Source organism: Coloeus monedula, assembly GCF_965178545.1.
Source record: "Coloeus monedula genome assembly, chromosome: 27".
NCBI classification, from domain to species: domain Eukaryota; kingdom Metazoa; phylum Chordata; class Aves; order Passeriformes; family Corvidae; genus Coloeus; species Coloeus monedula.
In genome coordinates, this window is record NC_138807.1 from 5557012 (window position 1) to 5617718 (window position 60707).

A 60707-nucleotide genomic window follows, 5' to 3' on the forward strand; every position below is an offset into this window, starting at 1 on the left:
CCGGGGAAGGCAGTGCTGGGAACAGAGGCACATTCAGCAGGGAGATAACAGCTCCCGCTGCGTCTGGCCTGGGGGCAGGTGGCTTTGGCTGTGGTCCTGTGGGGGATTTGAGGGAATCCATTGTATTTCGCATTTCTGTTGACTGGGAGCGCCCATTCCTGTGCCTCCAAGGGCAGACACGATCCAAAGGAGGGTCCAGTTAGTTTGGATACGAGGAAGAAGTTGTTCACAATGAGGGTGGGGAGGCCCTGGCACAGGTTGCCCAGGGAAACCACGGCTGCCCCATCCCTGGAAGTGTCCAAGGCCGGGTTGGATGGGGCTTGGAGCACCCTGGGATAGTGGAAGGTGTCTCTGATTCCTCTATCCTGATGCTCCAGGCCCTTCTCTCCAACTCCTTCCCATCCCTCTGGTGCAAAACCTGCCCCTGTGAGCCATGCATGGTTCTGCTCTGGGCTGATGCTTCCACATGTTGCCATAATATCCACACTTCCCTCACCCCCCCAGACAGCCAAACGATCCAAATGTTTTATCTGCAGCCCTGCCAGGCATCTGGAAGTTCCAGGCATCCCCATTTCCGTGGCAGAGATTTTTATAAAAGCTTTGAAGTGAAGCCCCAGCAGCTCTCCCATCACTGGCAGCAGAGTCGGAAGCCGGACTGTGCCGGCAGCTCCAGCTGCAAACCTTCAGCTGGAGTCACGGGATGGCTCCATGGTGTGAGCTAGCCCCGCTCGGTGCTCAGCTTTTGAAAGGATTTTACCTGGCTGGAATGTGACGGAGAGGGAGGAGTGGGCAGAGCTCCTGGGCTGAGCCCTCCCGAGCCCCCAGGGGCAGGTGAGTCCTCCCATCCCGCTTTGCCAGGAGGAATGACATCAATTCCCAAGGATATTACCGAAAATTCTTCTCCCCTGGATGTGCCTGTGGGTCACAGACCCATCCTCTCTCCTCTGCTTTGCACAAGGACGGATGAAGCTGGAAGAGCCGATCCCTGGGGGTCCCCGTGGTTGGGGTGGCAGAACAAGGATTGTTCCTGGTGGGAGACGCCCAGGAGGAGCCCACGTGCGGCTGGGACATTTCTTGTGGGATCAGGAGAGCTCAGCTGACCCTCTGAACATCCCTGCTCTGCCAGAGTGGGCAGTTGAAGGAGTTTGGGCATCCAGGGGTCAGCGCGGTGTCCTGGGGGTCAGCGCTCTTCCCAGAGCCAGACACCTCTGGCTGCCAGCAGCTATTTTGGAAAAGACCTCAGGAAGGCAGGCTCTGCTCTGTATCCCATGGATCCCACTCCTCGTGCATCAGCACTCAGCCCTTCCCCAGCCAAACGCTGCTCCAAGAACAAGGATCACTTGCCTCTGAGAAAATGAAGGCAATTTGACTGCCGAAATCCGGTGTAAAATGTCCTTGGATCTGCTGCTGATGGGGAACATCTGGTGCGTGACCTTCGCGCCCGAGGAGGTGTGAAACGGCCCTGTGGAGATATCCCGGCAGCAGGCAGGATGCTGTACAGTGGCTGTTACAGCTCCGGAGCACAGCCCTGGGCAAAATCCCCGGGATTCTGAGGCCCGCCCGATGGCCAAGCTGCGGTGGAAGTGGGAGAAGTCCAGGTGTGTGGGACAAGCCTGAGACAGATCCCACGATGTGGCAGCGTCTCTTCTTGCCTCACTTCTCTCAGCCCCCCCGTGGTTCTTGTCCCCCAAAATCTCTGTATCCCCATCCCCTCCGAACATCCCGTCAGGACCAGGACACAGGGAGAAAGTGCAGGACACATCCACTATTCTGGAAATCCCATCTGTTCCTCTGCCTAAATTTGCTTTTGGGGACTCGATTTATTAGAGCTTGAACTTTTAATCTGTTCATAATCCAGCGTGTCGCTCCGAGGAAAGAGATGGGTCTGGAAAAAGGCAGAGCCGCCGCTCTCCTGCACCCCAGAACGTGCCCAGGGCTCAGCCCAGGCAGGAGGAAAAGGGAATCATATAAACAGGATGAGATTTCCTCTGCTCATTTCGAACCGGAGCGTGCTCGTAACTCACGGTGACAGAGGAGGGGTCACCGGGCGCAGACCCCACGGCAGGAACCACTTTCAATTAGGAATTTTTTGGCAGGTTCCCAATTTCGTGTCAAACTCTTCTTTTAGCTGGGTCAGCCTCATCTGCGTAATTGAGTCCCTGCTGAGTGGCGAGGCGGGAGGGTTGTCTTTGCTGGGAGGAAGGTGGAGGACAGTTCCCCACAGGAGAATTTCCCATGCAGCTCACAAAGCTGCCTCCGAGCTGAATTTTTCCATTATCAAAGGGAAAAGAAAAAAAAAAGTTTTTTGGAAACCATTTGATTTGGGTTTAAAATAAAATATTTTTTTCAAGATGTACGCCAAACCAAAAAAAAAAAAAAAAAAAAAAAAAAAAAAAAAAAAAAGATTTAATCCAAGGTGTCCCTCTCCCACCTATCCAGGCCGGATTCCAAGATCCAGCTGTTTTTAGGCTGGTGCAGAGGGGATGAGGCAGCTCAAGGGCAGGGAATGGGACATCCATGGGTTTGTGTTGTCCCGGATATCCGTGCCCACCCCTTGCTCCCGCAGGCTGGGATGTGGCTGAACTGGAGCAGGGGCTCCCCTTAGCTCCTCTTCAGCATCCACTGAAAAATTTTAAAGCCTTTTTTTATGGCCGGCAGAGCGGGCCCGGAGCCTCCCCCACCCCCCGGGGATTTCAAGGAGAAAGTCATTATTTAGCTGATTTTTGTTGACGCTCTGTGTAAGAGTTGCCATGGCTCTCGCCCGGCACACCTCTCCTGGCTGGAAAACCGGGCTTTGGAATGGGGAAAGAGCGAGGCAGGGCTGCAGCCGTCACCTGCCAGGGCCAGGCGGGGACGCGGGGACAGCCCGGGGCCGCACGGCGCTGCCGGTGCCGGTGCCTCCGCCGTCCCCGCGCCCGTCCCCGTCTCACGCCTCTCTTCCCTTTTTTTGGTATTTCGCACCTTTTTGCCACAATCCCCACTCTATATTTTTTTTTTTCCCCTCCTGCTTTTCCCAGCCCGGACTCCTCGTGTCCCGAGCGTGCGGGAGTTTCACGGCCCATTAGGATGTGGGAATGACGTCCCCATGGCCGGGTCACCGCTCGGGGCTGCCGAGCAGAGGGCAGTGAATTATGAGCAGCCTCGGGCCAGGCTGCAGCCTCCAGCGAGGATGGGATCGCTCAGGATGCAGCGTTCCTGGAGATGTTGGGATGTCGGGATGCTGGGACCCCGGTCCCGGGTTGCTGCCTGTCCCAGGGGACCATCCCTGCGGACCTGGGCTGGGGGTTTGCCGCTCTCACGGGATTTTTCTGCTCGTACAGGGGCAGCCCCTAAACCCCCCTCAGTCCCTGGCACCACTCAGCCCCCTCCTTAATTAATTTTGCAGACTCCACAGCCGGATTTGATGAAAAACATCCCACAAAAAGCCAATGAACAAGTCACCGAGCAGCACTGCGGCCTCTTCTAATGATATTTTCTTTGTGGTTTTGGTTTGGAATATCTTCCTCTGAACTGAAGGAAGCCGCCTGCCTCTTGGACTGCAACGATTTGACTTTATCCCTTCATTTTCTCTCGTTCCTAAACGCTCAGTTCCGGCACTTGGGACTCAACAGGGGTTTGAAATTGGCCGTGGCAGAGAAGGATGTTGACCCCTTTCCTTTCCCTGCCTCCCTCCTGCCCATCCTTGCACCATCCTTGTTTGTGCCACTGCTGATGCATCCCCATCGCAAATTCCTTGGGATTTCACAAAGCCCAGCTCATCCCACGTGTGGCTCTTTGCAGGGACCTTCTGCTGTCACCAAGAAGGATTTGTCCCATCTGCAGCTGGGACACAACATCCGTGTCCAGCAGCACTTTCAGCAGGTGTCACCTCGTAGCTGCATCCTCTGGGAAAGGTCTTTTATCCGAAGGGATATGTGGGAGCCAGCCCCAGGCGTGCTCCTTCCCTGGACCATCCCAGCTCCCTCCAGCATGGTTGTATTTTATCTGTGGAGCTCTGGAAGGATTTTGTTCCGTCATCCCGGAATTTTTATGACTCCTTTGTGTGTATATAATGTGATTGCCCTGGAACAGAGGGAAATTAATCATAGTTCCTTTGTTAGTTTTCAGGAATTTTTAATGTCTATGTTTTTGTTCATCTGTCATGTCCGAATGTGGGGTCCATGGGCTATTTGACATTTCCAATGACTTAATTGCTTAGACGTTCCCCCTCGGTGTTTACGGACACTTGTTCCTCATGGATTTCATGTGTGACATTCCGTACCATGGATTTCCCGCCTGGTTCCAATTTCTCACTCCATCCCAGCGGTTCACAACATCCCCTCCGGATCCTGTGTCCCAGCCCCCTCACATCCCGTGTGTTGGGAGTCCCCCCAGCCTGCAGCACATCCCTCCCTGTGTCAGGGCCACGGGAATCCGGGGCTGTCTGGGGCTTTTTCAGGATGTCACACAAGGAACGTGCCCGAGGTGTCACTGCACGGTGTCCGGTGCCCAGGCTGAGAGCACAAAACACGGGAAGAGTGAAGGGGAATCTCCTGGATCAGCCTGCAAACATCCAGCGTGGAGACGCTTTAAATCCGAGTGGATCAAGTGTGGCTTGACTGGTCAAGGAGAGGCAGCCAAGCCAAACAGAAGCGACTCCCAAACCTCCTCCACGAGCCAGAGGATCCCAGTTACACTCTGGATTTCGTGATTTTGGTGCTGATCGCAACCCAGTTAGAGACAGCAGGGTGAGGTGTGGGGATCATGGAATATTCCCTGGATCCCACAGGGATCATCGAGTCAGGACAACCCCAACAATCCCACCGTGACAACCAGGCAGGCTGACATTCTGGGCTCTGAGCAAACACCAGGGGAGAGATGGAAGCTGCCTATCACCAGCCATGTTACACAAGTCATTAGCAGAACGTTAATTAAAACAAAAGATGCAAATTGTACCAGGCTGTGCTGCCTTTGCTGCGGCTCCGTAATGGCTTCGACGCTTCCTTGGGCACGTTCGCTCCTTCTCCACCGAGGCTGCTTTGCATTAAGTTGTTTGTTTAGCAGCTACTGGGGTTTTTGGCAGGACAACTGCTGCCTCCTGAGGGTTGTGGAGCAGGACGGCGTCCTGCAGTGCTGTCCCAGAGCAGCTGGACACGGCCAGGTGAACCCTCCTCACGCCAGAGGGAAGAGCCACAGCACGCAGTGCTGCTGCCCACCCCACCAGCGGCACTCTGGAGCTCGGGCCAGGGGTCTTTGTGGCTCTGTGGCTCCTGCCAGGGCTGTGGAGACCTGGAACAACCATGGGTCAGGCTCCCTAGACCACTCTTGGGAAGGTGTCCCGATGGGCCAAGGTCACCCAGATCCCAGAGCTCTCAGTGAACCCCTCCAGCCCCGACGTGTGCTAAAGAAAACAGTCCCAGCATATTAATACTTGCAAAAACAAACACTGGGGAGATGGGAGGAGGAAGGAGCCAGGCATTTAGGGAGCGCTAAGTCTGTCCTCTCTAAACTCTGATCCTGCTGTTTCCTCTAGCCTTTGGCTCCCTGAGCATCCCCGTGCCAGGAGCAACCTCTGGAAATGTGCCCAAGCAGGTCTGTTGCAGCCTGGCTTCATTCCAAGGGACACCCGCACCCCTCCCAAAGCCGGATTTGCCTTTTCTGGGGTCTCTTCAGCATCTCCAGCATTCACATTGCAAAGCAGCATCCTAATTTCCAAGAGGGTGAAGCTCTGCTTGGACGGGAGAGCGAGGAGAGGAGACATGGCATGGCCATGGGAGATGCTGCAGCTCGATGAATCCCCTAGGCTCCTGCCTCTCCTCAGCACTTCTCACGGAATCCTGGGATGGTTTGACTTGGAAGGGGCCTTAAAGGCCATTTCTTCACTGGAAGGGTTGTCCAGCCCAGGGAAGTGGTGGAGTCACCATGGAGGGATGTAAAGGATGTGCAGAAGTGGCCCTTGGGGACGTGGGTGGAGGAAATGACTGAACCTGGTGGTCTGAGAGGGCTTTTCCAACTGGAGCAACTCCATGAATCCAACCAAGCGATTTGGTTCTTACACAGAAAGTGCAGAACCACTCCTCATCTCCAGACAACTCATTCCATGCACTCATCAGCCTGTCCCGGCTGGCATCGATCTCCAGCCTGTCCCGTGCTAAGCGGTGACCCTGCCGCGCTCCCAGCGGGTCTTCACTGCGAAACCCCTGTGGGAGCCGAGAGGCGACTGAGCCGGAAAGCTGCCGGCAGCCCCGGCGTGCCCTGCCCAGACCGGCTTAAAAATGCCCCCATGTAACGTGGAAGGGATGTGCCCATGGCCGGGGGCCTTGGGTACCGCTGCGAGGGGACATTTGGGCACCGGGCCCGGGCTGGTCGCTGCCCGCGGCGGGCACCGGCTCCGGGGGCAGCACCGAGGGGTCCAAGGGTGGGAAAGCGGGGCAGCGGGGCGATGCCGTGGGCAGAACCGGGGCTCGGGGCTGGTAGCACCGGGGCAGTGTCGGCGCGTCTGGCTGAGCCCGGGCGGGGCGGGACCGGCACCGGGAGGGACCGGGGCGGCACCGGGAGGGACCGGGGCGGGGCCGGGCGGCCCCGTTGGCTCCGCTGCGAGAAGCAGCCGGTGCCTCCTCCGGGGGAGCCGCGGACTCGCCTGGCTGCGGGGCGCGGGCGGCAGCGGGACCGGCACCGGGAGGCAGCGGGGCGAGACGGGCACCGCCGGCGGCACCGGCAGCGGCACCGGAGCGCAGCCCGGCTCGGGACCGGGCGGGGCGGGGGAACCGGCCGGCTCCAAACCCGCCCCCCGGCGCGGGAGGAGGCGGTGGCCGAGCCCCCCCGCCGCGCTCCAGCCGAGCCAGACCCGCGCCAGCCCCGCGCCGCTCGCCCATGGCGACCCCCGGCCCCACGCGTGCCCCGGCACGGAGCCGCCGCTGAGCGCCGCGCACCGGCACCGGCCCGGCGTCCAGGTAAGCGCCGCGGGCGGCCCTGGCTCGGCAGCGCCGGCCCCGGGCACCTGCCCGGCCCGGGACGCTCCTGCCCCGCGCCGGCGCTGCGGCACCGGGGGCGGCTCCGGGGGTCCCGGTGAAGCCTCTTTCCCCCGGGGGGGACCCGCGCCGTTCCCCGCCGCCCGCGCCCGGCGGGTCGGATGCTGCCACCGCCGAACGGGGCAGAACCGGAGCCTTCGGGCTCCCCCGGGAATGGGGGGAGCGGGGGGACCCCGGCCCCGGTCCCCAGCACCCTCCCGGGGTCGGGGCGGCCTGTGCGGCCGCCGCAGGACTTTGCTTCATACTTGGAGCCCGTCCCGCCACGCAGGAACACAAACACGGCGCGGGACGGCTCCGGGCGCGGAGCGCTCGCGGGAGGGAGGAGATGGGTCCTGTCTAAATATTAGTTTAAGGAACGGAAGGATCTCCAGCCGGCATCTCCAGCCCCGTCACCTTCTCCCAGCTCCGGCCGCGCCGCAGTGGTGACCATGTCCAGAGCTCGGCTGGGGCTGGGGGGTGAATTTCCCCCCATCCTCGAGGGAGGGAATTTCCCCCTCTCGCTGCGGTCTCCACGAAGGCTTTAACAAAACAAGCCAGACCTCGGGTGTCTTTATTGCACATATATGGTAGCTTGTAGCCAGCACTGATTTAAATCCCATCCTTGCTCCGGGAGCTGATCCGCAGTCAGGCGCTGGGTGAAGGGCACGGTTTATCCCATCGGGAGAAGGGGCTGGTGCCTGCTGGAAGTGCTGTGTGAATCCTGCATGTGTGCTGAGATCCCAGATCTAAAGGCGGGATCGCAGTGGATCCCAAATTCATCCTCTCGTGGTTGTGGGTGCTCCTGGATTTAGTGGCAGAAGCAGCCGAGCCTCTGCCTGGCACAGGGCAGAGAACCGAACAGGGAAGGGGCATCTCTGTGCCAAATTTTAGGAGGTGTGAGAGCTTGGGTTTGGGTTTTACCCTTTGGTTCCGACCCAAATCCGCCCGCTGCGGCGCTGACTGCGGGCTGCAGATGCTGCACCTCGGGTTTGCTTCGTGGCCGTGCCCCGGTGTGAGCGTCCTCGGTGTCACCGCAGGCTCCGGGCTCGTCCTGCGCCTCCATCCCCGGCAGCTCCGGGGCTGTGGAGAAGGATTAGACTTCCCTGTTCCTACATCCCAAGTTTTTAGGTAGCGCTGGATGTCGGAGGGCTGGCTCAGCGCTGGTCCAGCTCGGTGCTGCCCGCAGGAAGGCGCACGGGAGGTGTGGCGCATCCCGGGAATGCCGAGCTCTCCCTCCCGCTTCGCGTGGCCGCTGCGACTTCGCAGCAGGATGCGGCACCAGGGCCAGGCTCCTCCGGGGTTTTCAAGGGCAGAGCCCAGCACCTTCCAGGCCTTGTGGTTGGGCTGGAAACAAAAGCAGCTGCTCCAGTTTGCTGTGGCCCGGCCGGGGGGACACGCAGGCGTTGGGGGGTGGGCACCCCCGGGTGCCCGTGCCGAGGGCGGGTGGTGCTGGGCCCGGCTGCGGCGGCCCTGGATGCCCTCCCACGGCAGTGCCATGAATCACATCGCGCTCCACCTCCCTCTGGAGCTCCCTTGGGCCCTGCGGAACGCGGGGGCTCCAGGACGCACTTTGGGGTTGATTTCCACCTTTGAGGGACTGCAGGGATGGATGTAGGATTTGTAATATCCCCTTTCTGAGGTCAGGGTACCTCTCATGAGCCCGAAACGCAGCCCAGCCCAGTGTGGTCAGAGAAGGTGTCACCTTGGCTGTCCCCAGGGCAGCACAGGGAGGTGGCATTCGGAGCCCCATCTTCTCCCCACCCCGTGTCATGCTGAGCCATGTTGTGCCCTCACAGGGGTGGGTTTGGGGGGCACGAGGAGCTGGCAGCTGCCTGTTGATGTCACCCCTGCCCATGGAGCAGCTCAGCAGGGCTGAGCCTCAGCCGGAGGGAGATGCTGAGGGGAGGGAGGTTCCTGGGGTCCTGTGTGAGTTCCCATCACAGGAGATGCAGTAGTACAGGACTGGTGTGGATCTTACTGGTGAGGGTTTTACTGGAGTGGGGTTTACTGGAGTGGGGTTTTCCCCTCCAGTGCCACAGGCGATTTCATTGCTGGTCTAAGCTAAAGCACGCGTGCACAGTCCTGCTTCCAGCTGCTTTGCCAAGGCCAGTCGGGGCAGCATCGTGTGGTCCCACTCCGGCAGCTCCCAGAGCTCCAGATGCCTGGGAAGGGGGTGAGGACCTGGGCACAGCTGGGCCCTCCGGTCCCACCTTGCCTGGGATCGCTTGACATCCCAGGAGTGCAGCTTGGGGTGGTCCAGTCCCTCGGTCCAGTCCCGTCTGCTCCAGCTCCACCATTAACTGTCTGGACTGGAGAAATCCCACCCAACTCAGATTTTTCTGGGATTTGGCCAGTCTGGAGTAGAGTTTACCCATGAAACTTGGGGGAGAGGAAGAGAAGCTCACTCCTGGCTGTGCCAGGCGTGGTGCACTGCTGCTCTCGCGTGACGGAGCATCCCGAGCGCGTCGGAGCGAAGCCGCCCCCTCTGCGACTGCCCTGGGAAGGGAAATGCCGTGAGCAGCTTCATTCCCGCCGCTTCTCCCTCACGAAACTCGAAACGGGCTCACTTTGTAGCCCAGCACCCCAGAGCTAAATTGAAACAATCTCTTTGCCACCGCGTTGTTCTCCAAAAAGCGTTTCCTCCTGCCGTCGCTCAAAGGCCGCGGCAGCCCCGCGCAGGCGATGCCACTCGCACCAGCGCCGGGGTTCTGGAGCGTTTTCATTTGGATGGAACCACATTTAATTTGCTTTCCCGCAGCAAAGGTTCCCTTTGAACTGCCTCCAAGCCCAGGGTCGGCGGGGAGGGCTGGTGGCTGCCGGGAGGGAGGCAGGGCAGCCCTGCCCGGCTCTCGCAGCGCTCCGAGGGGTCGGTGGCCCTGCAGTGGGAGATATCCCAGGAGAGGAAGTCCCTCCTTTAGCATCGCTCCCAGGCTGCAATAATCCAAAGCAGGAGCTGCATTTTTCTCTGTTTCAGCAGCTTTTTTTGCAGCACAGGGATCTGTGGTGCTTGGGGCAGGGGGATGAATCCCGGAGCTCTCCAGGGCACTGAGAATGGAGCTAATTCAGGAGCAGGGTCCTGGTTTTGTGGCTCCAGGCTTTAGGAAGTCCCTCAATTAAATCTTGGCCTGGTTTAGAGGTGGTTGTAAACCCAGCCCTGGTCCTTCCCAGGGAGAAAACCGATTTTCCTCCATGGTTGCCATGTCTGGGTCTTGCTGGCGTTGGCAGCGATGCAGAACTGACCAAGCCCCTTGACTCGTGGGGGCCTTTTTGCTGTTAATAATGTTGGTTTTGTCTGAAGGAGCTGCCTGGGAGCCCAGGGTGTATTTATTGCTGCTGCTGTCACTCCCACCAGGGCTGTGGGATTTGGTGATGGCATCTGGTGGCCGATGGCACCGGTGACACAGGGCAGAGCCCCCAGTCCTGCTGCCCTGGAGCAAAGCAGGGTCTGCAAGCCAAAATCCCAAATCCTTGTCGGGTCCATCCCAAGCTGCAGCTGTGCCAGGAGGAAGAGGCAGGGAATGCTGGAGGTGCTGGAGTGGCTTTTTGGTTTTCCCTGGGTTTTTCCCTCTCTGCAGCCTTCCCTGGGCAGTCACCAACGCTGTGTCCTCGTGCAGCACAGAGGGACACCGAAGCCAGCCCAAACCTTGGGTGTGAACCAAAACACCTTCACACCAGAGGTCCCAGCTGGGAACACCCATCCTGTCCTCCCTGGAGGAAGGGCTCGCCTCTGATTTAACAGGGCAGCTGCTGTCTTCGTTAAGTGCTGTTGGCTTATTAAAAGCACATTTTTGAGGCTTAGCAGCTCCTCGGAGGCGGCTGGGAGGGACAGTGCCAGCTCTGGAGCCGCCGCACGTGGGGGAGGACGTGGGAGGCAGTGAAGCTCCTCTGAACCGGGCTGGGCACCAAGAGCATCACCCTGAACTGGGGGAAAAACCCACCTGTTTGGTACCCAAGAGAAGTCTGGGGGGAGGTTGGAAGGATCCAGCCAGGATTTGGGTGGTGTGAACTCTCTGAGCGTAGACAGAGGGGGAATGTTGGGCTGTGCCCTGGCAAAGCATCACTTGTGGTGGGAGCTCCCTGGCAGAGGAGGGATGGGGAGGAGAGGGGGGTCCTGGCCCCCACCTCTCTCCAAGAGCAGATCATGGAATCCTGGAATGGTTTGGGTTGGAAGGGACCTTGGGAAAGGACACCTTCCACTATCCCAGGTTGCTCCAAGCCCTGTCCGACCTGGCCTTGGACACTGCCAGGGATGGGGCAGCCACAGCTGCTCTGGACGGTCGATGTTTTCCATCCCTGACCACCAGCACAGGAGCTGCAGTAGGACCAGCTGCCAACCCCATTCCCACGGGCAGTGACAGAGAAATGCACCAATCCATGTTTTGCCAGAGCTCTTCAGCCATGCCACGATCTTCCAGCAGCGCTTTCCTGAATTTCTTGTTGCTGTGAGCAGCCTCTGGTCTGGGAAAGGAGGAAAACGGGGAGCAAAGGTGCAGATTGTCCCTGTCTGTGTCACCTGCCCTCCCCTCGCTGCGGTGGCAGCTCCTGTGCAGGAGCATGGGCAGGATTTGGGTGACTGTGTTCCGATTGTAATTGGTGTTTTCATGGCAGCAGGACAAACGATCCCAATCTTTTACCCACAGCTCGATCGGGTCTGAGCTGGAGCTGAGGGAGAGGGCAGCGGGGCGGGAAGGGCAGAGTGGCCACGGCTCTCCCCACGCACCGACATCCTGGCTGGGAGCAGAGGGAAAACTTTGCTTTTTTGGAAACCGTGTGGCTCTTCCCAGTGGAAAGCCTCTCATCCCTGAGGGATCCCGGCGGGTTTTCCCTGCAGTGACAGGAGAGCTCAGGGATGTGTCCTTCTCCATGGTATCGCCATGTCCATGTGCCAAGGTCCATCTGTGTGACCTGCTGCCCTTCGGAGACCCTCCAGCTCTTGCCATCACCTCCAGCCCTGAGCATCTCCCGGTTCTGAGCTTCCTCCAGCTGAAATCCCCATTCCCAGAGCGCTGCTGTTGCTGTCCCGGGCGGAATTCCTCATCTGCTCGCTCCGGAGCAGCGCTAAGTGGTTCAATATGTTGGCAGTTGCCGCTGGAGTCGGAGGGTAAATCCTGATGGGATCCCAGTCTGCTCTCTGGCCAAAACCCACTGGAAGGGTTTAGTGCAAATTGGATTTGCAAACCTCGCCCCGGTGCCGGTGCCCTCAGCAAAGTGCCCTAATCCCCGGCGGGCGCCGGGACAAGCCGGCTCCCTCTGTGCAGCCGGGAATCCGGGATTTGTGGGGAGAAGAGAGGGAAGAGCGGGAGAATTCCCAGCTGTGCGCTGGAGGAGGCGTCAGCATCACCTGTGCTGCTTGCTCAGGATGCTGCGGAGGGATGCAGGTGGATGCTCATCCCGCAGGGATGTAGCTCCCCCATCCCATTGCTCCTTCCTGGCTCGCCCCACCCATCCTGCTTGCAGGGATGCTGGGTCAGGGCAGGATCTGTTTCCCGAGGGATGAGAATGGGAATTATTAAGGCGGGAGCTGAAGGGATCGGGCCAGCACAGCTGAGACTTGTGGAAAAGGCAGAGGTGGAACCCTGGGAAAATCAGGAATTAATACCTGGAGTCCTTCGAGGTGCTCCCAGGGTGTTTTTCCAAAGGGGAAACTGAGGCACCCTGCAGCACAGTGACCCCACCCCCGCTCCAAGGGATTTGGGGAATCCGCAGGGGAGGAAAACCCTACAAAAAACAGGGAAGGGGAAAGTGGCCAAGCTGTGTTGTGGGAGGTGACGCTGTCACTGCAGCCCCCCTGCCTCTGGTGTATTTCTCCCTCCTTGATCCCACCGAGGGCTTTTCCTTTCTTGGGAAAAAGGAGATTTTGCCCCCAGCGCAGCCGTGGCAGCTCTCAGATACCAGCGGTGTCGAAATGGGCCCGGAGCAAAGCACATCTGGGGCCTGGGCTCCATCTCGCTGCCAAAATTTAAGCTTTTAACCCTCTTTCCCGAGGCACTGGGATTGTTCAAACAAGCCACAGTAATTAGTTTCCTCTGACAAACCGCCCCTTTTTGGCATCGGGAGGTTTACTAATTCCGGGGGGGGGGGGGGGGGGGCGGGAGTGTCGCTTCGGATCCAAAAATAATTGACGTTCAGAGTCCAGGTTTTGGCACGAGAGGGAAAATTTGGGCCGGAAAAGCGGCATCAGGGGTGCGGGAGGTCAGCACAGCAGCACCCAAGGGCGCCCTGCAGCAGGTGGGGGGTCCTTGGCTGGTGCTACCCCTGATTTCCCCCACGGCCACACAAACCATCCCGGGTCCGGTGGGATTTCGAGCCATGTAATTTGATTTTCCCTGCCCTTCAGCAAACGGGATCCGTCTGCAGGGGGTTTTCCCTGCAGATATTCCCACCTCATTCCCCGCGTCGGTGTTACCTCACCTCGAGCCACGCTCCGCTCCCGCTGCGGCGCCGGGCAGTACCCTGAGGGATTTTATCAGCAATTAATCTCTAATTACTCACCTCTTCCCGTGAAGGGCGGCCCTTGCTGCTGCTTAGACCTGACGGAATCGGCTTAGGGAGGTTTTTGTGTTGCTGCAGCCGTGGTGACCTTGGCGGGGCTGTCACACCTTGCCGGGCCCGGTGGGGACACTGGGCTGGGACCAGGGGCTGGGGCCACAAACTGGGGCCACAAACTGGGGCCACACCACCCATGTCCCCGCAACGACTTTTAAACACTTCGGCTGCTTTTTAGCTGGAAAGGGAATAAATATCCCCGGAATGTGCTGGGTTTAGTGGTGTTTTTCAGAGCTGGGGGTGTCGGGGGGCAGATCTCGGCCGAGTGTCCCCAGGCTCTGCACAGACCCCCCCGGGTGTCCCCGGGCCGCGCTGGGTGATGCTGCAGGGAGCTGCGCTGCACCAAACCGCGCTTTTATTCCCTGCGGATTTTATGGCAGCTGCATTCCCAGCCCCCGGCGGGTCCCGGCGAGCGCCGGGGACAGGCACGGGGGGGAACCGAGGGAAGCCGAGGCTGGAGGGGAAGCAGCATCATTATTTTCCCTTGAGCTGAGCCCAGCCGGGGTTGAACTGGGGCTGAACTGGTCCCAGCAAGGGGACTCGGCAGCGGAAATCCCCGCGCTCGGCTCCGCATCCAGCGGGATTCCTCCCCGCCGGGCGCCCGCTGCGGATCCCGTTAATTAATGACATGAAAGCCCACGCGAGACCTCCGGGGAAGGAATCAAAGGCTCCGCCGCAGCTTCCCAGGGCATGGATTTATCCCGCCGGGCCGGCAGCCTCCCCGCATCCCATCGCCGTGCCGGGTGGAGGGAACGGGGATCCCGCGGGACACGGTGAGACGGGTCCAGCACCACCCCGGAGTCTGTCCCAAGGGCTCCGTGCAGGAATTCAGCCCCAAAATGGGTCTGGGTGGAGCTCCTGGGGGTGGGGAGGGACAGGAGGGTCGTGGCCGCGGCGTCTCTGGGTTGGGGGCACTGGAGATGCGCTGGTGCCGGGATTTCCATCCCGGGGGATTTGGCTTCTGCCCGTGCAAACCGGCTCGGCTCGGGCACAGGATGCTGTCCCTGGCACTCAGGGATGGCTCAAGGTGCCCCTTGGCCTGGCACAAATTGCTCTTTTTCCCCCTGGAAGAGCTCCCGGACCCCTCTCTGACAGGATTTGCTCCGTGGGCTTTCCCAGCTCAGGAATATGGGACAGGGCATCTCCTCCTCAGGGTGGGGGTCTGGCCGTGCTGGGGGGGCTCTGGGGGTCCTGTGCCTGCTCATTCCCAAAGGCGATGTCCTTCGGCGTCCAGGATGTGGGATGTGGATATGGAGCGGACGGATGAGTCAATGTCCCAAAATTCCTGCCTTGTCCTGGTGCCTCCTCCAGTGCTCAGCAGCTGGAGCTGGTTTGGCTCTGCCAAATCCAAAATGAGGGAAAATTTCCACCGGGTTGGGCAGGGCTTGGAGCAGCCTGGAACACTGGAAGGTGTCCCTGCCCGTGGCAGGGGTGGCGCTGGGTGGGCTTTAAGGTCTCTCCAACCCAAGCCAGTCTGGGATTCCATGATTCTATGAGATGGTGGGAATATGGATGGGGCTACGGCAAGGGCTGCTCCGTTGGATGGGAACTCCCCAGGCTTCCTTCTCCAACCACGACTTGGTGTGGCCGCCATCCCCGGCATCGCCCCCGGCACCACGGGGTGCCCTTGGCCCATCCATCCACATCCCGCAGCCTCAGTGGGGGATGCTTTTCCTTATTATTTTCCCCATGTTGAGGGAGTTGGGGGTGGGTTTTTTGCTCTCCAGCTGTTGGGAGAGATGTAAACCAAACCCGCTGTAATTCAGCCCAAACGTAAATGTTGTGGCAACGTGGGAATGAGGGAGCTCGGCCTGCTCAGCCTGGGGGCTCCGGGAATGCTGGAGCTTCCTCTGCCCCACCACCATCCCACCTCCCTCTCCTCCATCCCACCTCCCTCTCCTCCATCCCATCTCCCTCTCCTCTCCACCTCCCTCTCCTCCATCCCATCTCCCTCGCCCCCATCCCGTGGGGCTGGCTCCGACTCTGCCGTTCCCTCCGGGGTCCTGCTTCACCCAGGAGTGCCCCAAAGCCTTTCCCAGAGGAGCAGGACCCCAGGGTTGAGTGGCTACCTGGGCTGTGGTCGGCCCTTTGGGGGAGTCCGGGGGGAGCTGTGGGGAGAGCTCTGGAGCTGCTGGCGCTGGGCTGGATCTCACTGAGGCAAAGCAGAACCATGTGTCCCAGCTCCGCTCTGGTTCTGCTTACGGGGAGTGGGAAGAGCTGGAGGGGGAGGAGGAGGAGCAGGGATGAGCTGCGGATGTGCTGTGGCCACCGGAGGGTTCGGCGTTCAGAGCACTGCCAGCGAGGACGAGGTGCCCCTGTCCCCAGCCAAGGGGATGGTGGCACTCCCTGTCCCCGGAGCAGAGCTGGGGATGGGGACAGGGACATCTTCCCCTCCTTTATGCACCCACTTGCTGGAAAATCCAACAGGTCCACTCAGATCAGGGTTTGGGGCTTTTTTTCCTTTCGATGCTTCCAGTTTTGGGGCCAGTTTTTTGGCATTTTGGGGCCAGTTTGTTCCAGGGGCACTGCAGGTTCCAGTACTCCCAGTGCAGCATCCGCCCTGGGCGGGAGTGCCGGACACACCGATGCTTTTTGGCAAGGTTCAATCCCAGAAAAGTATTTTGGGAGCTTGTGAAAAGTTTTGCGGAAGGTCTGAGGCAATTTTGGGAAGGTGTAAAGAAGTTTTGGGGAAAATCTGAAGGAGTTTTGGGGACCGTCTGAGGAAGTTTTGGGGGAAATCTGAAGAAATTTGGGGGAAAATCTGAGAGAGTTTTTCTTATGGTCTGAGGGAATTTTGGGGAAAATCTGAGAGAGTTTTGGGGAAGGTCTGAGGCAGTTTTGGGAACGGCCTGTCTCTCCACCACCCCCATCCCCTCCAGGACAACCCAGCCCCATCCTGTGAGCAGGACCCGGCGCTGAGCCGGAGCTGCTGCTGGAGGAGCAGCCTCTGGAGCCGCTGCCCCGTGCGCCTGGATGGAAATTGTTTAATTCCTGCGGGATGAGTCATGAGGAGCCGGGATTTCAAAGCAGCTTGGCTCCCATGTAAGGCCCTCAAGTAAACAGTGTGTGGCAGGTGGAAGCTCTCTCTGATGTCCCGTCAAGGCCTCCGTCTTTCCAAGTGTTTCGTGCTGCCAAAAATCCTTCGGCCACACCGTGGCTTCATCCATTCTTGAGGCTGAGCTCTGGAAAATAATGAATCAATGCCCGGAAACATGAATCGACGGAAAATTTATGGCACACTTAGAATATAATGTCTTTTGGGTGCTCTGCTTTGAAGCATCAGCACTAAAAGTTTTGGCATCTCCGTCTTTCAACCCCTCAGCAAGGAGGATTTAGGGTGGAAAAAAAAAATAAATTCACTTTTCTCCCTCATCTCATGACCCCAGGAGCTTTAAGGAGTCGGTGAATATCAGAAACAAATCCCAAGAGTCTGCTGGAAAAATTGGGAATGGGGCTGGAAAACAAGAGAGATGGGAAATAACGAGAGCGTGAAAAGTGAGGGACATCAGAGAACCCCAAAAGCTCCATTTTTTGTGAGCAAAAAAAAGGTCTGTGGGGATGGAGGCGCTGGATTTAGATTTATCAGGAAAAATGAGTGGAAACACCGACATCCCTGGGAGTGTCCAAGGCCAGGTTGGACGGGGCTGGTCTGGGGCTTTTGAGAGCAAAAGAAACCAACAGCAAAGCCTGGAATAACTTTGTTGTTATTGTTTTGCACATTGGAGCTGGGATTTGAGTCTTTTGAAAGGTCACAGGCGAGTGGGTGGGGGCCAGAATTTCTGGCTGCCGGAATGGGAGGCTTTTTTATGGGACGTGCAGCGAGGCTGGAACCGCTCTCCTAAAATTTTATGGGCCTGCAAGAAACCAGAGGCCCTTTCTCAGGTGGTGGGGTCGAGTGTCACAGCCCTGCTCCATCCCAGCCTTTTCCTCCCTGGGCTGCCCCTCGTGCCTCAGTTTCCCCATCTCAGCACCGGTGCCGGTGTCAGGAGGGGAGGGGAGGAGCTGGAGCCGAGGGGATGCCGGGGATCCCATGGGAAGATCCCCCCATCCCGAGCCTCGGGGAGGGAGGGAGGGAGGGAAGGGGCTCCGGGGGCTCGGGGCGCGCATTAAGGATGTTTGTTTTGCCTGTTTTGCAGAGTTTCAATGTTCTGACTTGCTCTAAGATGAAGGTATGGAAGTGTGCAGCCATTGCATCGATGCTCCTCAGTTCCATGTTATCCATTTTAGTTTGTAGAGACATGTTCAGCGGAAGCCGGGAATTCAGCCCCTTGCCTTCCTCGCCGTCTTCCTCACGGGATTCCTCCTCCTCCTCCTCCTCTTCCTCCTCCTCCTCTTCCTCCTCCTCCTCGCTGCCGGCACCTCTGCGGAGATCCCCACGGGCCCTGCAACGCCACGGCTCTCTGCTGGCCCAGTGTAAGCTCCTGCTCCTCCATCCCAGGGTCACTGTCCCCCCCCGGACCTGCAGGTGCCCCCAGATCCCTGTGGGGTCATTCCCTGCCCTCTCCTGCATCCCAACATCCCCTTTAGGAGGGTTTAAATAAAAATTTGGGGCAAGCGGGGAGCATTGGGCACCAGACCTCGGTGTGAACACGGCAGCTCTCCACAGAGGGAAACTCAAACAGCTCGTTTACTGAGAAGAAGCTGCTTTTTTTTCCCTCCAAATGCCTCTTTTTTGGTAATTTTTTTTTTTAGTTCCGTGCTATTTTTTACAAATGGAAAATGTCAAACAGGAGCTCAAGATGAGGGCACGGCAGCAGCTCCTCCCGTTCGCCCCTCGGTGCTCCCTGAGGGCTGGAAATCCCCACGTGTTTGTTTTGATTCCAAACCAGAGGAACTGCTTTTTTTGGGTGGAAATTTGGAAATCGATGACAAGCTGTCAAACCACGCTTTCCTCTGTCTTTCCTGTGCCTCCTGCAGAGCTGAGCTGGAATAACCCTGGATGTAGGGTTGGGACAGAGGGACGTGGGTGCTGCCAGCGGTGGCTGGGCACAGTTTGGGTGTTGGCTGCTGGCCCTGGGGTCTTGGAGGGCAGCCCTTGGGGCCCTGGGGCTCCCAAGCCAGAGGGAAACAGTGCAAATATGAAATTTATTGGTGTTTCTCCCCAAATCCACCTGCCCCAAGGGACCTCCATCCTGCGGGATGTTCACCCACTCCAGGCAATTTTCATTCTGGGTGATGTCCTCCCACCTCAGGGAATCTCCATCCTGGGGATCATCCATCTGCCCTAAGGCACCTCCATCCTGGAGGATCCTGAGATCCCCATCCATGGAGGATCTCCTGTCTCAGGTGGACGTTAACTCACCCCAGGGAATCTCCCTCTTGAGGTTATCCACCCACCCCAAGGCACCTCCATGCTGCAGGATCCCAAGATCCTCATCCATGGAGGATCTCCCATCTCAGGCCCCCTCCACCCAGCCCAGTAACACCCACACCCCGGGGGGACACCCACTAACCCCATGCCCTCCTCTTGCAGACAGCGCCTTGCTGGAGAGCTACACGGAGGGTGAGATCCGGCAGCTGATCTCGGCGCTGGTGGAGCGCTACCGCCAGGCCATGAACTCGGGCGGGCACGAGCTGCCGCTGTTCCCTCGCTCGGGCAGCCGCAGGAAACGCGCCCGCGCCCGCCACAAACCCTGCGAGCTGCGTGAGCTGGAGGTCAGCGTCAGCGAGCTGGGCCTGGGCTACGAGTCGGATGAGACGGTTCTGTTCCGCTACTGCAGCGGCACCTGCGAGGCCGCCGTGCGCAGCTACGACCTCTCCCTCAAGAGCATGAGGAGCCGGAGAAAGATCCGGAAGGAGAAGATCCGGGCCCGGCCGTGCTGCAGGCCGCTGGCCTACGACGACGACGTGTCCTTCCTGGATGCCTACAACCGCTACTACACCGTCAACGAGCTGTCGGCCAAGGAGTGCGGCTGCGTGTGACGGGGCCACCCCGGCACGAGGCTGTGGCAGAGGGACCGGGATGGAGGCTGGAGCGGCCGGAGGAGGAGAACTGAGCCGCTGGCGTGTCCCTCGGTGTCACCGTCCCGCTCGCCGTGCAGGACTAGAGACGTGGCCGGTGCCACGGCGGAGGTGGTTGGAGCGGTGACGGCTGCTCGAGGCTGCTGTCCCCTCCGCCGGTGGCCCGGGGGTCCCTGCCAGCGCCGCTGAGGTGACAGTGGGTGTGCAACAGGGCGCGTGCAGCCCTCGGTGTGCACGGGGTGTGCTGTGCGTCACACGTGCCACATGTGCCACACGTGCCACAGGCCGCGGTACCCTCACGGGGGTGGTGCAGGGCAGGTGTCTCTGGCATGGGGGGGACCCACACGTGCCAGGGGTTCTGTGTCAGGGTGTGGCACCCGGCTGCGGCACACGCTGGGGTGTGGTGGAGCGCAGCGGGTGTTGTGAGCGGTGCCGGTGCTGGGTGGTACCGGACAGGGTGTGCTGCACGCTCGGGGTGTGTCTTGGGGTGCATTACAGGTTCGGGGTGTGTCAGGCAGCTGCAGGTGCCCTGTGCGGCCCCAGGGTGGGAGCTGAGTCCTTCTCTCTGTAGCTTTGGGGTTTCCCAGGGTTTTGTGACCACCCTGCACTGCTGGGGGAGATTTGAGCCCCCCAGATCTGGGTGTTTGGGGGCACAGAAGCACCAACAGTGGTTTGTGAGTGGCTCTGACTCCCTCTGGCTTGTGCCCCTTTTGCCGTCGTCTCATTCCTGCAGCCCTGGGGCTTTTCTTCTTTAAACTCGGGATAATCTGAAGTAACTGGATTAACCTCCCGTGCCCCTGCCACGGGCAGCTGGGCCGGAGCCTGGCCACCGCCAGGGAGAGGACAGAACCTCCCTGGGCCACCAGCAGAGCCGCAGCACTTGGCGGCGTGGGCAGGAGCATCCCTGGTTTGGCATCTCCTAAAATCCCCTCGGCTCTCCTGGGAGTATCCCCCATCCCCTGGTCAGGGCTGGAATCCTGCGGGAGAGGGGACTCAGGCCCGGGTTTGGCTCCGCTCGCATTTACAGCAGTGTCACTGCTGTTTACTCTGCGGGGAAATAAATGAGCCCGCAGCCTCTCACGTTCCCTGGGCAGGCTCGATTTGTTGCCTGGGATTGATGGGTTTTCTCCCCTTGGCTCCCTTCCCAGAAAAAGCAAATCATAAACAGAAGGAGAATATTGGTGTCATGTCCTGGGCATTAACCAACGTGAGGGAAAACACTCCGTGTGCCACCCCCCCGGCGTCGCGGCTCCTCTCTCCAGTGGAACGGGGGGGAAAATCCCTTGTGCCTTCATCCTGAGGAGGAGGAGGAGGAGGAGGAGGGCTGGTTTGGTGATCCCAGCAGTGCAGGGATGGTGCTGCAGGATTTGGGGGAGCAGGTTGGATCCCTTGGAATAGGGTGGGGGACAGCATCTCCAGCCGCATTCCCGACCTCCACACGGGGCCAGGCTGGTGGGGATTTTTTTTTCCTTGCTTTTTATCCAAACGCAGCTCTTGGCTGAGCGGAGCCAGGGTGTAGTGGAGGAATATAAACACCATCCTTCAGCAGGACTGGCGTCCTGGGAAGGCAGCCTGGACTCTGTAACACGGAGTTTTCCCTGTATTTTGGGAAAGGCAGGAGGCAGCCGCGGGCGTGGGGTGTGAAACCCAGAGCCGGGAACTGGGAGCGGATAAACTCCACGCTGCAGGTGCAGCTCCCGAAGCAAGGTGTGACTTTGCAGCCCTGGTTTTGGCTGGAAATGGGAAAAGTGGCCCAAAATAATCAGCTGGAGGATGGGAATGGCAGATGGGCAGCGGGAGCCGTGCCGGGCTCTCGGCGGATAAGCGGCTCACTCGAGTTTAAGAAGAAAAAAGCACCCAAATCTAATAATAATAATGATAATAATAATAATAATAACTGTCCTCTCAAGGGCTTGGGTGCTTTCCAGGTCTCGCTGCTATAAAACTAAAATTAGTTTTGTTGCAGTAAGAAAAAAGAAATGGAACCAGAGCAATAAAGGCAGGGAAGGTGGTGTGGAGGCAGTGCAGGACCTGCTGCTGCAGAGGAGGACTTGGAGCAGGAGCTGCCTCTGCTCACAGGGAGAGGTTGGAGTGTTTGCACCCCGGTTTTGGACATTTTTTGGCAGAATCCAGGGATTTAGGGTGCCTTGACTGACAGACACCCAGCCCAAGGGATCCTTCTTTTGCCAGGATGGTTGTGGGAGCAGCAGGAAGATGAGGGGCCAAGGGAGCAGCAGGGTGGGGGCTTGGGCTGGGACACCTCGCAGCTGCCAAACCCCCCATTCCCAGTGCAAATCCAGCCTGGAGCCCCCAAAACCAGGAAGAAAACCTGACTCAATGCAATGGTGTGTTAAAAGCAGCAGGAATAGCTCCAATCCATCGTTTTCTGCTCTTTTTTTTTTTTTTTTTTAATTTCCTCCTGCTGGCAGTGGAGCTCCAGCCCGTGTGGAGGGGATGTTCTCCATCTGCCTCATGCTGCTCCTGCTGGGTTTTTTTGGGAACAGCTGGGATTTGCAGCCACAAAACTCCCCAATGGGATGAGCTGGGCCATCGTGGTGTGGCCATAAGGATGGATTCTGCTTCCATGGCTTCTTCAGGGCTCCTCCTCCTCATGGAGCTCCTCCAGCTCTCCCGGTGCCATCCCGCGCCGCTCCGCTGCCACCCGGCCCTGGAAATGTGGTTGCAATAAAAGGCTGAGGTTTCCCTGATGCTTTCCATTTCTCCAGCCCCCTCTGCTGTAATCAGAGCTGGAGCTGTCCGGAAGAATGTCTACAATGCAAAAAAAAAAAGGAAAATTCCCTTCTCAAAGCCACAGCAGAATCTCATCTGGCTCCTTCCTCAGCATCCCATGGGCTGGTTAATATTAATATTAATATTAATATCAATATTAATAATAATAGCCAGTGTGCAACAGCTGTTGAGGGGATTTTGGCGTTGGGTTTTTGCTTGTGTGGGGCTGCAGCTCCTCCTGGGAGAGGAGGGTTTGGAAGAGCAGGAGGTTTGGGAACACGAGGAGATGTTTAAAACGATCCTGGTGGTTGTGACAGCGCAAAGCACGAGGGTTGTGTTCTCCCAGCCCGGGCACGGGGAGTTCTGGGATTTCCATCAGGACACGCTGTGCTTGGGGAAGGATGTGCCACAGCTCCAGCTCTGGATCAGATCCACACATCCCACAAATCGCTCGGGATCCCATTTGCTCCCAGGGTCTCGCTCCCAGTTTGGGATCCACAGGGGGGAAATGGGTCCAACATCGTCGTTTCCACTCGATGAAAGTGCTCGCAGAGGGAACGTTCTGGGTTTAAACAGCTCCAGGATCCTGCTGGGGAGAACGGATTTTCCGAATTTATCGAGACAAATGATATTTTGGTGGGATTCAGGGCCTCAGCTTGCTGCCCCTTGTAAATTGGGAACGGGGCTGCCACGTGTTTTCCTTCTGGGCTAAACAAAGCGTGGCCTCGAAGGGGAGGCCCAAGAGGAGGGGGGAGAAAAGGGAAAAAGGGAGAAAAGGGAAAAAGGGCGAAAAGGAAAAAAGGGGGAAAGGAAAAAGGAGGAAAAAATGGAAAAAGGGGGAAAAGATACAGGAGAAAAAAGGAAAAAAAGGGGGGAAAGGGAAAAAATAAAATGAAAAGGAGGAAAAGGGGGAAAGAAGATCAGGTAAAAAGGGAAAGAGGGAAAAAGAGAAAAAGGGCAAAAAGGAAAAATAATAAAAGAAAAAAGGGGAAAAGGGAAAAAAGGAAAATAAGAAGAAAGGAAGGGAAAAGGAGGGAAAAAGAAAAGAGAAAAAAGGAAAAAGGGGAAAAAGGGGAAAGAGAAAAAAGGAAATAAAAGGAAAGGGGGGGAAAAAGAAAAAAGGGGAAAAGGAAAAAAGGGGAAAAGGGGAAAAGGAAAAAAGGGGAAAAGGAAAAAAGGAGAAAAAGGAAAAAAGGGGGAAAAGGGGAAAAAAAAGGTAGAAAAGGGGGAAAAGGGAAGAAAGGATTCCTGTTCCAGCGCCGCCGCGGGAGCGGGGTGGGAGCGCTCGGCCCAGCCCCGGCTCCGCTCGGCACCAGCCGCATTATCCCGTTCCCCCTCCGGAATCGCCGGGCCCGCGCCCGGCTGCAGAAGTGGATGCAATGCATCTGTATTTTGGATACTGCTATTTATTGGAAGTAACTTATGTTATTTATTCAGATCCCAAAGCGCCGCCTCCCAAACGCCTCCCGCGCTCGCTCCCTTTTTTATGTTATTTATTGACCCCGACGGTGCCAAGTGCAGTTTACATTTATTACATTTGTACCATTTATCCTGAACCTTGGGGGGGGGGGGAAGGGGGGGGAGAAAAAAAGAAAATAAAGCCAAAAAAAGCTGTTTGATATTATTTTTTTTAAGCAAACCTGAACTCGGGTGTGATCTGTTCCATCCTCGCGGCAAAGTGGGAATAAAAAGAAGGATTCTACGGATTTCTCGTCTTTCACGATGGTTGAGTGATGGTCAGTCCCCGCCATGGGAGTGGGGATGGGCAAGGAAAAGGGGAATTTGAGTTTTTTTGGGGAAAGACCCAGAAATGATCAGCTTTGGCCCTTCTGGGAAAGGAGCTTCCAGTTGGGTTGGCTCAAAGATGTGACAATTCTGGGAAAAACATGTGAAATAGGGGAAGGGGTAGGGGAAAGGGAAAGGGAAGGGGAAAAATCCCCATCCTTTAACACCATCACTCCCAGCCCAGTCTGTCCAGAAAAACAGAATTTATTTTGATTTTCTCTCCAAAATAGGTTCAAACCTGGCACTGGAAAACGGAGAACAACGGGAGGGGGAAAGGGAAAAAAAAAAAGGATAAAAGGTTTATAGTATTTTTTTGGGAATGGAAAAAAAGGTCTGTTTATATTCCCCCCTCATGCCACCCAGAGGCCTGACAGCCACGGCCGAGTCAAACATTCCCGCTCCGAGCTCCACTTTGTAAATATTTTAGGAGGAATCTTTGGAGAGCCATAAATCTCCCCCTGTGCGTGTGCACGGTGTGTGCGCGCTCCAGAAAAACCAAGGGAAACCCAAATCCTGCTGCCAGCCAGTCCAGAATGAAAGAAATAAATATTAAAAATGGACAAATTAAAGTTTAATGATCCAGCAGGAGAGGGCTGCTTGGAAAATCTGACTCCTCCAAGAGCACCAAAAAAAAAAAAAAAATAGGATGAAAACAGCGGTCACAGGAAAAAATGTGAAGTTGGGATGTGTTGGGATCAGGGATGGTTTTGGGTGTAATTCCTCAGAGATGAGGTGTGTGTTGTCAACTTCCATAGTGTAAGTGGCAAATTTTTGTTGCTTTAAGTAAAGCAGTTTCATTTAAGCCCCAGTTTAGAACTCACAGCTCCCAGATGATGTTCAGGGTTCCTTTGGTCATTTTGCAATGGAAAAAGGAAAGAGGCAGGAAATGGGATGCTCAGAGTGCTGGACATCATTGTTGGAGCTTCTCAAAATTAACTCCCAGTGAGAAAAATCTCCATTTGGCTTGTGCTGATCTATGTGTTCAACCAAAGCAGAGGAAAAACGAAGGTGGGAAAGTGATGAAAATAAGGGATTTTTGATGGTAAAACAAGAGGTTGTGGATGGTCCTACAGAATGACTGCAGGAGGAACAGCAGCTGGAATTCTTGGAAATGTTTGAGAAACGTTGCTGATGGAGGAAACAATTGCATCCCTGTGTGCACTGCTGGGCTGGGAGCTGATTTCCCACATGGAAAACCCCCGGGGTCAGGACAGACCTTTGAAGAGCTCAGCTCGGGGATCAGCAGTCGGGAAAACAGAGAGTCCAGTGGAGGTGCCGGGGATGTGCTGAGGCAGCACCCAAAGGTGGCCAGGGAGAGCCCAGGGCAGGGCAAGGGCAGGGTGGGGCTGGGGGACTGGGAGAGAGGAATCGGGAGAGAGGAACGGGGCCAGCTCCCCCTGCAGCAGGAGCAACAGCCTGGCAGTGCCATCCCTTTCAAAGTCCTTGGGACAGGTTTGTGATGGGAATTGCTCTTCCACCTTCCCCTCTTGGCCACCTCTGGAGCGGCCCCAGAATTGTCCACAGGGACTGAAGGTGAACAACTCTGGTGAAACGAGTTCTTCAGGGAGCAGCCAAACCCACCCCAAACCCCTCTTCCATTCTCCAGCAAAACAAAGACATAAACACCCCACAACTTCCTTGTCCCTGTTTGCTTCAATGCTCCTCTTGTCCCTCTTGTACCCAGCACGTCCCGGGAAATCGCAGGGGGACAAAGGGGCGGTCGAGCCACCAGCAGCTACACGAACCAGGCGGCCAGGTGGGACACGGCGCGGTACCGGGGCTCCGTGGTGTGCAGGAAGTGGCAGGCCCTGCAGAGCCGCCGGGCCCAGCCCGTCCCCAGCACCGGCTGGAACCACTGGTGCCACTGGAAGTAGCCCCGGTACCTCTCGGCGTCCCAGGCCAGCTCGAACAGGAACCGCGCCAGCTCCTGGGCGCTGCCGAAGTCGTCGACGTGGATGAAGGAGTCGGGGGGCAGGAAGCGCTCGTAGTTGTCCCGAGGAGGCCCCAGCACCACGGGGATGGTGCCGGAGGACAGCGCATTCCTCCAGAGCTTCTCGGTGATGTAATCCTGGTGCTGCGAGTTCTCGAAGGCCAGGTAGAAGGTGTACTGGGAGATGGTGGCAAGGAGCTCGTCCTGGGCCAGCGGGGTGTGGTTCTTCCCATAGACATCCACAGGGATGTGTTTGCGCAGCTCCTGGTAGTACCTGACCCGGTGGGATTCCTCCTGCCAATTGCTGACCACCCAGGCCACCAGTTTGGACTTGTGTGGGATGGTGACGGGCTGGGGCTGCCCCAGGAGCTGCAGCTCCCCGTAGGGCACGAAGATGTCCGAGTCTCGCCGGTAGGACATGGTCAGGTTGAAGAGGTTGTCCATGGCGCTCAGGTTTGAGGAGTGGCTCGGAGACTCCATGTTGAGCCAGATCCAGGGCTGGGTCGGGAGCCGGGGCAGCCGGGCCAGGCGCTCCCTGTCCCCGCACACGTCCCGGTGGTGCAGGATCACGGCATCCGCCTGGCAGAAGTGGCTGCGGTTGGTGGTGAAGTGGCAGTGACAGCCCGGGACGCCGAGGAGCTCCGAGCACTCAGTGAAGTTGAAACTGGACCCAAAGGGCCACGTCCAGAGCAGGATGGTCAGGCTGCGGCCACCCCTGGGCGGGGCACTGACATTCCCACATCCTTGGGATGTCTGGACAGAGGGAACGGGGTAGCGATGCTCCGACTCCAAACTCCCGAACAGACAAAGGGAGATGACGAGGAAGGAGCTGAAGATGACGCTGAAAAGGAGGACGTTGAGGAGCTTCTTGAAGGAAATCTTCCATCCTTCCCTGGCCTCCATGGGCGGATCTGCAAACAGCACCGGGAGTGGAGGAGGAGGGGCATGGATGGATGCACAGGGACCCCAGGGAACACGAGAGGAGGCCCTGGGGTCACAGCTCAGCGGGGAGGGACAGCGTGGGGCCCTGGGGGACATCAACGAGCCGAAGGGACGGTCCCCCTGGGCTGCTGGAGCTGGCACACAGAGACCCCAGATGCTCCCAGATCCAGACCCGGCTGCCCGTTCCTGCCTGGCCCCTCGTGTTCCCGGTTGTTCCCGCTGCGATGGGACAGGCCAGTGATCCTGGGTCGGGATCGGGCCACCTGCTCGGCTGGAATTGGCCACCAGGAGCAGCCGTGGCTTCCGCTTGTCCCGGAAGGAAACCGGGCCTTGAAGGCCTCGGCCTACAGGGGCAGCCATCTTGGTTTGGCCGCCATAGATGCCCAGGTTACACACACGGTGTAAATCTGTAACACAGAAATCGATCGTGTCTAAAGACAAATCCATTCTCTATTCTCTAGAAATATGTTGTAATTACAACAAAATATATATGCCGTGTAAATATAAATACTACATAAATATAAGTACTATACTATATGTGCTATATGTATGTCTATAATAGATATCAAATATAAATGAATATATTTATATACATATAAAATACCGTATATGTGGTATATAGATTTTATAGCTATCGTTTTACATATGTGCATTTCTGTATATATTTCATTTATATGCATATAAAATGCTGTTCATAGCACATAAATTTTATATGCAGTTTTATATCTGTGTATTTTCCTATCTGTATAATTTAGATAGATATATATAACATAATTATATATATAAATATACACATACATATATAAACATATATATATATGTAACACATACACATAAAATACCATGGGATATACAGTATATAAATGTATATTTTTTACTTCTATACAATATATAGAGGCATGCATAAAGGAGTGTACAAATATGTTTATTCTTTTAATTTAAATATAAATATACTCTGTTTTATATATTCTTGTATATATCTTCTATGTGCATATTGATATATATAAAAATATTTATTAAAAATATCAAGGAATCCTGGAATGGTTTGGGTTAAAAGGGACTTTAAAGCTCATCCAGTTCCATCCCATGGGCAGGGACACCTTCCACTACCTCAAATTATTCCAACCTGGCCTTGGACACTTCCAGGGATGGAGCAGCCAGAGATTCTCTGGACAGCCTGTGCCAGGGAAGGATTTCTTCCCAATATCCCACCCAAAACTCCTCTCCTTTTGAGGACAGGTGAAGAGGCCTCATCCATCACGGGGGCACATGGAGAGGTCAGTTCTTTGCCATGGCCACAGTGAATGGATCCCGTGCTGAGCTCAGCCACGCTTGGCTGGGATGTAAAGCAGCCATTAGGTGTTATTATCACGTGCAGCGTTTCTCTCCGTCCCAGGAAAAGAGAGGCTCCAAGGGAGCAGGGAACACAGCTATGGCCCCAGAGATCTCTGCTGGTATCAAGGAGTTCAGTGTTGGCTTTAAAATTAACTCAAAAAAGGTTTCTCTGTTCCTCAGTTCCTTCAGAAAGCTTCTGCAGAGCCTACCCGGGAATAACTCTCCTTTTCCCTGCTCCAGTCACTTTGGGGAAGGCAAAGCAGTGGGAGGAACACAGAATTCCTTTGTGAAGACTCACCAGGGAGCTCTGCCTGGACACTCACAGCTGTGGTCTCCGACTGCTCCCTGCTCAGCTCCTCAGAATGTTTTGCTGAGGCTTTCCAAGAACGAAGATGTTGTGGGAGATAATCATGGATAGGCAAATTCTGACGTGGAGCCAGTCCTGAGCATGCAGCTGAGCTCCAGTGGGTAGGATGGGGAGGGCTTGTCCGAACAAGTTGCCCCTCATCACCCTCAGCCTTTCTTCCTGCAGACAGAAATAAATGGAAATAGGAGCTCTCACCCTGCTGAGTTTCATGTGTGGGTTTCCAGCATCAGGGAAGGGGATCAGGGAGAAGGGAGGGGCTCAACCCCACAACACCAACAGGTCCCAAAGGCTCAGAGCGCTGTTTGTGCCTCGTCCTGCACCCACATGCCCTGCTTGGCATCCAGAGATGGGTTCCTGGTCTTCAGGCTCATGGCACAGCTCTTGAACAGCAGATCAAAAAGGTGAAGCCATTAAGAACAAATTTATCAATGCCTTATCCAGAGCCCTTTGATGTCAGCTGGGAGACTGGGATGGGAGCCTGGGGTTGGCAGCCAGCCCTGAGCACCAGCAATCTCCCTAACCCACATCCCCTCAGGCTCCTGGAGTGGCCCAGACCTCATCCCCAGGCACCCCTCAGCTTTGCTCTGTCTTTGTTATATCACAGGTCCTGTGCATTTTCCAGGATCTCAGCTCCTCGTGGAGCATTCCTGGGGAGGAATCATGGCATTTTTTGGGAATCAGGGAGGCTGTGTGTCTGCAGCGTGCCCGAGTCCATCTGTAAGTTCAACAAAAAGCTGTGTTCCCTGGGACAATTATCCTCCCCTCCCTGATCCAGTAGCAGCCCAACACTGCTCCCCCCGGCTCTCCCTGTCCTGCCCATTCCTTGAAATCATCATGAGTGTCTTTCTCAGGTCAGAAGCCAAGATCCCACATTGCTCAGGATTTAGTAATCAGCATGTGATGGAATCAGGGTTGGGTTGAAACACCACCTCCAAAATCTATCCTGGGCCTGGAACAGGACATCACCCACAGAGGGACCGGCTGGCTGAAACAGCAGTCAGGAGGGATCCAGGTTGGTTTGGGAGCTTTTGCTTGGCTTTAAAATCCAGCAGGGAAGGCTCTCAGCTCTCTTTTTCTCCCCTCTGAACACCTTCAGCACCCACTTCTCTCACTCCATGGCATTAAGAACGTGCTGGATAACCCAGCCACGAGCGTGGAGGGCAAACCAGGGCGTGTTGGGGCATTTCAGGGGCAGCTCCAGCACTGCCTGCAGCCCTCCCATCGCCCCCAGCCTCCGCTTCCAACCCATAAAATATTCCCAGCTAATGGGTTTCCACATAAATATGAGGACCTGCCCTCCCCACCAGTTTACTCAGAGCACTGACCCCTCTCCAGGGTCACAGGGAAGCTGTGGGAGGTCCCCAGGTTTTCCAAAGAAGAGGATTTCCCTGCATGGACACCCAGGAGCTGATTGATGGGCCCAAGAGGGGCTGTTGGAGGGGAGCAGCGCTGGGGAGGGATTACCAGGAGATTTAGCAGCTCAGGTGGATTAAGGGTGATTTGTCAGTTGTCTGCCCTGGGTCTCCACCAAAGAAAACCCCAACCAAAAAGTGGCCAAGGGCTGGAAAACATTCAGGAGGCCGTAGGGTTTGAAGGGTTGAGGCTCAGCTGTGGGTGTGGTGGGAGCGAGGAGTGCCTGAGGCAGAGGTTCCCTCCGGCAGCCCTAAAAACCCACGCTGGCCACCTCGCTCTTCTGCTCCACGGAACCTCCTGAGCTGGAAGGGACCCACAAGGACCATCGAGCCCAACTCCTGTCCCCAACAACCCCAGGCTGTGATTCCATCAGCCACCACGGATGTGACCCCAGCTCCCAGCCCAAACTGGGCCCCGTTCTTCCAGCTCCCTCCGGAGCCGGCGGCTCAGCTGGATCCCAGCCCTGTCCTTCCAGCAGCTGCCCCCAATGAGCTCCAGATGGGGGGTGGGTGTGCAGAGGCTGCTCCGGGGGGAAGGAGCAGGCAGCCGAGGCTGTTGCTGCTTTTATCTCCCTGGCTTTGTTTATGGGAAGGGAATGAGCGCGTGGCTGCCAACGATTTACTCTGGCGAGGGCACCCCTCCAGGAACACTTTTACTGCTGTCACGTGCAGCCCCTTCCAGCAGCTCCCCACCACCAGCAGCCGTGGCTGCGGAGCCCCAAGAGCAGCCACCGATTCCTGGGAAAGTCCCAGTGTGTCCCAGCGGGCGGCCAAGCAGCAGAGCAGCTGCAGGGAGAGCACGGCCTGCCCTGCTCAGACACCTTCCCACAGCTTGGTCCTCCTCAGGGGGAGAGGGTCCAGCTGGCTCTGGGGTACCCTAAAGGCTCTGAGTCCCATCCTGACTGGAATCCTCCTGGTGTGAGGGTGGGCAGGCCCTGGCACAGGGTGCCCAGAGCAGCTGGGGCTGCCCCTGGATCCCTGGCAGTGCCCAAGGCCAGGCTGGATGGGGCTTGGAGAAGCCTGGGACAGTGGGAGGTGTCCCTGCCCATGGTGGGGTGGCACTGGATGATCCTTAAGCTCCCTTCCAACCCAAACCATTCCATGATTCCCTGCTGGGCTACAGGAGGCTTTTCCCCACCTTCCCACACCACAGAGCTCCTGAAGGCCCTGCTGTGGCAGCCGTGGGGACGAGGGACTCCAGCCTGGGGATGGCAGAGTAAAATTCCCATGCCAGCAGAGCCTTGAGGCTGCACAGGTGCCCTGGGCAGGAGCTGCCCTGTGCTGCCCATGGATGTCCTGCCCCTGGAGAGCTCTGCTGGGTTTGGGGCAGTGTGGGAGGCCAAGAACTGGCAGAGGCTGAAGCCCCACTTCCCAGCAAACGGGGTTGGTGTGTTTTCCCTCACAGCCCTGCTGATGGATAATTGGATTGAGAGCAGCCAGCATCTGCTCAGGGTTATTTATTGCCTTTAGGAGGCGAGCTTTATTGGGAATTATTTCTGTCTTATCTTATTTTTGGTGCTTGTGTTGGGTCTGAGCTCTGGAAACATCTGGATGCACCAGAGGGGACTCTGTGAGGGATCAAATGTTTGCCAGGCAAAAACAGCCCTGGGCTGAGCTTTGCCAGGAGCCTCCCTGCTCCAAGGCTGGGTGAGGCATCATCCTGCACTTCCCAGGCTGAACCACGGTGCTCTTTGCCAGTTTGACACGGGATGGAGGGACAGGACGCAGGGAACGGCTTCCCACTGCCACAGGGCAGGGATGGATGGGATACTGGGATGGGATTCCCCCCTGGGAGGGTGGGCAGGCCCTGGCACAGGGTGCCCAGAGCAGCTGTGGCTGCCCCTGGATCCCTGGCAGTGTCCAAGGCTGGGCTGGAGCAGCCCGGGACAGTGGGAGGTGTCCCTTCCCATGGGATGTGCCAATGACACATCCAGGTCACCTCCCAGCGCACAGAAACCCCCTCTGGGCCCATCCCCCTCTCTGAGCCATTTTTCCCTTACTTCATCAATCCAAACGTTGAGGATTTTGTTCCCTTCAGTGCAGCCTAAGCCCCTTTCCACAGGGCTGCTGCAGCAGGGCTGGGACTGAGCCTGGCCAGGAGCTCTCCCTGTCCCAGGAGACCAGGCCAATTCGGTTTTTTTTTACCTCACTCTTATTTACTGCAGCTCTGCCAAGAAGGTGCTCAATGTTTTACCAGCCCCACCAGAGTCTGTCTGCCTGGAGATTTGATTCAGGGCAGCTCCTTGCACGGGCTGGCACAACCCCAAACCCTCCTGATCTCAGCCTGAGTGTTTGGAAAGGGATTCAGCAGCAACGAGAGCCTGGGATAGCGGAAGGTGTCCCCGTCCATGGCAGGGGGTGGAATGAGATGAAATCTAAGATCCAATCGAATCCATTCTGGGATTCTGTGGTTCAGTGGCCACGTCCACAGTGAGAATAAAACAACATCCTGAGCTCTGCAGGCTGCAGGAACCTCCATGAGTCACCTCAGCACGGAATTCCTCCCCCAAAAACCAAAGGACCTTCAGCCATATCCCACTCGCCCTGAATCCATCAGCTGGCTTCTCCGGTAACGCTCTCCCTGCCATGTCATCGGGAAGGAATTTGGGCTCTGTTTGATAATCAGAGAGGGATCAGAGCAGCACTGAAACCCTCTGACCACAAAGATTTCGGCAGGGCTTTCAAGCTCGTGTGGCCGCTGTCCAAGGACCTGCTCCTTCCCGGGCATCCCCAGCCCCACTCATAAATCAAAGCATTCCAGCCCCGGTTTCCTCTCTGCGTCCATGAACGCTCACAGAGGTTTCTTCTTTAAAAAATTTAATCTGGGCAATTGTTCAAAAACGTTAAAATTACCTGCTCCTTTTATTCTCTAATGACAGCCTGTGGAGGCGTAATTTAACCCAGACCTGAAAATGTCTGGTTTAAGGTTAAAAAGTCCTCCAAGCTGAACTTCATCCAGCAGCAGCCATGACAAATCAAACTTGCCCAGTGTTAATTTTTTAGTTCCTCTCATTAATGAAGCCGTGGAGGATCCCAGGCCAGGGGGTCCAGCTTTGTGTTACCCCAACTTCACATCTTCAGTGCAAGGTTTCATCTGTTTCATGTCCAGTCTGTTTTCTGGAACCAGAGCCCAGTGAGGATGGAAAATCACAGAATATTTGGATCATTAGGGTTGGAAAAGACCTGCAAGATCAAGTCCAGCCTGTGACCGAGTGTCCCCTCTCCCACTAAATATGAAGTGCCACGGGGATCCCTGTGGATCCCTCTGGATCCCTTCCTGCTCAGGAGATTCCATGATGATGATGATGATGATGATGATGATGATGATGATGATGACGGTGATGCTCTTGTCCTTGCCTCCAGCAATGCTGTTGCTGGGAATCCTACAGCCCATGAGGAAATAGCCACGCTGGGTGCCAAATCTGTAACCTGAACATTTCAAAGCAAGGAGACCCCCGTGCCTCCCCCCCCAGCTGATTTATCCCAGTGGTTTCCTGGGCATTCCCGTGGATTCTCCTCAGCCATTACTCACTTCCTACCTGTGACACTTCCTTGGGGATGGGACCACATCCCAGCCCCCACCCCCAGCCCTGAGGGAGCACATCTGGAGCCACAGGCAGCTCCCTGCTCGCTCCACGTGGGTGCCACAACCCAGCAGCCGCCCCAGCCCTAAGTGCTTCCAGGAGGGAGAATCCCGGCTGCTGCCGGGCCAGGAATGGGAGCCAGAGTCTCCCTGCAAGCAGATGTCCCACAGGGAACGTTCCAGCCTTTGGTTCCCCCATTAAAAACGTGTTGGGAGGGATTTGACGACTGGGTTTGACAGAGGGAAGAAACCCCTGCGGGTCCTGGCAGCGGTGAGGATTTATGAGCTGGGGCTTCGCTTTGGGTCGCTCTGATCGTGGGATGTAGGAAAGGAGCAAAAAAACCCCCAAAACAAGGAGGGATGGTGTCTGCATTCCTGCTGCCTGAATCAGACCTGTTTCCTGGCACATCCAGGCCCTCCCCAGCTGCAGGGACTCGGGGAAGGTGCAGCAGCGGCCGCACCGATCAGCTCATCCCTGACATCCTGAGAGCCACATCCTAAACCAGCTCCACTCTCCCTCCCCTCTTCCCTGTCACTTGTGAGCAGTTTTTAGGGGTGTGGTGGAAGTTTTGTCCCAATTTGCTAAAGGGCAGAGTCTTTCCAATCCTTCATTGGGATTTTTTGGGGGATTCTTTCCAGTTGCTTTCTTTGGGACCCAGGGTGAACGGAGGCCTGGGATGAACCCAGCTTGCCTCAGGTACCCCGGCTCCCTCCCCTTCATCTCCCTGGAACAGCATCCCCTCAGGCTGGGAAAGGAGGGAAGACAAACCTGCCAGCCCTCTGCCTTCCTGTAGGGTGTGAACAGCTTCCAGAAACGCTTCCAGACACGCCGATCCCTCACCAGGGATTTAGGATCCTGACTATTTATTGCCCCGGCAGGGAATGGGAGCCACGTGGCCACCAAGCCCCAGGGTGGGCTCTGAGGGAGCCACCCTGGGGCTGAGCATCTCCCGTGGGCCCCGGAGCTTCCTCCTGCTCTCCCTCCTCTTCCTCCTCACCTGCTCCAGGCCCCGCTCCCAGGCCACGCCACCGAATTCCCGGCGCTCCCACCCGGTTCCTCGCTCCATGCCTAACACAGACGTGCCTGGTGTTTCTCTTCCAGGCAATATAAAAATGAAAGGAGAAAAATTATAAGTTATTTCAAAGCCCTTCGCTTCAAAAACATCCAAACCAAGTTTAGGCAGCGGAGCCATAAACGTTCCTTTTATTGCACACACAAAGTTCCCCTCTGCAACACGATTCCTCTCAATTTATGGTTCTCCCAGAGCTATTAATTCAGCCCAGGTCTTTTCTTCTTATTATTTTTTTTTTTTATTTCCCCCCTACTTTAAGTCAAATAATTCATAAATACTTGACTCTGGAGTGTGCTTTATGAGCATTATTATGATCACTTGAATATGGAAATGCCTGTGAAGTTATTACGGGAGTTTTATTATGGCACAGACTCCCCAGAGGGGCAGAACAACTCCATCACACTCTGGAGGGAAGAGGCCTCTTGTGAGGCTCTTTATTTTCCCAAATAATTAGGATTCTGCAGCCCAGATTTCCCTGAATCCACTCAATCACAGCCCCTGGGGTGCTTTAATTTTGCTATCACTGGCCAGAGGGAGATGAGGGTCAGGTCTGCAGGTCCCCATGAGATTTTCAGATCCAAACACACAAAAAAACCTCCTAAAAATATTTTTAAAATAAAAGATTATCAGAGGACCACCACCAGGGCCATTGGATTGTTGGGCTTGATGATCTTAGAGGTCTTTTCCAACCTGGTTCTAGGATAAAAGGTGTAGAAGAGCAGGTAACTGTTTTCCTTGGAGTTCCCAGGTGTGAAGGAGGCCTGGAAAACCCGGATTGCCCTGGTCACAAAGCAAACACAGCTTTTCTGTCATCCTGGCCCTCATCACACACTGCTGAAAGCCAGAAATTCCCTCGTGGGTGAAAGTCAGCGCTGGAAACCACTGGAAGATTTTAGGGAAAGAGAGAACCTGACGGCCCTCAAACCACACCGAGGGGGAAATAGGAGCTCACAGAATCAAATGGATTTTCTGGGATGGCTGAGCCTTTCCTCAGGGCGTCCCAAGAAAGGGGCTGTGCACATTCCCTGGATTCTGCATTTCTCCTCCTCATTCTCCCATGGAAATCCATCACTGGGGGCAGCCACGGCCCCGGAGCTGTGAGGCCAAACATCACTGGGGCCGTGTTTGGATTCCCTGGGACGTGCTGTGGGATGACACCTCCTCTCCAGCCCCCAAAACCCCAGGATCTTCCCCAAGACCACCCAGGAGGAGCTGCAAAAGGAGCCCACGAGCCCTGCCTGCTGCTGGAGCACCACTGCTCCCCAGGAAATCCATCTTTTTCCTTGGAAAGAACTCCCCCAGCAATCGCCTTCATATCTCCAAGGTGTCTTGCAGCCACGGAGGTGCAAATATTTATCCATACTTGGGATTGCAGAGTGAGGCCTGACTAAGTGTTCCCAGACTCTGGAGCAGTTGTTGTTTTAAGACCTGAACCGTGGACACCTGGCTGGAATTAATCAGGGAGCAGGGAGGCAGAGCAGAGCCCTAATTAACCCTTCCCACATCAATGTCAAGGGCACGGGGGCAGCCTGTGTCACCTGTCAGCAGCCTGGGAATCCCAAAGCCAGGAATGTCCTGCCCTGCTCAGGGCAGGAGCTGGAAACAGGATTTATCACACTGCTGTCACCACGGGCAGGCTCCCTGTACCTCGGGAAGAGCAGCAGGAATAAATGTTCATGAGCAGATAATAAAACACGAGAGCAAAACCACCTCCTGTCCGGGCTCTGTCAGCATCCAAGAGGAGCTGGAGCCTCTCCTCAAGGGACAGGAGCCACTTTGCCCCGTGTGGTTTTGAGTAGAAAGATTGGATAATTCAAGGAGATTGGGTATGAGGAAAAATTTCTTCATTAGATTGGATATAGGGAAAAATATCTTCACCAAAAGGGTGGCCAGGCCCTGGCACAGCTGCCCAGGGCGGTGCTGGAGTCCCCATCCCTGGGAGCATTCAGTGAACGTGGCTGTGGCGCTGGGGACACGGTTTCCTGGTGGCCTTGGCAGTGCTGCGTTGCTGGTTGGGCTCCATGATCTCAGAGGGTTTTCCAACCTCAACAATTCTGTGATTTCACAGCTCTAACTATTTCACATCACCAACAGCTCCCCATGAAGATCAAAAATCGCAGCCCTTGCGAAGGGATCAAGCCCAAGCCCACAGCCTCTCCCACTCCAGCTCCTCTCCAGCCCCACTGGCTGATCCCAGGAAGGGACAAAAGTCCAGGAAAGAGGATTAGCATTGGCACAAGGTCCCTTTTCCCCTCCACGGGGGAAGGAATTGACCCAAAAATTGGTCCTGTGCAGGGCCAGGAGTTGCAGCTGCTGATCCTTGTGGGTCTCTTCCAGCTCAGCCTATTCCATGGATAAAGCACAGCCTGGAACTGGAAGGCATCGCCCCGATGGCTGCGGGGCACTGGGACAAGCCCAGCTAAACCTGGCTTAAAACAGAGCTAGAACAGAGGGGGGACTCCCAAACTGCAGCTGAGGAGGAGACAGCAATCCCAGCAGTCAATCCATCGGATTCCTCCCCAAATCCACGAGGGAAGCTTTGTTTTCTCTGCCGCTCACCCGCGGCGTCCCCGTGCTGCAGAGCAGTCCTGGCTGTCAAACTTAATGCAGAACAAACCCCAACTTTATATCCTAAAGCAGAGGAGCAAACCCTTCCTGGCCCTGTTCCTGCAGGAATTAGCCCATTCCAGCCTCGGAAAGCTGCATTCCTGACCGATGTTGGTTTTCACGGCCCATTTGCTCGTTTGCTTCAATTTCCCTCCCTCCACAGCTCCAGGAACTGGAGAACTGTGGGGACAGAGATCTGGAAGGAGCTGGGAGCTGCTTCCTACAGAGGATGAGGAGGAGGCAGCAGGAGGCTGGAGGAGGATGCACAGACCAGAGGAAGGGGAGAAGCAGAAGAGCACGGCCACTGCAGGGAGAGGGAAGCTCAGAGGGAATATTTGGAGAGAAATTACTGATGAGGCGGCATTGGGGTGGGAAGAGGACGTGGGTGGGATGGAGGAAGGGTCAGTCCCAGTTCATCTCCACTTCCCTGCTTGCACCAGAGCAGGATCAGGCTCCTCTCCTCTCCTTCAGTGCTGGGATGGAAGAGTTTGGGCTTCCAGATCATCCATAGAGCAGGTCTGAACTGGCAGGCTCAGAGTCCAGGATCAGCTCCCTGGAGAGGAAATCGGCGCCAAAGCAGCAGGAAATGACCCCAAAAATGAGCCAAGGGACGTGGTCCTCACACAGGATCCCTCACTGCTCCTCTCTAGCAGCGACCACAACAAGGCCCAGAGCCACACAAGAACAGGACAAAGAGATTTGATCTCCTCAATCCTCTCCCTGTCTCCAGCTGTTTCCAGCTCAGAGGAATTCCTGAGCCAAATCCTCGGTGACCCCTCAGCAATTTCTGCCCCGTGCCCTTGCCTGGTCTCCTCTGGACCCACATCAGCTTTAGCACCCACAGGCTCCTTTACTGGATCCCGGGACAAGATCCAGCACTGCCCATGGATGTTGTTCCCCCAGGCCTGGAGCATTCCCTGGGAGCCCAGGTGGGATCACATCCACCACTCACCCTCTGGACATCTGCCCAGGCCTCCGGCCGCTGCCTCCCGCTGCAGCCAGGAGCTGGGAATGGAACAAAGGCAGCAGGAGCCGGACACATCCTGGAGAAACTGCAAACACCAGGAGCTTCCAAAACCTGCATCCTGCACCGGCAGCCCCAGCCGGGCCAGCAGGTGTGGCAGCAGCCAAGGACCCGGATCCTTCTCACCGCGGCAACCTCGGCACCAAACAATCCCCACCCCGAGCCAGGGCCAGCCCCAGGTCAGCCAAAACACCCAGAAAAAGGTCCCTGGACAGCTCTGTTTACGCCTCTCCGTGTGTTCTCGTGCCCAGGGAAGTCAGAGAGGCCGGGGGAGGGAGGATTTGCTGCTGAGCGCCAGGGTGGGGGTGAAGTTCTGCTCCTGATGAGATGTAAACAAGCCCCGGGAGCAGGTCAGGCCTGGTGCCCCCTTATCACGAGTGGCTTCATCTGGAATAAACACCAGCCCCGGGTCAGGGCCATAATCTCTCCCAGATGCTTTTGGGGGCCTGATCTGAGGCTTCAAACCTAAACTGGGGGGGTCAGGTAACCCCCACCCAGTGCTTTCTCTCGCCAGAGTCAATTTTCAGCCCCAAAATGTCGTCCCTGGTGCAGAAACTCCAGGATGGTTCCTGTGGGACGTGGCTGTGGCTCTCCTCCTCCACAATCCCAGCTTGCTCCAAACCCCATCCAACCTGACCTTGGACACTTGCAGGGATTTCTCAAAGCCTGAACTGTGCAAACAGCTGCTCTGGCCTTTAGAGATTCAATTAAAAAATTAGGAAAAACAAGATTTTTCCTCTTTAGGTCAACCCAGAGTGAAACGTTCCCATTTGCCCCAGCAAACCAGGGTTGGTTTTTTTTCTCTTAAGTGGAGTCAATGAAAACATCTTGTTCTCCCCAAAATAAAACATTTCTGGGTTTGCAAATGCATCTTTGAAGGCTCCTGTGGTCCCCTGCTTTTTTTAATTAAAGGCAGGCAGATTTCAACTGGGAAATGCCACAGCTCAATAAAAGGCAAAGCATTTAATTTCAAGCATATCTCAAACAAAGCTGCAGCTTTTCATCCCCAAAATACCCTTTTTTTTTTTTTTTTTTTTTGAGTTGTAAATAATTTCAAAGGACCCAAAATAACTTTTATTTTCCCTCCAACAAAGGTTTCATCTTAATTCCAGCTGGCCAAGCTTCCAGTGATTGGAGCCAGACCCTTCCCTTTGGTGCCCAGTGAGTGGACAAGAGGCCAGGGCATGAGCTGAGACCTAGAAATTCCCCTTAAACAGAGCAGAATATATTTTCTTTTCTTTTTTTTTTTTTTTAACTTAAGGGTGGCCAAATGCTGGGGCAGATGGAGCAGGGCAGCTGTGGGGTCTCCATCCTTGGAGAGAATCAGCTCCTGACCTGGAGAACCTGAAGAACCTGGAGGAGGGAGCCCATGGCAATGTCATGAGGGTCAACAAGAACATTGCAGAGCCTAAAGGGGCTCCAGGAGAGCTGCAGAGGGACTGGGGACAAGGGCTGGAGGGACAGGACCCAGGGAATGGCTTCCCAGTGCCAGAGAGCAGGGCTGGATGGGATTTGGGAAGGAATTCCTGGCTGGGAGGGTGGGGACGGGCTGGGATGGAATTCCCAGAGCAGCTGGGGCTGCCCCTGGATCCCTGGCAGTGCCCAAGGCCAGGCTGGACATTGGGGCTTGGAGCAGCCTGGGACAGTGGGAGGTGTCCCTGCCAGGGTAGGGTGGGACTGGATGTTCCTTAATGTCCCTCCCGACCCAATCCAGTCTGGAATTCTGTGATATCGGCTTTTGGAAACACCATCAGAGCCCGTCTTTAAGGAGCAGCAGACTCACGCTGGGGGTACACTCAACATTCCTGCTTTTCCCTTGGAGAAATCCCGCGGGAATTTTTTTCCTGCATCCATCTCCTGGTGCGCGGGGACCTCTGCAGCCCGCGCCGCGCATCGCCCGCAGCCGGGATCGGGATGGAGCCGGGGCCGGGATCGGGATGGAGCCGGGGCCGGGGTCGGGATGGAGCCGGGGCCGGGATCGGGATGGAGCCGGGGCCGGGGTCGGGATGTATTTATAGGCTCTGGGTCGCTGCAGAGTGTCGCGATCATCACTGCCTGAAAAGGAGCAGCAAATCCAGGGAAATAAAAGGAGGATGCTCCCATGACGGGCAGTGTCTCTCCAAAGAGCCACGCCGTTCTTTCCTCCCCTTCACGGGAGTTTTTGGCTCTCGGGGGGTGGAAAACGCACTCTCAGGTAGCACAAAAACGTCATTCCAGGAGAGAGTGCATGTGGGGAAGGGAGAGAGGCTGGAAAAGGGGGGAAAAGCTGCTTGGGAAAATAGCCGGCAGCGGGAAGGATGCGGTCCTGCACCAGCCATTCCCTTGCCTGGTATTGCCCCCTCCGGATCGGCAGGAGTTGGGCTCAGCGCAGAATTCCCAGAACGGCAGCGCTGGAAAAGCTCCTCAGTGGAGCTGGGGACACCCCAGGATCCCTGAGGAAAATGGAGTCCCAGAAAGAACATTTTCCCCGGCAGAATGAGCCGGGCTAACGCAGCGCGTGCTCAGTGAAATTCCTCCGGGATCGGAGGGAGCTTGGACAGGGAGCAGCACCTGCTCCAGGGCCGGGCCAGCAGCCAGCAGATGGCATTCACAGGCTGCCGCATCCCGGCGGGTGCTCTCGAGTGCGGCCAGGCTTGGATTGCCTCGGGAAACGGGAGAAGAACATTCTTCCTGTGAAAATGAAGGGAAAAGGGGAAACGTGCACCAGAGCCAGAGAGGATGCTGCGGACTTGGACAATTCACCTTGGAGCCATCAAGTGTTAGAGAATTCCTGGTGTTTTCTTCCCATGGATCTTCTGTCAGCTTCCAAGAGAGAATCCCAGACTGGATTGGGTTGGAAAGGACCTCAAAGCCCATCCAGTGCCACCCCTGCCATGACAGTGACACCTCCCACTGTCCCAGGCTGCTCCCAGCCGCAGTGTCCAGCCTGGCCTTGGGCACTGCCAGGGATCCAGGGGCAGCCACAGCTGCTCTGGGCACCCTGTGCCAGGGCCTGCCCACCCTCACAGGGAACAATTCCTGCCCAAGATCCCATCCAGCCCTGCCCTCTGGCACTGGGAGCCATTCCCTGGGTCCTGTCCCTCCATCCCCTGTCACTGGTCCCTCTGCAGCTCTCCTGGAGCCCCTTTAGGCCCTGGCAGGGGCTCTGAGCTCTCCCTGGAGCCTTCTCCTCTCCAGGTGAACATTCCCAGCTCTCCCAGCCTGGCTCCAGAGGATGCTCTCTTTCTGTGAATTATTGAACACAACCTTTTGGCAAAGATTTTTTTTTTTTCCCAAAATCCAACTTGACCGTGCCCTGGCACAGCTTGAGGCCGTTGCCTCTTGTCCTGTTGTTGGAGCAGATCCCGACCCTCCCCAGCTCCCCCCTCCTGTGGGGCAGAGCCACAGCCCAGCTCTGAAACAGTGAAAATCTCAGCCTCTTCAGAAGTGCAAAGGGGCCAGGATGGGGCTCGTGTTGTGGGTGCAGTTCTGGACATCCTGGGAGCAGGAATTCACTCCCCGAGGATGAGCAGGAGCAGCTGCCCGGTGTCTCTGCCCAGAACCCAACCAGAGCCCGAGGTTCAGCCCCAAAGCAGCCCTGCCAGCCGGACCATTAAATCCCACACCCCACGCCGCGGCCACCTTCCGCTTTCTCAGGGAATGATGCTCTGCACCCAAATCCCTCCCACCCCTCCTGCGGGAGCCGATCCTGAGGGATGACGAGCATCCCTGGCTCCCACTGAGCGCTGCGAGGAGAGGGTGGCTCAGCCCTGGCAGCGCCATCCGTCCGCCCGGAGCGAGAGTGCGGGCAGAGATTTGGAGCCGGGCAGCCAATTGGAGCGGCGCTGGCACAGGGAGGGGGTGCTCGTCTGCTCTCCCCTCCCCTCCCCTCCTCCAGACCCCCCTCCCCGTCCCCGCGGCCGCCCTCTCACACAAAAGCAGGGAATTAGCTGACTTAGGGGAGCGGAGGCTTCGCCAGCTGCGGGCGGAAAATCATAATAAAATACCTTGGAGGGGAGGGAGGGAGGGAGGGAGGGAGGCGGCCGAGGAAGCGGCGGCCGTGGAGGAACACAAATAACTGCCCTCAATCCATCCCTGTGCCCGAGCACATCGCAGAGCAGCGGCTGCTGCGGGGAAGGCCGACCTAGATGCATCCCCACGCTCCTCCATCCGCAGGCGGATCCAGGGGCTGCACCTGAATCCATCGGGAGGAGGAATGCCGAGCTGGGGTAGAGGCAGGATCGCCTTTGTTCCTCGCTGAGCACCGGCAGCGGTGAGTACGGCCCCGGCCGGGCGAGGTTGGACGCCGGGAGCATCCAGCCGGGATTTGCTCGGCTGTCTTCTCCCTTTCTTCCTCCCTCCATGATGCCTCCGGGGCTGGCAGGGAGCAGCTGCCAGAGGCGGGGAGGGGGGGGAAAGGTGGGATTTTCCAGAGCCTGGAGGTGTCTGGTGCAGGGAAGGCAGGAACGGAGACAGACGTGGCCGCGGGCTCTCTGAGCCAGGTGGGGCTGGGACAATCCGGGAATGACAATAGTGGGAATGACAGCAGGGAGGGAGCCCTGCAGTGCTGGCAGCCAGCTCTGCTGATCCCAGCGCCTGGAACACAGAGGGATGCTGGATTCGATGGGGCCTTTCCACAGGTTCATCCCTTTAAAGCAAATACACCCGGATTTATCTCCTCCAGATCATGCCCAGCCTCCAAAGGAAGCAGGAGAAGGCCTGGGAAGAGCTGCACGGCCACGGTCAGACTGCTCAGGGCTGATCTCCTGCGCTGGGGACAGACAGAGCAGCCCCAGGAATCACCCCACACCCCTCATCCTAAAAAAAATATGTTCCCACCTACCCAGCCAGTGCCTGGAATAATCCCAGTGGGAAGGCTGAGCTCAGGGGACCATTCCAACCCGCCCCACAGTGGTTGATGCTGGGCCCAGCACAGGAGCTGATTCCACCTGAGGATGCTCCAGAGCAGATCGGGCCTGACCCCGTTCCCTCGGGGCGGGATCCAGCTGGGAATGGGGTGTCTGCTCCCCCTGAGCAGCCAGGACTGATCCCGAGTCCTGGGCCAGGCTTCGTTGGGAGCTGCAGGCCCAAGGAATTGGGTACAAAGGTTTGAATTTCTCTGTCTGGCAGGAACCTTCCAGTGAAGCAAAAACCCCCGTGTATGGGGTTCTAAGGGCCCTGGGGTTCAGTGAGGGTGAAATCCAGGATTGCTGGATCTGAACTGGTTCCCACCAGTGCGGGAGAAAGGCCAGACTGGGAACACACCCCCAGGCTGCCCTCAGCTGAGCTGCTCCAGGTTTTTGGAGTCTGGTTTGGATCACGTGGAGCAAGGTGGGGATGTGATTCCTCAGGGGACATCCCTGTGAGGCCTCCTCACCCCCCTCCACATCCCCGTGGGAGCAGGGACACGCAGCAGTGCCAGGGCTCTCCCTGCAGAACCAGAGCCAGTAATTCCCATCCAATCCAGAAATGTGGGATCTGGGAATGTCCCAAGGCAGCCTGGGAGGAGCTGGCCCTGCTCTCCCCTCTCTGCCACATCTCGTTCCCCTCGGCAGAGGGGGATTTTTGAGGAGATTGGGTTTGGAAGAGAAGCAGGAAGGGCAGGATGTGTGGATATCAGTGCTGCTCCCCAGGGAGATGAGCTGGGATCCAAACAGACCCACAGCTTTGACCCAGGGCCAACCTCACCTCCTCCTTCTGGTCCAAAATGTGCCAAGTCGCCCCAAAATCCCGAGTTTTGCTGCTTTGTTCTGCACAAGCAGCTCTCCCACTGCTTTTCCACGGAGTGTAGCTGCTCCCAGGTCGGGATGCTCCATGCCAACCTCTCTGCCTCCCTTTTCCAGCCTGAGCCCTTCCTGGAGGGATCTGCTGGCTCCAGCCCCTCCCTGAGAGCCATGGGAACCACGGAGGCCACGCTGCGGATGGAAAACGTGGATGTGAAGGAAGAATGGCAAGACGAGGACTTCCCCAGGTGTGTTCCCCAAAAAACAAAACCAGGAGAATGGTTTTTTTTCCTGTGAGAAACCATCAGGGCAAGGAGTGGGAGGGTCCTTCCCACAGCCCCAGGGGCAACAGGAGCCTGGACTCCCACAGGAATTCAGAATTTTTGGAGCTGCTCTGAGTGCATCAAAAATTTGGGGATGCTTTTGGCAGCCCTGCATGAGCATGGGAAGGAGGGAAAGGAGCTGGGTGTGGAGCACAGGGAGAGTAGGATGGATACAGGGATGCATAAAGGGATGGAGGATGGAGGCACACATATGGGAGTGGATCTGTAGATTTATGGACTCCTTCCAGCCTCTGAATCAAGCAGTGTCTTCCCAAACAGAGCAGTGCTGCTGTGCCAGGGATTTGCCACAGGAAGCGCAGCCATTGGGATGCAATGGATCCGAACGGGTGCCAGCTGTGGGAAATGAGGTGTGTGGGTGACAGGAGGTGCCAAAGTGGCACCTTCCACCTTCAGAGCCACTTCACCAGCTGCACAGAGGTGCCAAAGCCCATCCCTGTGAGCCCCGTGTGCTCTGAATTCCCTGCGCCCAGCCCCATTCCCAGCGTTGTTCTCACATCCAGGCTGCCCAGGGAGGGTGGGGATTCTCCCTCTCCGGAGACATTCCAAACCCACCTGGATACATTCCTGTGTCACCTGCCCCAGGTGGCCCTGCCCGGGCAGTGGGCTTGGACTGGGGGATGTCCACAGGTCCCTTCCAACGCTGACAATTCCAGGATCCAGCTCCGAATCCCGCTGGGCACCCGGAGCACGGCCAGGCCCAGCCCCTGCTGCGGCTGCAGGTGCCCGGGGGCTTTCAGGGCTGGCCCAGCCCGCTCCAGCTGCAGCCCACAGAGCCCCAGTATTCCCAGACACGGAGAAAGGGGCTCCTGTTCCCCCGGCATGAGCCTGGCTCTGTTCATCCCAGCTCCAGCTGCATCCCCGTGTGAGCCCCTCTGTGCTGCATCCCACAGGACTCCGCTTGTCCTCCCGCTGCCTCCCGAGGGGCTCAGCCAGCCCCGGCGTTCCCAGGGTGGATTTTATTTCCCTCTGAGAGCAGAGCTGCTGGATCTGTGCCAGCCTCAGGCTCCCCCCTGGTTTTTAACGGAGTGAAAGGAGAGGGAAGTGCGGAAAAGAAAGGGATGGATGGACGGGAATCATGGAATGGTTTGGGTTGGAAGCGACCTTAAAGCTCATCTCCCTTCCAAGGGTGGGGACTCCTTCCAGCAGACCAGGCTCCTCACTGACTAGAGAAAGGAAATCGAGGTGTAGAAAGGAAAGCGTTGTCCCAGAGCTCCCTAGAAAATCCGGGATAAGGCTGATCTGGCTCCGGGACACCTCGGCACCAACCCAAGCATCCCCCGGGAGCTCTGTCCCACACTGCCCATGCCAGCAGCAAACTTCCCCCAGCCACGGCCAAGCCTTCCAGCGAAATTTCTCCTGGAAAGGCCTCGGCACCACTAAACCCGGGAAAACTCCTTGGAAACGAAATGAAAAGCCGGGAAGAGGGAAAGGGATGTGAGCGGGGCCGGGATGAGGCCGGAGCCCTCGGGATGAGGCCGGAGCCCTCGGGATGAGCTCCCCAGCCTCCTCCAGAGGGATTCAATCAGGAATGATGTGAGACAGAGCCCAGACAGCCCCCGGGCAAATGAGGGAAAGCCAGCTGGGTTCTACTCGCAATAAAAATAAATAAATTGTCCTTTTCCAGCCGCTTCCCCGCTGGAAGCGCTGGAATAATAGGGCAGAAGCTGCTGCATGTGGGACAGCAGCTCTCCAGCAGCTGATTTGCTGCAGAGCTATTTTTGCCTGGCTGCGATCAGCCAATCTTGCCCCGAAAAGAAAGAGAAAAAAAAAAAAAAAAAAAAAAAAAAAAGGAAAAGCCGTATCCTAGACAGAGATCTGGGCCGGGAAAACAGAACCCAGCCGCTCACTGGGGGCACGGGGCGACATTGCCAGCATTTCCTCCCTGGGAAGCCGAGCCGCGGGAGCAGCTCCCGGCTGAGCGGAGCGGGCGGGTCCGCGCTGCCGCCGCTCCCGGGGCCGATCGCCAGCCCGGCTCAGCCGGCCCGGGGCGGGGATGCCGTAGCCGAGGCGCGGGCGTGCGGAGCGGGAGCATGCTCACTCCTGCATCCCTGCATCCATCCCCGCATCCATCCCCGCATCCATCCCCGCATCCCGGCGTGCCCGGTCCATCCCTGCGAGCAGGGACCGCCCGGACCCCGCGGAAGGGGCTGGCACGGGGCAGCGGGGACGGGCACGGAGCAAAGCGGAGCCCCCCGACCCTGGGGAAAAGTGCTGCCCCCCTCCCCCCCCCGGATTTGGCATCCGGGGTTGAGCGCGTTCGGGAAGGAGGATTTCCGCGGGAGGCAGTGATTGGAGCAGCCTGTGGGAAGGTAAGGAAGGCTTTTCCTTCATCTCTGGCTGGTGGATGCTGTCCTTAGATGAATCCCGGGATGAGGGAGCAGCTGCGGGTGCAGCACGTACTCGGCAGCAGTTGCCCCCCCTCCGCTCCCCATTTTGCTGCTGTGTCACCAAACCGTGCCAGGCTCCGGCCGGGTAAACAACAGCCAGGCCTCGCTGGGGACAGGAGCGGGAGGAGCTGGAGGGGACAGAGGGATTTTTCCGATTGCTCCGGAGTGTCCGGGCAGCCCCCGGGGTCCGGGTGCCTTTGATCAGGCCCTCAGCTCTCATAAATATACAACGGCCAGCAGCAGAGGATTATCCCTTGATCTACATATTTATAGGCTTCAATTTGGCTGGTGGCCCCGGTGCCACGGCAGCAGGAAGAGGAGCAGGGCTGGATCCTGTCCCCGTTGTCGCCTCCCTTCCTGTGTCGCTGGGCCATCAGGCTGCTGGACAGCGGCCTCCGCACAGGCCCATCCTCATCCTTCAGACTCCCGGATTTCTCCCTGTTCCATCCCGGGGCTGTCCCAGCAGCAGGATTCCACAGCTGGAGGAATGAGCTCTTCCCTGGAAGGAGGTGTCTTAAACAGAGATTTGACAACGTGAACTTGGAGAGTTGGCGGGGAAGTGTCAAACCCAGACAATTCCAGGGACAAGATGAATCCCAGCTCCAGTTAAGGGGAAAAGCATCTGGGAATGCCCAGGGCGGGCAGTGGAGAGTGAGGCTCAGCCACAGCAAAGGTTCCTCGCTGCAGTCCAGAGCCAGATTCCTACTTCACCCACCCCAGTGTGGGTCAGGAGCAACTCCAGCAGCTTCCAAAGGGTGACAGCCACGCCCTGTGGATTGATTTTAGCAAGGAAAACCTTTAAATCCATTGATGCCTCCAGCCTCCAGCTGGAGGGGCCGTGATTTGAACCAGGAGGGTGCAGGAGCTGAGCACGAGAGGCTGCAAATCCCAGGAAAGGAGTGGTGGGCTGGCCTCTGGCTCCAAGAGAGGGGTTGGAGTGCTGATGCCTGGATTTTAGCATGGAATGAATCCCTTCCAAACCTCAGCAGGGGCTGGGAGTTACCCAGTGGGGGCCGAGGTGACCATTCGAGGTCACACGGGGGGTTTGGTCCTGCCCTGCAGCACCAAGGAGCAGCTGCTTCCCAGGAAAGGTGGTTGTGGCAGGCCTTTGGGTAAAGCTGTGATGGATTGGGATCAAAGCATCCCTCCCTGTGGATTGTGGCCGTCCCAGAGCATCATCAGGGAATGGGGATAGAGCACCGAGCACAGAGGGGGTTCCCTGGTGCCCAAATGAGGAGCCCCAGAGCCTGGCACTGCCCCTCAGAATTCCTGCGGAGGGAAAATGTGGATAATATGGAGAAAGGGAATTCTGCCAAGGTTGTGTGGGGTCAGGATTTGTTCCCTTGGCTGGATTTTTCATCCCCTGGCTAAATGCAGGGATAGTTCAGAGGTTAGTGGGGATTTTCAGGAGGGAAGCACAGATCCTGGAATCCCTCAGGATGAGCTCTGGGAAAAGAGACAGGGCAGAGCACACATGGGGCTGGGCTTTTTCCCTGCTGTCTCCACTCTCTTGGAATGACTTTCTCCTAAACATGCCCTGCTCTCTCCTGTGGTTTTCCCTCGTGTCCTGCAGGCCTCTCCCAGAAGAGACGGGGATGGAGTCGCTGGGCAGCCCCACGGAAGACGAGACCACGTCCTGTAAGTACCAACCTGCCTTCCCCAGAGCCCAAAGGAAGCCGAGGCCAAGGGGATGGCAGCTTGCAGGCGGGGAGAAAGCCTTGGATTCTCCACAAAAAAAAAAAAAATTCTCATGTGGGAGAGGAAACCAGCAGGGATTTGGATTTGTTCATCTTTCCCGAGAAGCTGGGGGAGGAAACTGGGATCCCAGGAGTGTGGGCACTTCCATCCCAGTGCCTCCCAGTCCCTGATCCGCCACCCTGAGGGTTCCATATCCATATTCCATCATGGAATATCCAGGATGATGTCTTGCACTGCGGACCCAGGCCCAGGATGCCCTGTCAGTTGTTTTCCTTTTAACTCCAGCTCCCCCCAACACTTTAAACTTTAACGGGGCACATCGGAAGCGGAAGACACTCGTTGCACCTGAGATCAACATTTCCCTGGACCAGAGTGAGGGCTCCATCCTCTCTGACGACTTCCTGGACACACCAGATGACCTGGACATTAACGTGGATGATATCGAAACTCCTGATGAGACAGATTCCCTCGAATTCCTGGGGAATGGGAACGAATTGGAATGGGAAGGTAAAAAGCTGGTTCTGGGTGAACGTTTGCAGGGGTTGGGGTGGTTTTTAGCCTCATTTTAAAGATTTTTGACAGAGCAGCTGAGGACTGATAAGCAGAGGGAGATTCTGAGGTTATTTCTATCGCATTTGGGCAATGGAGCAAGACTAAAACCCATAAATTTGCACAGATCAAGGCTGGAGGTGAAACGCGGTCAGAGCATCATCCCCAGGGTTACCAAAGCTCTTCCCACATTCCCTTCAAGGCAGAACTCTTTGTCCCTTTCCCAGATGACACCCCCGTGGCCACAGCCAAGAACATGCCCGGGGACAGCGCAGACCTGTTTGGGGACGGGGGGACAGAGGATGGCAGTGCCACCAACGGCCGGCTCTGGAGAACCGTCATCATCGGCGAGCAGGAGCACCGGATCGACCTCCAGATGATCAAACCCTACATGAGGGTGGTGACACACGGAGGTGAGCGTGGGGAGGCCACAGCCCGGCTCCCTGCACTGCTTTGGGTCCCTCTGTGTCAGGCTGGAGGGGGTGCCAAGGGTGGTGTTTAGGGGAAAAATCTGTTTAGGGGGGGAAAAACCAGTGTGTTTGGTACCTCTGAGTGGCAGAGAAGCACAAAAGTGCTAAAAATATTTAGTGATTGTAGTGAGGTTTGAATTAACGTCTGGAGGGACTACACCAGTCCCTGAGCTGCTCCAGGGCCCACACATCCACAGTCAGAGCTATTTCCAAAGTCCAGGCAAAACCAAGGAGCAACCCAGCTTTGAAATCCTCAAATTCCTTCCCTCAACCCCAAATCTGCATTATAGCCAAAACCAGAGGGAAGTCTCATCATGAAACAGGTCTGAAGGGGGCCAAACGCTCACCTGGAGCTGAGCAGAGACACAAAAACCAGCCCAGGGCCAAATTTCGCTGCTGTTTTCCCCTCAGCTCTGACACTTTCCCTGGAAAGCGTCACCTGTGTTTCTTTGGCAGGGTACTACGGAGAAGGTCTCAACGCCATCATCGTCTTTGCTGCCTGCTACCTCCCAGACAGCAACCTGGCTGATTATCACTACATCATGGAGAACCTCTTCCTGTGAGTGCCCAGAGAGCTCCGGGAGGGACAGGAGCATGAGGGAAACGCTACAACAGTTTCCCTGTGTTCATGGCACCGGGAATCCCAGCTGGGAATGGTCTGGATCCAAGCCCAGCAGTGCCAGTGTGCAGCTGCAGACTGGAGCGAGTGTCGCTGGTGGGACACTGGCCCCAGCTCCGAGCCCAACAAGCCCAACCATTCAAACATTCCGGTTAATTATGCCAGGGATGGACTCACATCCAGGCTGGAGTGTGGCTGGGACACTCCCCAGCTGGGAGGTGCTGCTGCCGGGCAGGGAATGGAGCTGGGGTGTCCATCAGAGCTGGTGATCCCTGAGGGACACCACGGGAGACCAAACCTCTTCCGAGACCTGCAAAGAAAGGGGCTGGAGGTGTTTCAGGGTGACACACAGGCACTTAAGAAATCTAAAGGATGTTTTTTGAGTCTCATTTTGGTCCCTTTTGGTCACCCCCCGCCAGGTACGTGATCAGCAGCCTGGAGCTGCTGGTGGCCGAGGACTACATGATTGTGTACCTGAACGGGGCCACGCCCCGCAGGAGGATGCCAGGCCTGGGCTGGCTGAAGAAATGCTACCAGATGATTGACAGAAGGTGAGAATGCTGGTGGTGGGGCCTCTTCATCCTTCCCAGGCCTTTTCCCATCCTAGAATTCAAAGGAAAATCAGATGCACAACTCCTGTTCTTCAACAGGAATGAGTCTGCCCCAATCCCACATTTCTTAGACCGAGCAGGTGCCAGAATGGTTTGGGTTGGGAGGGACCTCAACAATCCTCTCATTCCACCCCCCTGCCATGGGCAGGGACACCTTCCACTATCCCAGGTTGCTCCAAGCCCCGTCCAACCTGGCCTTGGAATATTTTGTCAGCAATTGGTTTATAAAGACATTTCCAGAGAGCCAAGCAGAGCAGCGCTCCCAAAGCCTGCTGAGCCTGGATGAGCTTCCTAAGGGATTTTGTGTGGGCAGCACCAAAACACCTGCTAGAGCCCAGCACAGGACAGGGGAGTTTGGGAAATGTCCTTGGAATGTGACGCTCTGTCCCTTGACTTCTCCCCAGGCTGCGGAAGAACCTCAAGGCCCTGATCATCGTGCACCCCTCGTGGTTCATCCGGACCGTGCTGGCCATATCCAGACCCTTCATCAGGTGAGCAGAACGGCCCCAAACTCAGCGGGCTTTGGAGTGGAAGTTTGGAATCACAGAGTCCTGGAATATCCTGAGCTGGAAGGGATCCACAGGGATCATCCAGTCCAGCCCCAGGCCGTGCACAGACACCCCAACAATCCCACCCTGGGCATCCCTGGGAGTGGGATCCAAACGCTCCTGGAGCTCTGGCAGGGTTGGGAATGTGCCCATTCATTCCCTGAGGAGCCTGGGCAGTGCCCAGCACCCTCTGGGGGAAGAACCTTTCCCTCATCTCCATCCCAAATCCTCTGGCACAGCTCCAGCCGCTCCCTGGGGTTTAATCTCACAAATCAGATTTTAAGCTCACCCTCAACTGGGGGTGACCAAGGCAAAGCTGCCATTTGTGCTGCATCTCTCTGATGCTTCCAGTGACACCTCCAGAGGTGTTTTTAGGAGCCACAGGGGTGGCACTGCTTCTCTCTCTCTCTCTCTGCCAGTGTGAAGTTTATCAATAAGATCCAGTACGTCCACAGCCTGGAGGAACTGGAGCAACTCATCCCCATGGAGCACGTGCAGATCCCAGACTGCGTCCTCCAGTGAGTGTCAGTGGCACCCTGGGGCACAGGTGGCTCTGGGGAGGGGCAGCACGGACATCCTGCCAGGGGCTGAGTCAAAATCCATGCACTGGGAAGGCAGAGCCTGGGGCAAGCCTGGTTTTACCCAAGGAAGAGCCTCAGACTGCGGCAGCTTGGAGCTTCTGTCCCCCTCAGAGCAAACACTAAATGTGACTCAGAGCGAAGAGCAGCACTCAAAGAACGTTTCCTCTCTGTTGCAGATATGAAGAAGAGAGGATCAAGGCCAGAAAAGAAAGGTAAGATTAATTTGGGGAGGGATGGGATGGAGAGTGGCTCCACTCCAAGGCCAACCCATCACCCCAGGAAGTTACTGGAGTCTCCCTCCTTCCCACTGGGGGATGGATTTCCAACGGGATTTGTGTTTACAGGGCAGAGGAGAAACAAGACATGGCTGAGAGGGAAAGGTAACTCTTTTATTTATCCTTCCTTTGGACAGTCTTTGGGGATGAGAACAACCCCATGGCTTGGTAGCACCCCTGGGATCCAACAGGACATTCCCAGAGTGTTCTGGAGCTGGTAAAGGCTGGAACTGTAGGATAGGAAAATTCTGGAGGGGTTTGGAAAACAAAATCCTCCACCAGCATAATCTGGCCTGGTTTTGGCCCTGATCAGAGTGATACAGCCTCTCCTCTTACTCTGTCTGACTCTGAGGGGCAGCAGGGAAAGATCCACTGGCTGAGGCTGGATTGTTCCAAGAAATAAACAGGAGCTCAGGGCAGGAGGGGGGATTGGTTTGTGGCGGAGATTCCCTTATTTTGTGCCGCTTCTCTTCACAGCAGGCCCGTGCCCCCAGCAGAGGATCAGGAAACCAGGTTTGAGCTCTTTGTGTGTCTGTGACAGATTCCACAGCATTCGTGATCCATGAACAGGAAAGGCAAGCCTGGGTTAGGCCCAGGATCCCCCAGCCCGGTGTCACCCAGCAGGCATTGTCCCCTCAGCCCATGAAAGCCATGACTGGCACTGTCTGTGTCCCCAGCACACTTCTGTGAACGATTTCACCCAAATTCACTCATCTTTTTGTTGATCTAGTGGCAATAATGGCATTTTTTTACCTCAGTTGGCTTCCTGAAAATCACTGCTGTGTCTCTGTTCCTGCCCAGCATGTCCTGAGTGGAAGCAGCACGGATGACCGGAGTAGGAGAACGAGCAGCCTGGCAGTCACCCACCTCAACGACCTTTGGGTACAAGACCTTGCCACCACCTTATTCCAAGTCCTGCAAATCCCGGAGCCTGCCTCCTCTGTCTCCAAGATGCAAAATCCTTCAACCTTTTGGGAAACATTTTCCTTTAAAAAAAAAAAAATGATGAGCAAAGAAACAAAAAAGCCCCACGAAACGAAGCAAGAGCGGCACTTTTCCGGACAGGTTCCGGCGTGTTTCGGGAATGGTCTGTGGAGAGCATTGGCACAGCGCAAATACTCACTGTGTATCCTCATAGTAAGTCAAGAGCATCCTCCAGTCCATGAATCCCCAGCCCAGACAGAGAATTTATTTTTGGTTTAAATTATAAACCCTTCACTCGCTGCTGGCCAGCGTGGAGCCCTTTTACTTTGAGCTGCTCCTCCAGGACATCCCAGAAGCTGCCACCCCAGGGAGTAACAACTACAGGCAAGGGAAAGAGCCTTTCCCTCCTTTTTCCAGCCAGTGTGTGTTTCTTCCTGGAGGTACCAAGTGCCCACGGCCTCGGCACCGCTGCAGCTGCGGCCGCCTCGCTTCCGTCGTCGCCGGCTCCTCGTTAACTCGTTCCCGTGAGGAAATCCCGTGGTTTGTTCCTGATTTGTCCCATCCTGGTGCGTGAGGCACTCTGAAGGAGTCCCACATGGAATGGCAGCCTCCAAAGAACCTTCTCCTCCACGCACACACACCAAAGGGGCTGGGTTTAGAAGGAGCCTTACGGACAGGGAAGTTTTCCACGCCTTGTCTTCGTCTCGATGTCACGACACTGGACAATCACTCACTGCTGGTACCTCCTACGAGCTGCTAAAGTGTTGGAAGTTTCCCTCACGAGGGCCTCATCCATCAGCATTCCTGCCTGGAATATCCCCGTGGAGGCTGCAGGGCTGGGTTCTGGAGCTGAGAGATGCAGGTGTGACACTGACTCCTGGAATTCGGATTTCGGACTCGTGAGGATTCTGTGAGCAAAGGAGGGGAAGAAAGAAATCCAGGAACAACTGCCTGGCCAAAATTCTTTGGAAAATCCTGATTTCACCAGAGCCAGCTTGCAAGGCCTCAGGGTGCCCAGAGAAGCTGGGGCTGCCCCTGGCAGTGCCCAAGGCCAGGTTGGACATTGGGGCTTGGAGCAGCCTGGGACAGTGGGAGGTGTCCCTGCCCATGGCAGGGGTGGCACTGGGTGGGCTTTAAGGTCCCTCCAAACCATTCCAGGATTCCATAATCAGGTAAAGCCCCTCACAGACACCTGCAGATGAAGAATTCCCTGCCTATGTCACCCCTTCAAGGAGGATTCCGGCAAAGCAGGATTTTTCCTGAAGGTGGGGATGGCTCCTCTGGACACACAAAGCTGCTTTTTCCTTCCTTTCAGTGAATAAAACCACTCTGGAGGAGATCCTTCTTTCCCCAGATGCTCCAAGGAAGCACCAAATGTACTTTTTAACCTTCATCCTCATTTGAGGCGTTCTCCTCACACACTGCAGCCATGGATGGATTTCCTGCCCGCACCTTTGCATGGAAAGCAGAGCACTGCACCCACAGCACCAACCCAGAGGTGGAAGATGGAAAAAAATCCCACTTTTCACCTCACTGGTACGTCAAAAACAAAGCACCAAACAAGCTCATCATAAACCAGTTATTGGCAAAATATTCCAAGGCCAGGTTGGACGAGGCTTGGAGCAGCCTGGGACAGCAGAAGGTCCCTGCCCATGGCAGGGGTGGCACTGGATGGGATTTAAGGCCCTTCCAACCCAATCCTGGGATTCTACAAGGAATTCTGTGCTGCAGGGGAAGAGCAGCCCCTCCAGGTGTTTCTGGAGATCAGATTTGTTCCAGGTGACACCTCCCCGCCACCCTGAGCTCCCAGCTTTGTGTCTGGAGACAGAAGCAGCAGCCAGGAATTCCCAAATTTCCAGTGCAGAGCTGGGGATCCCTCACACTCGGGCTGCCAGAGGGACTGAGCAGCCCGCAGAGGCGAAGGAAGGACTTTGCTGATTAAATTGATTTTAGTTCTGCCTATAAACAATCACAAAGCTCCTCGTGGTCCCACAGTCTATGAATTCCCTGAGAATACTGAAAGTAGATTTCCCTTTTTTTTTCCTTTGGAGATTGTTTTTATGGATTTAGAGAAAAATCATCAGTTTTCCACTGAGAACGTGACCCAAGCTGGGCACTGCAAGGGAATTTGCAATTCTATAACGAATAAAGTGGATAAAACATGGGATGATGGGTCAAAAATCCAACTCCAGAAAGCTTTTGTGCATCAGAAAACATTCACAACCTCATAGAAAATACTGCTGTCATGGAAAACACGGATGTGGGGGATAAGGAATCCCAATCACCTTTCTCGTGGGGGCTCTGGGCCCTCAGCAGTTTCCACACCAGAATGTGCTTTTTGGTTGTTTCAGAACAGAAACACTCTGTCTGCGTTTCCAGAAAAAAAAAAAAAATACAGAATGAGCAGATCTGACAATGAAACTTCACATTTTTCCAAGTAATTCCTTCAGAGCAAGGGAATTTCAGCTGGGAAAAGGACAGATCCCCAAGTTCCCTTCACGAGAAGAAGGCGGGCAATTGTTTCCACACAAAAGTAAATTTTTAACTTCTTGGAACCAATTATTATTATTATTATTTTGTTTGTTTCAAAAAGTGCACTTTCTGATGGAGCACTCCAAGTGGTGTGCACGAGATTTTAATTTTTCAGAGTTTTATGAGTGTATAAAGTTTATGTTCCTGGATGGATGGATGGATGGATGGATGGATGCCTGGATAATGTTTTTATGTCTTTTCAACGCAGAGAAGAACCTGCAGCCCCATCGAGGAGAAATGATAAGTGTCAAAAGTGCATTTTATAGCAGCAAAGAAAAAAAAATTCATTCTCATTAACTTATTTCAACCAGTGCTTTTAGGCGTTGATTGCAAAACAAAAAGCTACAAATTCTTGGACAGAAACACCAAAAAATGTCCCAAAGGTGGAGTGACAAATCTCAGTTGGATGGGGAGAAACCTGCACTGTTGCTGGTAAAAGTGCATTTACAGTAGAACTCTGACCAGTATATATAAATATATAAATATGTCTAAAGAATAGAATGAAATAAACTTCATCCCTTTAGCAATACTGCTGCACTGCTCAGTGTCCCCAGCGTGCACCAGGCCCTGGTCCTGCCTCGGAAAACCATCTCTGGAGGGTCAAGGTTTCGGTTTATGAATTCTCTGTATTGCACTGAGCAGTTTCTGCTCTGGTTTGACCTTTCCTGGGATTTTTTCTTCCCGGTGAATCCCTGGGAAGTCACATTTTAGCTGCAGAAAAAGTTCTTTTACTCCCATCTTCAGAGAAATCCTGGTGGTTTTACTCATTGTGTGTTTAATGGCCGGACTTCAATTCACATCAGCCTGGAAAATCCAATCTCTTCCTGTACAGTTGATTCCAGAGTAGGAATTTCCTTCCCCTCTCTTTGAGGATTTATCCCAGGCCCTCCTCAGCTCCAGACAGCTCCAACTTTTCTGGTTTTTCCACGCAGAATCACCCAGATTTGGGACTGTCCAGTAATTTTTATTCTGACTCACAAGGAAGGCACAGGAACCAAACCTGGGATGCTGCTGTAGATTCCAGTGGAATAATCAATCCCATTTTTTTCTGTACAGTGCTGTGTAAATGTGAGTGGATATCTAGAGCTTCCCTCGTGACAATTTTTCCATCTCTTTTTTTCCCACAGACGTGCAGAAAAGGTTTTAACGGCGACAAATCCTCTATTTGAGAGGTCTGGGGATTCAAACACCCAGGAGTCAGGGATGGGCTGGTGGCAGTGAGCTGGGACTGGCCTGGCAGCAGCTGAAAGGGACAAAAACTGGCTCTAAACACAAAAAGCACATTTTTCTCTTTTGTATTTCCTTCCTTCCTGGCAGCCAGAAGCGCAGCACGTCTTGGTCAAGCGGAGTTGAGGACTCACCATGACAATAAACCCCAACCCCAGGGTTTGGTTATTTTTTTTTCCTTTCACCCCCACCCCAGCTGTACAAACGTGTGAAATGTCATTTCCTGACGTGGTTGTAATTAGGTGGTTTGTGCTAGCGGACTGTTCATCTGTATCCCGAGTTTTGCTTTGTATTATTCCATAAAATCTGTGGATATTCAATTAAAATGAGACTAATCCTTCAGCCAACCCGCATCCCCTTCCTTCTGTCAGTAGATTTTGTTTCGGCTTTGGCTCCATGTGGAAAATATGAGGACAATTTTTGTTTGGATGTTGTTGCCTTGAAGGAAAGCATTCGAGGGCTTCCCTGGAAATTCTGACACTGCAAAATTCACATCTCCAAGTGGTTTTACGAAATTAACTCCTGTTCTGGAGGATTCTTTCCCAGTTTCCCTCAGCTTTAGGAAAGAGCCGTGGAAAAAATCCTATCCTTGGGTTTCTATCAACCTGTACAGAACCCTGCTTGTCTCAAGTTGTTTAATCTCATGGTTTTTTAACATATATTTTGATTATCCAATTAATAACCTGATTGGGAATCGAAAAAAACCCAAACCAAAACCACTTAAACAGAAACAAAACCCCAAGCCCCAATAAACCATTTAAAATTTTTAATATTAATAATATTTAATATTATTTTTAATATTAAAAATAGCAAGTATTTACAGGAAAATGCCTGGGATGTCTAATTTGAGTGGGTTTAGATAAGTCATTAACATAATTAATGAGTTGGAAATATGAAGATATACAAGCCTAATCCTCTAACAAGCACTGATGTATTCATGCTGTGAATTCTTTCAGGAAATCCATATTAATTGAAATTAATTCTCAATTAGGGCTACACCTGTGCTCTCTGTCTGTATGAAGCAGATTTTTTTGTTCTGATTTTATTTTGTCCCGAAAAAAACCAAATCCTACCAGGATCAATAACATTTTTTTCTGCTCATCCTCCGCTTTTTTGTTTAATTTCTATATAAAAGTTTGTAGGGGTTGCAATTTTGTAGCTCAAATATTCAATTTACGGGGTCAACAACCACGTGGGAGCTTTGGGGTGACCAAATTGTGGCTTTCCAGTGCCTGAAGGGGCTCCGGGAGAGCTGGAGAGGGACTTGGGCCAAGGGCTGGAGGGACGAACATGGGGAATGGCTTCCCAGAGGGCAGGGTCGGGTGGGATATTGGGAAGGAATTCTTCCCTGTGTGGAATATTTTTTTAAACTAAAGCCTGGGTTTGGCTCCAGAACAGAAGAATCCTTTCCCAGCTGGATCTGAGTCGTGCAGCCTGAGCGAAAAGGCAGCACTGCCACCTCCCCAGTGCTGGAATCTCCTGTGTCACACGAGCTGTGAGCTGAGCTGCCACCGAGTGGGAATCTCTCCTCCCACAGGCTGTTCTTCCCTGACAGTGACTGCGGCTCCTGAATGGAGAAAGCTCCAGGGAAAGCTAATTCCAGCACAGAATATTCCGAGGGGTTTCCCATCCTGGCTGATCTCGGTGCCTCACAGACACAAATCGAGATTCCCAGATTAAGACAACGAGGATTTCTCCCGAGCGATCAACCCCCACATGAGGGGTGAGGTTCATCCTGCCTCGTTTTATCCACCTGGAAAGGGATACATCAGTTTAGTTTCCCTCTGGATGGAGGAGTCGATTTTAGAGATGATTTCACCTGCCTGGGGCTGAGTCACTCTGTGGTGAGGCCTCTTGTCTGCACTGAAGGGGGATAAATCAGTAAGTACCCAGTTTTACACCACTCACATCTTTCAGGATTCACAGCCAAGGGGAGGAAAACAAAGTGATGATGTGAGTGGGAAAGAGGGAAAGGGCTGGAACATTCATTCCTTTTCCAGCACACACTTGGATCCCTGACCTCAGCACCTTGGGTTCAGTTCTGGGGATGTTGGAGGCTTTCTCTTGCCTCCACCTTTTGTTTAAGAATCCACCACGATCCAAAGCTCCCCAACAATCCCACCCTGTCCCAGAGTGGGGTCCCAGCACTCCTGGAGCTCTGGCGGGGTTGGGAATGTGCCCATTCATTCCCTGAGGAGCCTGGGCAGTGCCCAGCAGCCTCTGGGGGAAGAACTTTTCCCTGATCTCCATCCCAAATCCCCTGGCACAGCTCCAGCCACTCCCTGGGCCCTGTCCCATCTCGGTGAGGTCCTTCCTTCCCTCCAGGACAGTTTTCCAGGCCAATCCCACTTCCCAAAGCAGTGCTACACCGGTTATTTTTCCTCATCTGTCTCTTCCTTGAGGGCACAGCTGCTCCTCAACCCTGCCTTGTCCAAACTCTCCATGTGACCTCTCCCACGGGACCTTGTCACCAGCGGCAGCCGTGGCAGGGAATGTCACCCTGACGGTGGCAGGTCCTGGCTGGGAGCCACCAGGATGAGGTGCCAGCCAGTTAAACTCACACTAATCAACTTTGCTATTCCACTGCCCTCATTTTGCTCACTCTGAGCTGCTGCAGTTACTGAGGTTCACAGCAAATTCTGCTCTCCTGACGCTTCTGTTTCCCTGCTCTCCTTCAAACAGGGAGGCTTTGGGAAGCTCCACAGCCTTGGAGAAGGACTCTGAGCCACCCAACTCCCCCTGAATTCTGCAAAGAATAAATAACCCCAAATTTCAACATTCCCAAGTGAAAATGACTCCCATTCCTTGCCTCTGATGTCCCCTCCAGGCAGGAGGAACCTTGGCATAACCTTGCTCATCCCATAAACAATGTCTTATGATTAGTGAAGGATTAAAATTCTGAATTAAAGCTGCAGAAGAAATGAGTCATATTCTGCAGCAGAAAGGTCACCGGGCACCCAGCACCTAAACAATCCCAGGGGAATAATGCCCCGGTGGCTCCATGAATATTAAACTGCCTCCTGCTAAATTTAGCTAAGTTTGAACAAAGAATATTAATATGAACTTTTAGTAAACATTAGTATTCTAAAAATAACGTTTAGAGAGGGAACATTGCTTGTCTTTGATTCAGGCTCGCTGGTGAATGGCATTTGTATGAGTAAAGTGTCAGGCAGATAACGTATCTCTGGCATAAACAAGCCCCAAAAAAAGGAAGTTTCAGATGACCAACACGTAGCTCACCCAGAAACGGGGCTAAAAAAAGCCTTTCTGAACATTTGGCATTTGCATAACTCATATTTTTATGGGTTGAGTGAAGTTTGCTGGAGCTGGGAAGTGTTTAAGTGTCACCACTGCTGTCAGTTGTTGTTGGGCCGAGGTGGGTTTTGCTGGGAAGGAAGGAGACAGCTGGAATGTGATCTCCAAATACAGGCAGGCACTTGCCACATCCAAAGGAACAGCAGCTCGGAGGCCAGGCAGGAATGTGGGAATTTGAGCTATGTGGGTGAATTCCAGCTCCCAGGATGGCTGGTGCATGAGCAGGAATAGGGGAGAGAGAAAAACCACTCCAGGGAGCCTAAAACTGAACTGGGGAAAAGGCCAGAGGAGAACTGAGGGGCTGGAGAAAAAGGTTTAAAAATGAGATTTTATACTGAGGAAAAGGAGCTTTTACACTGAGGAGAAATGAGCTTTTCCACTGACAGGAATAGGGTTTGCAGCTGTGAGCTTAAAAAAACCCCAACAGCAACAACAAACGGGCCCCGTGTCCTTCAACCCTCCCGTTTCCAGAAGAAACAGAAGTGTTGACATTCCTTATGGAGATAGTGGGACACTGCTCCGGGTTCCCTGATCCCAAACAACCCAGCCAACCCCTGCTGCTCCCACCACAATTATTGTCTGCTTTCAGTACTAAAAATCCACCGTTTCTTTTGATACAGCTTAAGCCACATCCTCATTTT

At 55.4% G+C, this 60707-nt stretch overlaps 3 protein-coding genes across 3 annotated transcripts; 2 read left to right on the top strand and 1 right to left on the bottom strand.

Annotated features, from left to right (window-relative positions):
• Positions 1-17674: 17674 nt before the first annotated feature.
• Positions 17675-19457, top strand: NRTN (neurturin; the record flags this gene model as incomplete). Its single annotated transcript, XM_082297852.1, has 2 exons — positions 17675-17948; positions 19009-19457. The coding sequence occupies exons 1-2, from the start codon at positions 17699-17701 to the stop codon at positions 19455-19457; spliced, it is 699 nt and encodes a 232-aa protein (XP_082153978.1). The 5' UTR covers positions 17675-17698.
• A 6289-nt stretch (positions 19458-25746) lies between these two features.
• On the bottom strand, positions 25747-26844 carry LOC309582607 (4-galactosyl-N-acetylglucosaminide 3-alpha-L-fucosyltransferase FUT6-like; the record flags this gene model as incomplete). The annotated part of the gene is made up of 1 exon (XM_082297833.1): positions 25747-26844. One exon carries the CDS (start codon positions 26842-26844, stop codon positions 25747-25749), a length of 1098 nt encoding a protein of 365 aa, XP_082153959.1.
• A 17229-nt stretch (positions 26845-44073) lies between these two features.
• ATCAY (ATCAY kinesin light chain interacting caytaxin) lies at positions 44074-52606 on the top strand (the record flags this gene model as incomplete). The annotated part of the gene is made up of 11 exons (XM_082298130.1): positions 44074-44234; positions 48291-48355; positions 48701-48922; positions 49192-49377; positions 49891-49993; positions 50473-50604; positions 51069-51155; positions 51632-51730; positions 51970-52005; positions 52138-52173; positions 52546-52606. Exons 1-11 carry the CDS (start codon positions 44158-44160, stop codon positions 52604-52606), a joined length of 1104 nt encoding a protein of 367 aa, XP_082154256.1. The 5' UTR covers positions 44074-44157.
• Between the last annotated feature and the right edge of the window lie 8101 nt (positions 52607-60707).